At 52.8% G+C, this 70100-nt stretch overlaps 1 protein-coding gene across 3 annotated transcripts; it reads right to left on the reverse strand.

Moving 5' to 3' along the window:
- Nucleotides 1-365: 365 nt before the first annotated feature.
- Nucleotides 366-39255, reverse strand: AIFM3 (apoptosis inducing factor mitochondria associated 3). 3 transcript variants are annotated; one of them, XM_051973269.1, is made up of 21 exons: nucleotides 39036-39255; nucleotides 31019-31178; nucleotides 27147-27360; nucleotides 26565-26674; nucleotides 26092-26201; nucleotides 25666-25710; nucleotides 23971-24067; nucleotides 23257-23369; nucleotides 20449-20535; nucleotides 15113-15204; nucleotides 14447-14577; nucleotides 14089-14204; nucleotides 13909-13980; nucleotides 10936-10999; nucleotides 10084-10160; nucleotides 9453-9570; nucleotides 5316-5414; nucleotides 4167-4242; nucleotides 3907-4011; nucleotides 2284-2304; nucleotides 366-913 (listed from the first exon to the last, which is right to left on the reverse strand). In XM_051973269.1, exons 2-21 carry the CDS (start codon nucleotides 31047-31049, stop codon nucleotides 874-876), a joined length of 1818 nt encoding a protein of 605 aa, XP_051829229.1. In that variant the 5' UTR covers nucleotides 31050-31178; nucleotides 39036-39255; the 3' UTR covers nucleotides 366-873. The 3 variants fall into 3 exon arrangements, with proteins under 3 accessions (XP_051829229.1, XP_051829230.1, XP_051829231.1); XM_051973270.1 differs by lacking the exon at nucleotides 39036-39255 and adding an exon at nucleotides 37827-37970; XM_051973271.1 differs by lacking the exon at nucleotides 2284-2304.
- Between the last annotated feature and the right edge of the window lie 30845 nt (nucleotides 39256-70100).

The raw sequence follows: 70100 nt of genomic DNA on the forward strand, positions 1-70100 counted from the left end.
CACCTTGTGACCTCTGCAAGGATGCAGTAATGGTGGCCCCGGCCACACAAGACCCAGAGCAGCTGGCTCCGCCTCCCGCTGACTTCATGGATATCGAGCACCCCCCCAAAGGTGGCCCTTTGGCCACAGCTGCCAAAACTGTGTCCCCTGCCCCGACAGGAAGCAGAAGCGCCCCCCCCCCCCACGGGCCGGATCCTGCAGCGCTCCCCCTCCCCCGCAGGGCCAGCTCCCCCACCCCCACAGGCTGGCTCTGGCTGTAAGACCCCGGGGAGCATCCTTGGCCGGGGGCTCCGCAGGGCGGCTGGGAAGGCAGTGGGGAGGGAGCCACAAAAACCACAGGCACACAGGAAGAGCCCCAGGCCACATTCTGGTCCAACACAAAATTAGATTCTTTATTGCCTATTATTGCTTGATTGGTGCGCGGAAGAGGAGGGGGGCGGGGCTGCTCCGGTTCCCAAACTCAGCAGTTCCCGGGGGGGGGGGGGGGGGGGGGGGAAGGGAGGAATCATCCTGCAGGGGTTAAGATGTGGAAGGACCCAAAGACCTAGTCCGAGTCCTTTCACTTACAGGCGCGGACCTAAGGCCCGGAAACGCATTCGGCTCCATCCTGGAGATGGCCGGGAGCGGGGGCTGGGGGGAGGGGGGCTGGCCAGAGGCAGGCGTGGGGGCCGGAGGAGAGCCGCTGGGGGAGGGGCTCCCGCTCCTCCTGTGCCTCCGGAAGCCCCGGATGCTGGCAGAGCCGGCCGCTGGCCCCGAGCCCCAGGCGGGCTAGATCCGGCTCGGAGGGAGGGGCTGGAGGCGGCGGTTTGGCAAGAGTCCGACCACGTCCTGGCCAGATGTGCCGCAGCCGGCGGCGCCCCGGCCGCCCGGGGCTCAGTAGCCTTTGCCCGTCAGCCACGACATGTCCCCGGTCCTGGAAGAGAGGGTTGGAGCCGCTTTCTGCGGGCTGAAGTCTCTGGACAAGCGTCCAGCCCCGCCTCCCCACACATTCGGCCCCGGGGCGGCTGCTGCCCCCTCCCGGCTAAAGGGCCCGCTCTCCCCAGGGCTAAGGGCCTCCCCTCCGGCCCCGATGGGGGCCTCCCCCCCGCCCCCTGGCTCCGGGCTACAGCGCCGGGCCGCCGGCGTTCCAGCCTCCCTCGCTCCTGGCCCGCCCGCAGGTGAAACCCTTGCCCCCTCCCACGGCGGCCGCGCGGCCCACTGGACGTTCCCGTAGCTCTTCCTCATGGGGAGGTGGGGGGGGCACCCTGAGAGCTGAGCAGGCACGTGGCCTCCGCCTTCACGTGAAGGGCTCCAAGGACGGGGAACTCACTACCCACTTAGGCAGCCCATCCCCCTTTCGTCCTTGGCAAGAAGCACAACGGAACGGGCTCTGGAGCCAGAGGACTTGGGTTCAAATCATCACGACTTTTGCGATCGTGAGCAAATCATTTTCCCTTTGGTTTTATCTGCAAAACTCGAAGCTTGGCCTGCTTGGCTCCTCCCGGAAGGAAATCCTTCCGGGCTAATGACCCTGTGCATGTAGATGACCATCCCTGGAGCACCTCTTAGCTCCTGTGAGCCTCAACGACGTGACCCATCCCCCCCTCAAAGGCAGCAGGTCTTAATCAGGGCTCGAGGTCTTTCAGACTCTGAACTGCTCTGCCTATGGAGGCCGCCCCCGCCCCAGCTCCTCATAGCCCCCTCTCGCTCCAATCCACCACCTACTGGACTCCCAAAGTGCTTTTCCCAGGGCCAGGGCAGCCCACAGTGCTCCAGGAGCTCCCTGATAGCCTCAGGGACCCAACATCATCCACTTAGCTACTCCCTTGCCTGCTCTCCCCCCCCCCCCAAACTGGCCTTGCCCTTCTCCGGAAAAATTCTCCCCTCCAGATCTGGAGCTTGGAAGGGATCTTGGAGGCCATCGAGAATAACGCTTCCCTTTTTACAGAGAAGGAAACTGAGGTCCAAAAGGGGAAGCCATTTGTCTCGAGGTCTCACAGAAAGTGCCAGGTTCTCACCGCAAACTGTGCCCACCTTTCACTGATCTAAGGTTCCAGCAGTGCATAACCCCCTCCAGTGGTGCAAATCGCAGCCCATGATCAAGGCTGGGGTGGGCGGCCAACTCTGAGAGCTGCCCCTCACCCACCTGCCCTGGGCACAGGGTCTGGGCTCCCCAGCATTTGTCCCGCTGGTTCCCAACATTCGGACTCCTCTGAGAACCACAGCCCCTCCCCCAGGGCCCCATGGGAGCTGCCGCGGTGCTCGTGGGTATTAGTCAGGAAAGTGCCAAGAAGGGAAACATACTTGCCAAGCCGAGCAAAGAGCCTTTAGGTGTGAAGGCAGAGGAGAGAGGCAGAGAGAGAAAGGGAAGAAAAGGGGTTATTAGGAGTCCCGGCATCAACACCAGGGCTCCCGGCTGAGTCTTGGCCTCCCTTGCCCTGCTCCTGCCCTAGCCCAAGGCCTCAGAACCCCACCCGGGCCTGTGTCCACCCGGGCCTGTGTCCACCCGGCGGTGCCATGAGCCTGGCATGGGCTCAGAGGGAGAGATGAGATGGGAGGGCGGGGCCTGGGGAGGCAGGGCTATCCTGGGGAGGGGGCGGGGCCTGGGCTGAGGCAGTGCTACCCTGGGGAGGGAGCGGGGCCTGGGGGAGGCAGTGCTACCCTGGGGAGAAGGGCGGGGCCTGGGGAGGCAGGGCTATCCTGGGGAGGGAGCGGGGCCTGGGGGAGGCAGTGCTACCCTGGGGAGGGGGCGGGGCCTGGGGAGGCAGTGCTACCCTGGGGAGAAGGGCGGGGCCTGGGGAGGCAGGGCTACCCTGGGGAGGGGGCGGGGCCTGTGCTGAAGCAGTGCTACCCTGGGGAGGGGGCGGGGCCTGGGGGAGGCAGGGCTACCCTGGGGAGGGGGGAGGGGCCTGGGGGAGGCAGGGCTACCCTGGGGAGGGGGCGGGGCCTGGGGGAGGCAGTGCTCTCCTGGGGAGGAGGACCGGCCTTCATGGATTCCCAGTCCCTCTTCCCAGAGTATCCAGGGGCCTCCTGCCTTTCTCTGGGGCTTGGGCAGAGGGCACCGAGCCTCGGTCCCATAGCTCTTGGAGGGTTTCCAGGGAAGCCCAAGTGATTTGCAGCCTCATTCCTGGGTTGTTCTGTGTCCCGGTGCTTTGTTCCCACCCCTCTTCCTCTCCCCAGTTAACTGTGCGCCCCACGAGGGCGGGGACTGTGCCTTGTCTGAACTCAGCACCTGCGCGCGCACACGCACACTCACACGTGCACACACATACACACACGTACTCATGCACACACACACAGTGAGAACTGTCAGCTGTTCACACGGAGGAGTCGGGAGCCCTCCCGGGCGTGGGTCTGGCCTCTGGGTCCTTTGTCCTGTGGAGGGCCCGGGGCAGACCTGCCCATTTCTCTGCCCTCTCCCACATCGGGATCGCTGGGGCCAGCTTTGGGCGCTGCTGCCCGCTGGGCGCGCCCTCTGCTCTCCATTTGCCAGAGCGCTTTCTCTGTCCCTGCCTTCGGTTCCCTGACTCACAGCCGGCTCTGGGGTAGCCCTTCACAGACCCCCCCCATCTGAGCCTCCCAGCCCCTCCCCAGCAGGAGGCTTTCCCACATTTTGAGACACCTGGAGAAGCCGGAGGCTGCCCCCTTGTGGCCTCAGGTCCAACTCCAAGAAACGTCCCTAAATGACCTTCATAGGAGACAGTGGAGTCCAAAAAGCGCTGGCTCCCTGCTGGCGCCCCCTTGGGGCTCACTCTGGCCCCGCTCTGACCTTCTGAATGTCTCCCCCATGGAGGGCAGGAGGACCTTGTTACCTGAGCCCACTGCCGGGGGCGGGGGCGGGGGAGGGGGGCGGTTCTATTCCTGGGTAGCTCGTGCCCATCCTGGGCCTGGGCCGGAAAGGGGAGACACACAGACGCCGCTACTCACTCCACATCGCGCTTGCGGATCGTCCTCCCCGAGGCCAGAACTTCCGCCACTTTGGAGACGATCGGGTCATAGTTCATGCTGGCTACGGCGATCACCTCATCGTTCCTGTGAGGGTCAGGGTGCTTGTGGGGGGGGGAGCCTTCCCGAAGCTGGCTCACCCCCCCTCACAGCAGCAAGGTTGGGGGAGAGAGGGAGGCTCTCCCAAAGCTGCCCCCTCCCTCTCTCAGGGGTCAGGGCAGGAGCCCCAGGGATTCACTCACTTGGTGTAAAAAGCCACAAACTTCAGCTCGTCCAAGTCCCCCTGGATGATGACATCATCAAATCCGTCCCCGTACCCTAGAAATGGTCAGAGGGGACAGAGAGGTGGCCAGGCAGGGCCAGGATCCAAGCGCCCCCTCCCTTTCTCCCAGCGGTCCTGGCTGCCACGGTCCTGGAGCACGTTCTCGATGACAGGACTCCAGGGAACGGGCTCTGCCCAGAGAGGCTGCGGTCAACCAATCAACCCACCGAGCAGTGTCCCAAGGGACGGTGACCTTGGCATCAAGAAGTCCCAGGAGACACTACGTGACCCTAATAAACGATCCATCCTTTCTGGGCACCCACAAAATCAGGGGGAGGAGAGTCAATGTCCCCTGGGGTCCCTTCCAGTCCCAAGTCTCTGATCCCAGATCCCTCATCCCCAGGAATTTACAGCCTACTCGAATATGGACCAAAGGTCGAGTTTGACGGGACCTCCGAGGTCACCGGGTCCGACCCTCTTTTCACAGAGGAAACCGGAGCCCACGGAGGTCCCTGAAGGAACTCAGGAAGGAGCCGCCTCCGCCAGCCTCAGCTCCCCCACCGCCTCCCCACAGCCTGAATCTGGAGCCGAGGGGGAGGTACAGAGAGGCCGAGTCCGGGCTCCATCCAGGCAGGCGTTCTTAAGCCGGATCCGTGAACTTATTTTCTAAAACCTGACACAGCTGGAATCCAATGGGCTCCCTTTGGAATCTTAAAGATTGGATTTTTAGCATTTAACAGCAGAAGCTGAGAAGGGAGTCCATGTACAAGCCGGGGGAGAATCCCCGCAAGCTCGGAGGAAAACCCTGTCAGCACCCGGAGCTGTCCAGCAGGAACTGGGCTGAGCAGGAGCCTGCGGCCCCTCTGGTCAGGCCCGGATCCGTGGGGTCCCTTCACTCAGGATCGTGGCAGAGATCCACTGGCTGAGACTGGTTCTCTCCCTCGCCCTCCTTCCCCGCCATGCTGGTGGCCAGCTGACTGTCAGCCTCCCGAGGGCAAGCTCGGCGGCTCCCTTCCGGCTCAGGTTAGCAGTAGCGTCACCGCCCGGCCCGCCTGCTCTCCCTCCCTCCCTCTCTCCCCGGCACCCGGGGCACTCCCTACCCATGAGACAAGCAGCCCCCGACCAGTACCTGTGTAGCGGATACTCTTGCCAAACATGGCGGTCCACAGGCAGGGCACGGTGCTGATCTCGGCTTCCTGGGCCAGCATGTTCTGAGCCGCCACGCGCCCTGAGAGGAGGAGGAGGAGTCTGTGAGGACCCAGGCTGAGCTGCCTCAGGCGGCTCTGCTGAGACCACCCCCGTCGGCCTGGAGAGGACCGCCTCAGTGATGGTATCCCAGCAACCCGGGAGCTGGGAAAGAGCCCCTCACATGGGGGTCCTTCCTGCGCCATCACTGTGTGTGTGTGCGTGTGTGCGTGTGTGCTGCCACACTGTGTGCGAGCACGCGCCATGAGCAGAGACGAGACTCCAGAATCTCAGACCGAGGCCTCGAAGGGGCCCGAGACTCAGTCCGAGTCGTACCTGACCGAGGCTCCCGGCAAGTGCTCAGCCAGCCTTTGCCTTGTTCCAGTGACACGGAGCTCGCTACCCCTTTGGCTGCACACCCCCCAGTCCCTGGAGGGTGGGGACGCCTGCCCAGTCCACCTCTCCCCTCCAGGTCAGTCCCACAGTGAGGCTCACAAGGGACAAGAGGCGGTCAGTGACTGTGGGGTTCGGGGGAACTGTCTCAGCAAAGATACAAGACTGGCTTGCCACTTCCTCCTTCGGTTCATTTTACAGGTGGGGAAACTGAGGCCAACAGTGAAGGGACTCGTTCAGGGTCACACAGCAAGTGAGTCTGTGTCTGGATTGGAACTCGGGAATGTGAGACTTTCTGACTCTATGCACTATGGCACCTCCTCGAGCCCTGGGGAGCAATGGTGCTGCCTGAGGCGGTAGCGGAGTGGCCATCGCTGAAGGGCTGCCCGCAGAGCAGCAGTGTCAAAGAGGGTCCTTTTCAGGCACAGGAGGAACCCTGGGTCCCGCTGGGTCTCCGGCGCTGACATTCTGGAATTCTGGGAATATCCAAGCAAGGCAGGGATAAGCCCGTGGGCGAAAGCATGGATGACTGGGCAGTGGGGGACACCCTCAGCGGCTTTACGGGCATATGACAATGGTAATAATATCCTGACCTCTCTGTCGCTCTTCAGGGTTCGCAAAACGCTTTACACACTCTGTTTCTTGGGCAGATTAACTTTTCCTGAAGCCCAGATGGGACTGTCACCATCCCCCCCTCTCTCATCCAAGTAATTCCCCATCACCTCCTGTACCAAATGCAAAATCCTCTGCTGAGTTTCCCAGCCCCCACTTGCACCTGCTACCTCCCCATGCTCCATGTCCCCCTCTTTATTTTTATTTTTTGTTTGTTGTCACTTTTATTGGTTGTCCCCCCTAGCTGGAGTGTTTTTCCTCCCCGTCTCTGCTTCCTAGCTTCCTTCAAACCTCAGCTAAAACCCTACCTCTTGTGGAGAGCCCTTCCTGATTCCTCTTATTCTAGCGCTTCCCTCTGGTGATCATCTCCAATTTAACCAGGACACACCGTGAGCACCTTGAGACTCTCTTCGGCCTTTTGCTGGCACAGACTTCAGATGCTTGCTGACAGACTGACAAAGTCTCCTCCAACTACGGACCGGAGTTCTCCGCTATCCCTCTCCTACGGTCCACGGCCCTGCGTTCTCAGAGGTGATCCCAAGCCCGGAACATTCCTACCGCGCTGGAAAGGCTTCCGGGCTATCCAGATGGATTCTCTGTCTCTCATCAAAGCCAAGCTGGGACAAATGCGTCACGGATTAAGACCGGAAGGCTGGCCACGGGACACGGGGATCCTGGCCACAGACGCTGGGGAAACCATCTGCTGAGACACGCTCCTATGGGAGAAGACCCTTCGCATTTCTGTCCATGCAAGACTGGTCTTAGCAGATATTCAAAGGCTTGAGACCGAGCGGGTGAGGTGAGGGAAATGACATTCTCATTATTCACTTAACCTCAGGAGGGGGAAAAGGAAGGGAAAAATCCATAGATGATGGACACCTTTCCCCAAAATGTTTGCTTTCCTGCCTGGGATTCGAGGTCTTCTTCAAAGTGTTAAAGCCCACTTGGATTTCTGCTCAAAGACTTAGAAGAAAAGCTGTATCCCATTCATCCATCATTTCACTCATCCTTCCATCCGTCTTTCTCTTTTATCCACCAACCGAACCATCCATCATCATCCCATTCGTTCATCGACCTGTGTCTCCATACGCCATCGACCGATCCGTCCGTCTACCATTTCCCACGAGTCGTTCATTCAGCAGCGGCGCGTCCATCGCTTCGTCCATCCACACGTCCCTGTCTGTGTATCCACCTGTCCGTTCTCTCCATTCACGGCGCTCTGGACTCCTTGTGGACTCTGCCCCCCGAGGGTCCCTTCTTCATCCGTCTTTTCAGCTCCCGTTCCTGTGCTTTCTTCCCCATTAGAATGCACGCTCTTTGAGGAGTGTTTATTTTTGCTTGCGTTTGTGTTCCCAGTGCTTCGCTTATCACTTGCTAAATGTTTTCTCCATTTCTCACTCACTCTTCCTCCATCTAGCCTTCCACCTGACTGTCTGTTTATCCCTCTATGCCTTTACTCATTCATCTAGCCAGCCGTCTCCCCATGCATCCATGAATCTGCCTCCTTCTGGTTCTCTCCGCGTGACGGGCCCAACTCTCCAGCCTCCACCTCTGTCCAAAGTGAAGGTCCCCAACTGTGACTCAGAGCTGTCTGGCAAGCGTGTCACCTTGTCCTGAACCATCTCAAGAACCCACCGGGCCGCACCCTGGCTCATGTGCTCTCCTCTATAAACCCAAGGCTAACTCGGGAACAGTCGCCACTTCTTAGGAAGACGTGTCAACCAACTGCCCCTCTCCACATCAATCATCGTCTCTGGCTCCCTGTCCACAACGTCCTTCTCTAACTGCCTCTCCTGCCGTCCTCTCCTAAGACAACGGAAGCTCCTTGAGGGTAGGGTCTGCCTTCTTTGCTTGTATCTGTCCCCGGCACTTAACACAGTGGCTGGCGCACAGTAATCGCTTAATAAATGCTTTTTCATTCATTAGAGACCACAAAGTCTGGTGGAAAGCGCCCTCAGTTCGGAGCCCGAAGGAAACCGTCGTCTCAGCTCTGTCACCTCCTGGCTGCGAAACCCTGGGAACCTCAATTTCCTTCTCTATAAAATGGAATCATAATGCACTGTCTACTTCAGTGCTGTGAAGAAAGTACTTTGTAAGTAACAGCAACGTTCTGGGATGACCAGCTGGAAACACCTTTGTTTTTCTCATTAATACTGAGACTGCTCGATAGGACTTCCGATGAAAAATCCTACTCATGCCCAGAGAAGGAACTGTTGGTGTCTGAATACATGCTGAAGCATTCTCTCTCTGTCTCTCTCTCTCTGTCTCTTTCTCTGTCTCTTTCTCTCTGTCTCTCTCTGTGTATCTGTCTCTCTCTCTCTGTCTCTTTCTCTGTCTCTCTCTGTGTCTCTGTCTCTGTCTCTCTCTGTCTTTCTCTCTCTGTCTCTGTCTCCCTCACTCTCTCTCTCTCTGTGTCTCTCTGTCTCTGTGTCTCTCTGTCTCTGTCTCTCTCTGTCTCTCTCTCTCTGTCTCTGTCTCTTTCTCTCTCTGTCTCTCTCTGTCGCTGTCTCTCTCTGTCTCCCTCTCTCTGTCTCTGTCTCTTTCTGTCTGTCTCTCTGTCTCTCTCTCCCTCTCTGTGTCTCTGTCTCTGTCTCTTTTTTTTGAGGGTTTCTATTTTCATTGGGGGGAGACTATGTTTTCCTTCACAACTTGACTTTTATGGAACTTCACATGTGGTTTCTTAATTGTGGGTGGGGGAAGGGAGAGAATCAAGAACTCCGAAAATTTAAAAACAAATGTAAAACATTGTTTTGGTTTCAAATATAGCTGGAAAAATAGTCAATAAATAAGATGAATTCTTTTTAAAGAAAGCACTTTGTAAACTAAGACGGTCTAGAAATGGATGTTCCCGTTATTCACTCGAGAAGCATTTCTTAATGGTTCCCTGGGGTGAGATCCCATGAAAGGACGGGAAGGAAAGAGAGACGGAGGAGATGAGGTTCTCGGGACCAAGCCATGAGCTGTGTGCTCGTGCCGTTTGCTAGTCTCTGCCCCCCTTCTAAAACCGCCCAAGGCCCAGCGGGTGCCCACCAGGCGGAGGCTCTGCTCCTCCCCCCCCCCGGGGCCCCACACGCACCGTGGATGTGGGCCATCTGCCAGTGCGGAATGTTCACTTTCTTGTTGCCCCTCAAGGCCAGTGGGAACGTGACGGCGTCACCGGCCGCAAAGACGCCGGGGATGTTTGTCTGCATCATCTGGGGAAGAAAATGCGGGTGGCAATCGGGGCGGGAGAGAGAAGACTCAGACAAGTTATTTAAAGGAGAATGTGGGCCAAGAGCCCCAGCCTGGAGTCTGGAACTCCTAGACTAGAGCCGAACTCCCAACCCAGAGCCTAGAACTCCCAACCCAGAGCCTGGAACCCATAACCCAGAGCCTAGAACTCCTAACCCAGAGCCTGGAACTCCCAACCAGAGCCTGGAACCCACAATCCAGAGCCAGGAACTCCCAGCCTAGAGTCTGGAACTCCCAACCCAGAGCCTAGAATTCCCAAACCAGAGCCTGGAACTCCCAATGCAGAGCCTGGAACCCACAACCCAAAGCCTGGAACTCCCAATCCAGAACAAGTCCATTGTGGCCAGGCCACATCTCAGATCCCGGCAGCCCCCTCCACATCAGGGTCCTGAGCATCTAGCCTCCCCCGGGGGGACAGCCTGCTCAGAGCCTCCTGTGCCGAAGCCTCCCCACCTTGACCCGAAGGGGGACCTGACCTTGTTAACGGGAATGAAGCCGCGGGCGTCCATGTTGATTCCGCTCTGTTTGAGGAAGCCTGTGGCTGGCACCGCGCCTGATGGGACGCAGGGCGGCGTGAGGCGGGTTCTGGCCCCGCTCACCCTTACAGAAGCCCAGGAGCCAGCAAGAGGGAGGGAGAATGGGCTGAGGAAGGGCAGGCGGGCCTGGGAGTGTGGTTGTGGGAGCCGATCCTTGGGGCTCCTCTCCTGGTCTTCCCGGGGCGTGAAAGGCCCGTGCCTCCCATTAGCCCCAACTGCAGCCTCAGCCCCAGCTCTGACCGTCAACTAACTCCCAACTAAATTCATCATTTCACCCCAAATCCCAATGGAGACCCAACCCGATCTACAACCTACACCCCATTCCAACTGCAGCCCAAGCTCAAGCCCAAGCCGCACCCCAGATCCTACAACTCAACAATTTAAAAAACAAATGTGGGGGCAGCTGGGTGGCGCAGCGGATAGAGCTCCTGAAATCAGGAGGACCTGGGTTCAAATCTGGTCTCAGACACTTAACACTTCCTGGCTGTGTGACCCTGGACGAGTCACTTACCCCCAACTGCCTCAGCAAAAAATAAATGTGAAAAATGGTTTTTGTTTTGAATGGAATTGGATAAAATATGAACTAAATAAAATACCATTTTAAAAGCCCCGGTAACATTCCTAACTAGGCCCAGGACCCTAAGGACAGGCCCCAAGGGCCATCGAGCCTGGAATGACAGCAGCGGGGCTCCTCCTGCCCCCTCCCTGTAACCCATACTGCACCGGGCCCTGGCGGCAGGCTCGGGCCCCTCCCTGTCTGGCGGGGAGCGGGGGGAGCCCGAGGACACTCACCGATGCCCACCACGCACACGTCGGCTCGAAGCACCTTGCCGCTCTTCAGCACCACCTCCTTCAGCTGGGAGAGGGAGGAAGAAGCAGAGGGGGGTGGAGGGGATGAGGTGGGGGAAGGGATTGAGAGGGAGGCAGGGCCGCCCCAGGGCTAACAGTCCCTCCTCCCTCCCCATCCTGAGGCTTCTCTCCACAGAATAAAAGCATGAAACTCGGTGCTTTGTGTAGGAAGCAGCAAACCCGGGACCAGTTCTAGGCCAGGACCGGAAGTGAGGGGCCAAGAACTCCCCGATGGAAGTTCTGTCTGCTGTGTGACCTCAGAAAAGCCCTCCCCCTCTCTAAGCCAGCACTTTCTCCCTAGACCAGCCCCTCCCCCCTCCTCAGCTCCCTGGGGATCCAAACCCCACAGGGCTCCCACCAGTCTTGTGCCGGCTAAGAGCTCAACAAGGTGGGGGAGGGAAGGGGGGAGACAAGGAGGGCCAGTCTCCATTTTTTTAATTTGTTAATAACTTTTTATTGACAGAACCTATGTCAGGGTAATTTTTTTTACAACATTATCCCTTGCACTCGTTTCTGTTCCGATTTTTCCCCTCCCTCCCTCCACCCCCTCCCCCAGATGGCAAGCAGTCCTTTACATGTTGAATAGGTTACTAGATACAATATATGTGTGCAGAACCGAACAGTTCTCTTGTTGCACAGGGAGAATTGGATTCAGAAGGTATCAATAACCCGGGAAGAAAAACAAAAATGCAAATAGTTTATATTCATTTCCCAGTGTCCTTTCTTTGGGTGTAGCTGTGATTTTCTTAAACTAATCCTGCCCCAGTGGGCGGCCTTTGCTTTGCTGGGAGGAAGCCCTCCTCGGTCCCCCCCATCCGGCTCCCAGGGCCGCAGCAGGGAGGAAGCCCAGAGCTTCGCCCCGTGGTCCAGGAGAGGAGTCTGGGAAAACAGCTGGAGAGCAGCCTGACCGCGGTCTGCAGACCTCCCAGCCTGCTTCCCACTAGCCCAGGCTAGCCCACTCACTCCAATGCCCCAAGGATATATTAAGCAGCCAGTGTGAGCCAGAAAGGCAGCATGGCAGGGTGGCTAGAGAGCCTGCCCCGGAATCAGGGAGTGCAGGGTTTACTGGCTGAGTGACTCTGGGCCAGACTCTCAACCACTGCTCAGGACAGTCTCAGGGAAGTTGCAGAGGGAGCTTTGCTCCCTAGAGTTGTCTATACCAGCGAAATCACCAGTCCAGTCCCTATTCCTCCCGGGAACCAGATATCCAGCCCCTGGGGATACAAGGGCAAAAGAGAAACAGTTCCCTGCCCTCAAGCAGTTTACACTCCATTCACCATAACCATTAGGGTACCTAACAGTCAAAAAAACACTTTACCATTCACAAAGCACCTCACCCTGGAAAAATTCTCTACAGTTTACTAAGAACTTAGGGTCATAGAATGGTAAATATATTGCCTGAAAGGACCGGGGAGATCAGGAAGCCCAACTTTCTCCCTTGACTAAAAAGGAACCTGAGGGAGCAGCCAGGTGGTGCAGTGGGTAGAGCCCCAGCACTGATGTCAGGAGGACCTGAGGTCAAATCTGGTCTCAGACACTTAACACTTCCTAGCTGTGTGACCCTGGCCAAGTCTCTTAACCCCAATTGTCTCAGCAAAAAAAAAAAAAAAAAAAAAAAGGAACCTGAGGCTCCAAAGTGAAGAAAATGTTTGCAATAATGAGTTTATGTTACAGAGCAGATAATTCAAGCGCTGACCCCACTAGCGGAAGGAGCCACCAATGGGATTCGTGGGGCTTCCCACACTTAGGTTAATGAAATTTGCCAGTGCTGAGAGCTGTGAAGTCTAATGAGCGTTTGTTTCCCTTGCGCTAGTCAACATAAGTAATGGCAGATCTTGCCTGAGCACCAGGGCTTAGAGGGACTTGCCAGGACTTGACCTCTGCTCTACCTCCCCGACTCCAAGTCCAGCACCCACTTATTGCCCTCATTTTAAAAGGATCTTAGAATTTGCCACACTTTGCTAGTGAGATGGAAAGGGCTCCAAATGGGGGGTCCGAGGAGCTGGCCAGGGTGCGGCAGCGGCCTCTGGCCGGGGACGAGTCCCGAGTGTCGGAGGCTCGGTGTGTCCTTGTAACGTGGCGCCCGACTAGTGTTACCTGCCTCTCTCACGGCACTGATTTTCAGTGCAAAGTGAAAATGGCCTCTCCATCTTGTGCTGGAGTTTGGGGAGAGGGGTGTGGTTCCTCCGAGCCCCGATCACACCCTCCCCCAACCACACTTGGGAAAGTGACTTTTTGGACTCGAGGGGAGGACCTGACCCCAATCCCCCAACAGTCCAATGCTCCAGCCTGCGGAGCCCTTTGCTGACTGACATCTGACACTGTGGGCCCGTTTTCTCCCCTATAAAATGAAATGATCGGACCCGATGGTCTCTCCCAACTCAGATTTCCTCGGAGAATCTCGGCTTTTTCTGTTTTGCTTCGGCCGCAAACTCCCAGAGAGCAGGAGTTGGGATTTGCTAACTTGCCGGTCTCTCAGCACCAGGGACAGCGCCTCTACCTGCCTTTCCCGCAAGACCTAACAGAGGTTTTTCTGAATTTGGTTGGATTAGATGGTGTAGAGGAGCATTCAAAGGGACTCAGGGAAGGGAAGGAGAGAATGGTGAGCCCAGAGGGTCTCTCTCAGCACCAGGGACAGCGCTTCTCTACCTGCTTTCCCCTCAAGACCTAACAGGTTTTTCTGAATTTGGTTGGATTAGATGGTGTGGAGGGACATTCAAAGGGACTCAGGGAAGGGAAGGAGAGAATGGTGAGCCCAGAGCATCTCTCTCAGCACCAGGGACAGCGCCTCTACCTGCCTTTCCCTCAAAACCTAACAGGTTTTTCTGATTTTGGTTGGAACTGGATGGTGTGGAGGGACATTCAAAGGGACTCAGGGAAGGGGGAGGAGAGCCCAGAGGTCCCGGGGAAACCCACCTTCCCTTCCTGGGCCCGGAGCTCTGAGACTTCAGTCTGCATGTAAAACTTGATCCCGTTGTTCTCAAACATCTGTGGCGGGGAGAGAAGGAAGCGGTGGGTCCCCCAGCAGCTCCCTCTCCCCAGGGTTGAGGATGCTTCTGGGTGAGAATTCTGCTCTCTGGCTGCCCAGCCTCTCACCTTCATGAGGGCTCGGCCAACCTTCTCCCCGAGGAACTTCCGGAACGGCGTCTCTTCTAACTCCACGACTGACACGGAGTGTGCCTTGTCGGTCAGATAGGCGGCCACCTCCATTCCTGGAGATGAGAAGGACCCGCTGACCCCAGGGGCATGAGACCCTGCATCAAGCTCCTGAGAGGAGGATGAAGAGGGACAGCCCCAGCTTCTCAGGGGACTGAGAGGAGTCCTCAAGGGAATGATAAAGATAGACACTGAGCTCTTAGGGGGAGGGATGCTCTGATCTGCTAAGGGACCGAGTAAGGAAGGTCCCCCAGGGTGTGAAGGGAACCTTGGGGGCCTCTGGACGCAGCCCACTCACCCAAGAAGGCGGCCCCAACGACCACGGCGTTCCTCCCACGTGCCAGCTTCCCTATCCTATTGGCATCCTCTGGAGTCCGAATAGTGAAGACGTTCTCCACTTCTTTTCCTTTGCAGTTGAGTGTCTTGGGACTACCCTCCCCGCAAAAGAGCCAAAATTATTCTACTACCAAATCTCTTTATTAGGTTTCTGCCCCAACTTTTCACATTCATTTTTTCAACAAACATTTACTAAGTGCCCGCTCTGTGCCAGGCCAGAGACTGCAGATTCAGAGGCAAAAAAGGCAACGGCCCCCGCCCTCGAGAAGTCTATGTTCCATTGTCCACGGGGACGGCAATATTGTAAGATCCCCTGTGGAAAGCTTGGCTACTCTGTTCAAGCTAATGATCCCAGAAGTTCCAAAGGATCAATGCTGAAAACTGCATCCGCTTCCTCATTTACTATGATGGCCTGAGTTGCCTAATTTGCACAATGGAAGATACTGGTTACAGTCCCTACCGTGTAGTCAACTCCTTTAGGGCAGAGACTATGTTTTTACCTCTCTTGAGCCTAGTGTTTGGTGCAGTGCCTGCTACATAGTAGGCACTTAATAAAAACTTGTTGAGTGACTGAGAAAAATGATTTGTAGACCTAAGAACCCCCCCACCCCCACCCAAGGCCACTCACGTGTTTCCCGGGGCCAAGAGCAACTTATTGTACTCCATCTTAAAGCCATCTTTGAATATTGCTTTCTTGTTCTTTACGTCCACTGTGACAACCTAAAATCATAAAGAAGAGTTCAAACAGGTCCAGAGAGGGACAAATAGCCCAGTTCAAAATGCCCAGCAGGGGGAGGGGGAGGGAATAAAGCAACTGACTCGAGCCAGGATTTGAACCTGGGAATCCTCTTTCTTCCTGGCTCTGTTTTATCATCAGGAAAGTGGGGACAACAACATTTCATGACCCACTGCAGAAGTGGTTTAGAAGATAGCAAACAGGACTGAAACTAAGATAGGGCCACCAGGGCCTAGTACCAGGGGATTGAAATTCAGTTGGCCATGATGATAGTTGTAGTCTCTCAGCAGTATAATAAGTTGAGTTTTGCACCTGGAAGCCCTCACGTAGTTTCTATGGTCCTACTAACTTGTGGAAGGCTCACCTCAGGGGTCAGAACTGAGAAATGCCAGTTTGAGGTCCTTGTGTTTATCAAAAAATGAACAGATTACAAAATCCGTTGCTATTGGTTAAATGCCTTCTATGTAGAAGGCCCTGGGCTAGTTGTGAGGAAGAGCCCCAGGCTGGGAGGAATCTCAAAGAGCCTCTTGTCCAATTTTCTCTACCAAAAAATGCAGTCCTGGAGGAGGATGAAAATTATCATAATAATGACACCTAGCATTTCCATAGCCCTTGAAGGTTTACTAGGCACTTTATATATGTTATCTCATTGGATCTTACCAGCAATTATTTGAGATAGATGCTATTATTGGCCCCATTTCACAGGTGAGAGGAAGAAAGATTAAGAGTTTTCCCCTGGGACACACAACAAGCAAGTATCTGAAGCAAGATTGAAACCCAGACTTCTCTGACTCTGACACTCTAGCCACTATTCCACATTTCCTCCTTGAGTTCCTGTACTCCACTGTTGGACACAGGGATAGAAAACTCTACAGGTGAGTTAGACCTCCAGCAGCCACTGGCAGGTGGCTCCCGTATCGCAACATATGGCGCCCAACATGGGGCATAAGAAATAGCAGTGTCACTGGGCTTATACCCCAAAGAGATACTAAAGAAAGGAAAGGGACCTGGATGTGCCAAAATGTTTGTGGCAGCCCTGTTTGTAGTGGCTAGAAGCAGGAAAATGAAAGGATGTCCATCAATTGGAGAATGGTTGAGTAAATTGTGGTATATGAATGTTATGGAATATTATTGTTCTGTAAGGAATGACCAGCAGGATGATTACAGAGAGGACTGGCAAGACTTACATGAACTGATGCTGAGTGAAATGAGCAGAACCAGGAGATCAGTATCTACCTCAACAACGATACTGTTTGAGGATGTATTCTGATGGAAGTGGATCTCTTCGATAAAGAGAGTCTTAATTGATCAAAGATGGACAGAAACAGCTACACCCAGAGAAAGAACACTTGGAGATGAATATAAACTGCTTGCATTTTTGTTTTTCTTCCCGGGTTATTTATACTTTCTGAATCCAATTCTCCCTGTGCAATAAGAAAACTGTTCGGTTCTGCACACATATCTTGTATCTAGTATATACTGTAACCCATTCAACATGTAAAGGACTGCTTGCCATCTGGGGGAAGGGGTGGAGGGAGGGAGGGGAAAAATTGGAACAGAAGTGAATGCAAGGGATAATGCTGTAAAAAATTACCCTGGCATGCATTCTATCAATAAAAAGTTATTAAATATGGGGAAAAAAAAGAAATAACAGTGTCCAAGAGCTGTTTGTTAGTAGGATCCTCCCCGAGTTACTTTGGTAACCCACGGGAAAGGAAAGGGAGAAGAGACTGAGTAAGACTTTTTTAGTCGGGGTAATTACCATCGTCATCCTCTCACATGAAGAGATCCATTCTAAAGGTCTGAGTTAGAGCTCCAGCAGCCACTGGCAGGTGGCTCCTGTATCACAACAGAAAACTGGGGCTTGAGTGTCCACCCTGCCATTTGCTTGGGAAGTCACTTAAAACTCTGAGGTCCAATACACACATTTGTACAATCAGGATACTAACCCCCCCCCACTTGCCTCACAAGGATAGGATTAGAGTTGGGAAAGGACCAAATAAAATATAGGTCACAAATCTGCTCTGTAACTGTCGAGAGTCATAGAAAGGTCTCTGGGAGGTTGATTGTTTCAGCCCAAAGGTCAGATTTCACATTTATCTCTATTAATTATTCTCTGCCATAGTTTGGTCCATTGCTCTGACCTCCTCGGGGTTCTTTAGGTCCTGGTTCTGTCATCTGAAAAACTAAGTTGGCTTTTGCCTCTATGAAATGATCTCTAGAGTCCTTCCCACCTCTGACAACCCCAAGATCTACTATTATTTCTCTTCCCTTGACCCTCCTCATTGAGGAGTCTCATTTTGGCCAGGGGGGCCCCTGGCCTCTTAAAGACCAAGCTGTGGAGCTTGACAGGTCCTACCCAGGTGGGAAAACTTCAGAATTGGAGTGAGCAGCATTTCCTGCCTCTGGAATCTCCATCTCCCTACAAGATTCAGCTCAGCTACCAGGGGCTACATTTCCTGATCCTTCCTCTAAGATTAAGGGCTCTGCCTCACTTTGTATTTCCTTATCTGTGTGCATGTTATCTCCCTCTAGTGGATAAAAAGTTCATGAGGACAGGATTGTTGATTTTTTATCTGTATTTCCAGTCCTAGTAGGAGCTTAATTAATGTTTATCAGTTGGACTGAAATAACCCTGTCTGTAGCATGAAAAGTCCTGAGCTCCACCACTCATTGCCTTAGGCCCTAGAAAAGTTTCTTCTTACTGGATTTCAGAGTCCTCCTGTGTTAAACAAAAGCCCTGTGGACACCCTGGCCTCAAAGGGCCTCCACCTCTATCAGGGAGTGTCAGAGGCCGAGAATCAGTGGTTCTCACCCTGATCCTCATTAAGGTGATTAGAACACTACCGCAGGATGACATCCTGTTCTGGTCACCATGTTTTAGGAAGGCTATTGATCAACTGTAGGGCACCTAAACAGGACCAGCAGAGCAATGAAGCTCCACGTGGTCATAACGCTATGGCAATTGGGATGTTTAAAGAGGACAAGGAAGCTGTTTTGTGGCCAAGGGCTTGGGCTAGTTCTGCCAGAGCAGAGAGAGGAGAAGGGGATCGGAGGCAGATTTGACTCATGAGAACTGCCTAATAACTGGAGCTGTCCAAAAGTGGAAGGGGCTGCTTTAGAGATAGTGAGGTCCCCATCACTGAAGCTAAGCAAGTAGAAACAAGTTACTACTCATCAGAGATGTTGTAGAAAGGATTCCTGGTCAGGAACAGATTGGACTGGATGGTCTCTGAGGTCCTTCCCAACCCTAAGTTCTAGGACTAAAAAACAAATACTTTAGGTGGGCTATTCTACTCCCCAAGGTCAGGCGTTGATCACAGCCAGAGAAAGGGGACTATGACCCACGGTCTGGAAGCCACATTTCTCCCCACTACACGCACACATCTGTCTCCTGCTCCTACTTCCTCTAAATGCAAAGGGCAAGCGAACTGCCGCCAAGGTTTCACCTTGTGTTCAGAGTCACGCTTCCCAGAAATTCTGACCCATCCTGATTTGAGAGCTAGATCTTCCACTCTCCCATCCTGAGTGCAAATTTTTTGCTCAGGACACGCCTCACTTGTGTCCCTGACAGAGGATCTGCGTGCCATTTATGTCCCTCCCCAGGCCAATGGATTTCCCTTGCGGGGGGTCTGCATGTCGATGCAATGGTCTGGGGAAATCTGGAAGCGGTAGCTGAGGCCTCTGGGAGAAAGGGCTCTTGGCAAAAAGGGAACACATTCTAATCTGTTACAAACTCCCACCTAAGACACCGCACTAACCCCTTTCACACTCACCGCCAGAGGGGGTTGACTGCATCATGGACAAGTGTGTGACAGCCAGGCACTTTGTCACAGAAAGAAATGCATGATCTGCTCTTTGGTGTCTCCCAGGACTTTGAAAATCGATTTTTTTAAATAAATTGCTCCAACCTCTTTACATGTCTACAAAGTAATAGCCCTTCCTCCCCAGGGTCCCCTTGCCTCCTTGCTGGCTTTCAGGAGCCATCCTCAAAAGCAATTTGACGATTCTGACACAATAGGAAGCAATCCCTCAAATCCCCGGGGGTGGATTTTGTGCAGGCTGGATGACACCCCAGAGATAGCCGGCCAAAACGGCCGAACTCCACGGGCTAGTTTCACCAGCCTTTGAGAAGTCAGATTTATGGCCCAACCCCAGTTCTTGATAGTCTGGTCCAATGCTTCCAATCTTTATTTCTATCATTTACAAGTTGTGTGACCCAAGGCAGAACACTTCCTCTCTCTAATAAATGAGTCTGATGATTCTTGTGCTACCCAGCGGAGAAAGTTGTTGGAAGGAAGTGCTCTGTACACTGCAGAGATAACCATTAATATGACATAGAACACAGAGAAACCAGGTGGGCTGGCTGTGAGTATCTCTGGGAGCTGGTAGATTAGGGATTATGGTGGAAAAATAATAATAAAAGGTCACCCCTCATCCAAAAAAGAGATTAAATAAAATACACGATGAAGGGAGAAAATGTATGCTTGAATGGAAAGCCATGCCATAAAGTGGAGAAGCAACAGAGTTGAAGATCAAAGGAGGAAACCACAAAAGAGAAATCATCGTGGGAATACACTGACCAGGCAGAAGACCCATAGGATAGGTTCTTGAAGAATAACACAAACCAAGATAGATGCATGAGGAGGAAGCAATTACTTGGACAGATGCAGAGGATACTCTTTGAAAAATGGAGCAGCTGAGACATCCCTGTCTTACCATAAAATCACTTCATCCCTCAGAAAGGGAAGCCATGAAGGGAGGTACCTTTGGACCTAAGTCTGACTAGTGAGGAAGAGTAAGCTGCAGAAGTGAGAATGGCAAGTATCTTCAGACATGAGGACCACACACTCCCTCTCTGTCCCCCAACTCTATGCACTCACCATGCCACCCTGTCTTTTCTTGTCTTGATCCCACCCTTCGAACACCTCCAACGCACCAACACCAGGAGGCTTTGAGGAGCCTCTTCTCTGTCGTGGTGCTTCCGATACTATTCTTTCCACAGTTGGCCCAACTCGGTCATCAATGACAGCTGAGGCTCTCTGTGACATTGCTAGAAGCTTCAAGGAATAAGCTAGAACTTGGGCAAATCTCTGTCCCTTTCTTAAGAATAATAGCTTGGACTGGATACTCACTAGTTAACCTTCAAATCTCCTTCCCAGGGTTGATAGCCTTTCCATAGCAATGTTTCCTTCTTCCAACATGAAAGACCCTCAAAGCCCCCTCACCTGGGTCTCAGTCAGAACTTCGATGTCATACGTCAGAAAGAATTCCTTGGGCCTGAGGGCGATCTGCTCTGGCTGGGAATCCAGGGACTGCAAAGAAGAGAGAATCAGAATGATCCCTGACCTTCTGGGCAACCTTCCCATTTGGGTCCCAGCCCTGAAAGGCTGCATGGGCTCTGACCACCTCCCCTTCCCTGCTCCTTCCTCTGGGCTCATCCACTGTTACAAACAGAAGCAGAACTAGAAGTGTCAGACCAGGGCCCAGAGGTCCAAGGTTCGGCGCTTCAGAATTTCTGGATGGGAAAACCTGCCCTGAGAAATCGTTCCAAGTTTTATCGAGCAGGGATTCTGTCGTCACTTGCCCTCTCAGCTCTCACCCCTACTGTCCACTGTATCTTCCTGTTAACTGCCTGACAAACAACAGCAACAACAGCATTTACGAAGCCCTCCGAGGAGCCCAAGGCACAGGGTTCCTTCACTTGACCCAGGGACTCTTCCTCGATCCACATTCTCCTTTTTTTTTTTTTTAAATTATAGCTTTTTTGTTTTCAAAATATATACACAGATAATTTTTGACATTCACCCCTACAAAACCCTGTGTTCTAATTTTTTCCTTCCCTGCCTCCCCCGCCCCCCATTAGCAAGGATTCAATGTGTTAAACATGTGCAACTCCTCTACACATATTTCCACAAATATCGTGCTGCACCAAAAAATCAGATCAAAAGAAAATAAAATGCAACCAAACAACAACAAAAAGAGTGGGAATGCTCTGTCATCCACACTGGTTCCCACCATCCTCTCTCGGGGTGCAGACGGCTCTCTTCATCACAAGATAATCGGAACTGGTCCACCCTCTCCTTGCTTCTCTCAGCTTTTGATGTTCTCATCCCAGACGGTCCCCCTCCCTTGGCTTATGGCATTACCCTGTCTTGGTCCCGGCTGCTGCTCCGATGGCTCAGCCTCCTCTGGCCTAAATGTGGCACCTCCTGAGACTCACTGAGGGACTGCTCTTCTCTCTCCCACTCACTGGCCCTCTCGGGGACCTCATCAGCACCCGGAGGTCTAATGAGTCTGATCTCGCCCAGCTTCAGTACTGGACAGCTCCACCTGGGCATCCCACCAGCTATCTGGGGTTGCTTCTGTCTACTGTACTTGGTGCTAAATGAGCCTTTCCTAATTGGTCATTCATTCATGTCATTCAACAAACGTACCCTCCCCCTCCCCACTCATCCCTCATTTCTCATGCCTGGTCACTGATCAAGCCTTGCTGGGTCTCCTCCACCATATTTCTCTAATCCAGGGACTGTGCCCTAATCCAGGCCATCGCTGCTTCTCCCCTGGACCTCCTAATGGACTTCTCCCCTCTCCCAATTGCTTCTCTATCCAGCTGCCAAAGTGACCTTCTAGAAATCAAGACGTGACCCTGCCAGCCCCTACTAAAAGGCTTCAGGGAGCGCCCACGGCCTCCCTCAGCCGGGCACTGGCCAGCTGAGCCCTCAGCTTTCGTGCACGGTCCGAATGGCCGGCTAGCTATTCCCCAGATGGGGGCACTAGGTGGCGCTGCAGCGGACCGAACCCAGGCCTGCACCTGAGTGCAAATCCAGCCTCAGACACTTGCCAGCTTTGGGGCTCTGTCACCTCAGCCTGTCATCTGCCAACTGAGCCACAGGGGACAGGGGCAGGAGGAAGAGGCCCCCAAGGGCCTGAAGTGCATGTTCATGAAAGGGGAGATGTTGGATCTCCACCAGGGGCTGGTTTTGAATTAGAACCTTGCCCCCATTCTTCGGTTCTGAAGCTCCGCCCTTATGCTAGGAAAGGTGCAGACTTGGGGGAGAGGCACCGGGCATCCCAGAGCGGCCGAGACCCCTGGAAAGCCGGAGCTAAGAGGAGGGGAGGCTTCCGGGAGGATGAGGTGCTCCCCACCACAAGCTGCCGAGGGATGGCCTGCGGGCCCAGACAAGGGAGGATGGGGACTGGCTGCTTCCTTCTGAAGTGACAAGGTCAAAGGACCTTCCTGGTTAAAACCCCTTCAGTCATTTCAATCACACGGCCTCTTTTTGACCCTGTCTGGAGTTTTCCTGGCAGAGATCCTGGGAAGGTTCATCCTTTCCTTTTCCGGGTCATTTTACAGATGAGGAAACTGAGATAAACAGGGTAAAGTGACTTTTGGAGGGTCACACAGCTAGGAAGTGTCTGAGGTGGGATTTGAATTCAGGTCTGGTGCTTTGTGCCCTCCGGCACCCCCTACTTGTCCCCTTCTCATTTGACAGACGAGACACCCTCAGCCTAGAGAGGGCTACTAAGTGACAAGCGTCTGGATTTGAATCCAGGTCTTGTGACTTCAAAGTCAAGGCTCCTTCCACCGCCGGAATGAGGCACACAGAGTCAGAAGCCAGGCTAAGCTCCGACTGCTGGATGGATGTCCGCCCCCGGCCCTGCAGGGAAAAGCCGGCCCCTCGGAGGCACGGCGGTGAGAACCCGGGCTTCTGGCCTCCAACGCTTACTCACTGCATATTCGTCACCTCTCTGGGCCTCAGCTTCCCCATCCTTCAAGTGGGGGTGATCATAGGACCCGATGAGACGTTCTGTAAACGCCAGGTGTTCTGACTACGGGGTGCGATGCTCAGCAAACCTCTCGGTACGCCCTCATAACCGTGAGTCATCGCCCTAGTTCAGGCGCCCCGGGGATAACTCTCTCTGGGCCTCTTACTGGGGACCTTCTGTGCACGTCCGAACGTGGGCGACCAGCGGGGCCCCCAGCCCCGGGGGGGTAAGTCCGGCGGGCCGGGCCGGGAGGGGGAGCCGCCCACCTTGCTGAGCTTGGGGCGGTCGTAAGGAAGGTGTCTGTCCATGGTGCACATCACGATTCGGTCGGAGAAGCCCTCCTGTCTCAGGGTCTCTGCACACACCAGGCCGGCCGCCCCTACGGGAAGAAAACCGAGCAATGGGACCGTCGTCACCGGCCCCTACAGGCCCACGTGTGGCCCACGGTGGGGGGAGCGGGGCCTGGGAGCCCCAGACAGAAGGGGGCCAGCTGCCCTTTGTGGGGAGGGGGAATGTGGGGGGTTCTGAACCCTGCTTTTGGGGGTGAGTCTTTGGGGTATCCGCTCCCCGACACCCCAGGCTTGGCTCTGGACCGAGAGGGGGCCAATATTCTCAGCCATGAAATGGGCCAGCCAAGCCCCCCTGGTTCCAACCTGGGCCACGCCTTGATCCAGGCCAGCCTGGGTGTGTTCCCCACATGCCCATGCTGACACCCTAGCACACGCCCCACGTAACCACGCTGACACCCTGGCATATGCCCCCTATATTGGCACCCTGGCAGGTGCCCCACATAACCACACCAGCACCCTGGCACATGCCCCCCACTGGCACCCTGGCAGTGCCCCACATAACCACACCAGCACCCTGGCACATGCCCTCCACACTGGCACCCTGGCAGTGCCCCCACACAACCACGCTGACACCCTGGCACATGCCCCCCACACTGGCACCCTGGCAGTGCCCAAAGGCCCAGGGCTCACCCGCTCCCACGATCAGGATGTTGGTGCTGCCCACGTGGTAGTTGCTCAGAGAGATGCACTTGGCCATGACTTTGGTCCTCCTCTGGGTCTGCAGGGCCTGTGGGATCCAAGGGTGGTGAAAGACCCACCTACCGGGGTCTAACCCTAACCCTAAGTATTCCCGGAACCTGGCTGGGGGCAGCCCTGGGGGCCAGAAGGAGGGTGGGGGCTCCCAGGGGGGAGGGGCAGCACCCCCAGGGGCTTTCAGGAAGGAACTGAACTGTCCAAAGCAACCCAACGTCCTCCCCCCAGCAGAGAGCCCCGCCCCCAGCGTGTGCAGCCCCTGTGCCCAGGGCTGGCCTTGGAGGGACGGAACTGAGGGTAAGGAGCCTGAGGGGCCCCGGGCTGCTCTGAGCACCCCCCAGCGGGGCCGAGCCTGGGGCCCCAGGGGACTCTCTCTCTCACACACACACACAAGTGCTCGGCCCAGTGCCTCCGGAGGAGTCTCCCCAACAGCGCCCCCTGCCTGTAGCGGGGCTGGAAGGGGCAGCATCCTGGGCGGAGGAGGGGGGAGGGGCAGCAGCCTTTCTGCCCTGTCTCCCCCCGGGGGGAAGAGGCGGCCCCATGCGGCTGAGGGGGGGTCCCTGCGCGGGCAGTGAGAAGCGCTCATTCAGGCTCCCCAGACACCCCGGGAGCTGCTTCTCTCACGCAGGTCCCACAGAGGGAAACAGCCCCGAAGGGCCGCCCGCCACTAGTAGGCGCCAGAGGCACCCAGGGCTCGGCAGTCGGGACCGGCCCCGTGGGGCCGAGGGGGCCTGAGCCCGGGGCGGCTCCGGGAGAGCCCAGGCTTCGGGTGTTCCCGGGGCCCAGAGGGGGAGGGGCTCGCGCCGGCGCTCCCGGCCTGTAGGAACCAGGACCCAGATCTGGGCCCCGGCTGGGCCAGAGCCTCTCCCAGACCGGCCTCAGAGATGGGCCGAGAAGCGGCTCCCGCGGCAGAACGCGCCCCCTCCCCCGCAGAGCCCGAGGGCGAATCCCGCTGAGACAACCCTCAGTTTCCTCATCTGTGCGATGGGGTTCATCGGGCCCCACCTCCCAGGCTGGCCAAGGACGCCCGGCCCGGCCGCTTAAACTGCGGCTCCTGCCCCCACTGGGGACCCGGGACTGACGTTACTGCTGGGGATCCGCAGGCCCCCGAACCGCGGTCAGACCGGTCTCAGCCGGATAGGCCGGAGGGGGAGGCTGAAGAAGCCCTGGGTGCAGCGCGCGGCAGAACCCCCAGGGGGCGCTCCGCGTCACGGCATTATGTGGGGCGCTGAGGGGGCAGGGAGACCTGCAGGTGCAGAAGGGGGCGCACAGAAGGAAGATGACGGAAACCGAAGGGGAAAAGTCAGAACTGGCGCGAGGCCGACGCGAGGTCGGCCCTGGAGATAAAGGGAGAAACCGGCCCTCGCCCTTCTCCAGAGCAGGGGACTGGGGGGGGGGGGGGCGGAGCGTCGCGGGCCCCGCCAGCTCGGTCACAGGGCGCCCCCCCGGGAAGGGAAAGGAGGAGCGAGGATGCGTCGGCGTGACGGCGGGGCCGGCGCTGGGGGAGCCCTCGGGGGCTGGGAGCTCCCTCCCGGGGACGCCCCTCGGGCACAAGTCTCCGCGTGGGGGAGCTGACCCACATCTGCCTCTGCTGCTCCCCCCGACCCCCGGAAAGGAAGCCCCCCCACTCACCTGTTTACTGGCCCGGATGTACACCTTCTCCTTCTCAATCTTCACCTGCCATGGTCAAAGTGGGAAAACTGAGCCCCCCGACCCACCGGATCCCGGGACCGACGTGGGGAGAGGGGCCCGGGCAGCGCGCGCCTCGCGGGGCAGAAAGCCCGGCTCTGCTGCCCTCTGCCGCTCCCCCGTCCTACAACCCGGGGCGTGGCTGGAGGCTCAAAGGCGGCCCAGCTACCCCTGCTCCTGCCACGGCCAGAGAAGCTTCCGGCCTCCAATCTGGGCTTGGACACCCTTCCGTCCCGGCCTTCTCTCCATGCTGGGCCTCCCACCCATGGGCCTCTGCTCCCTCCCACCCCTGGGCCTCCCTCCCTCCCACCCCTGGGCCTCCCTCCCACCCCTGGGCCTCCCTCCTCTCCCTCCCCCCTCCTCTCTCACCTGGAACTTGGGCAGACTGTCCAGCCCCGGGAAGTCCTCGATGTCTCCGGTGGCGATACTGAAGCAGGCCCCGTGCCAGGGGCACCGGACCCTGCCCCGGGAGAGAACCCCTGGGAGGAGAGAGCCGGTGCTGGGGACAGGCGGAGGCTCGGGGTCTGGGGGCCCCGTCAGGCCCCCCAGCAGAGGCCGGCCCCAGGCCCGGGGCCTCCGAGACCCGGCTGTCTCTGTGCTCTTGCTCTATGGGCTGGTCAAGGTCCCGGGGCCATGGCCCCCCAGATCTCCCCCACCCCCTCAGGCTTCCTGGGATCCCTCCATGCAGCCCCTCCCCTCTTGCCTCCCCCGGCCACCCAGGTCCCCCCAAACCTCCAGGCCCCATGTCTGCCCAGATCTGGGGTCTCATCAGCCTTCCCCTCCCCTCTTGGCTCCCAGAGGAGCCCCCAGAATCCCCCTCCCCAGAACGGGACCCGGCCCACCTTTCACCAGGGGGGCTCCGTAGTGGGGACACTTGTGGCCCAGGGCGTGGAACTCCCCGTTCTCCTTCACCAGCAGGGCCTTGCCCCAGCCCAGCTCCACCTCTCGCATCCTGGGGAAGGGAGGGCTCTCAGGGCCCGGGCAGGGCCATGGCACCCCCCCCCCCGCCCCCGGGAGAAGTCACAGGTGATGGGGAGAGCCCGGAGCCGCAAGGGCGAGACCCCCAGGCCCGGCCCGGCCCGGCCGAAGAGCTGGCGGGCGGCTCCAGCTGCGGGTCCCGAGGCTCGCAGGATGGGGAGCTGGGCCCGAGGGGGCCGGGGTATCCTCCAGTGGCTGGGGCCCAGGGGTCAGATCCGGGCGCAGAGGAGAGGTGGGCACGCATGGGGGAGAGCCGCCCTTCGGGAGGGGCTGCCCTGGGATGCGGGAGTCCCCGCTGCCCGGGTTGGGGGGCAGCCGAGGGCCGGCGGGCAGCATTCAATGTTCAGAGGGTGGCCGGGTTCCAAGGCTGGCAGCACCCCCCGCGTCCCTCCCTCTGCCCGGAGCCGCCGTCCGGGCGCCCCCGAAGCTGGGACCCAAACACCTACTGGCCGTTCTCCAGGTCCTTGACGTGGCACACGGCGGCCTCCACGCGGTCGTGAGGGCTGGGGTAGGGGTGCAGGGTGGAGGGCCGCTCCTCGGGGTGGTAGTGGCGGGCCCGGCCGTTGGCTTTGTAGGCCAGGGGGCTGGCCTGGCCGTTGGGGGAGGCGTCATCTTTGGCTCGCTCCTTCTCGGGGAGCACCACCTCGATCTTGAGCTCCACTGCGAAGGCACAGGGAGCGAATGAGGCCGGCGACCCCCAGGCCCGACCCAGGTCAGCGGGGAGGGGCGAGGGTGTCTTCCGAGACTATGGGCTGGGGAGGGAGGAGAGAAGGGGGGGGAACGAGGGCCCTCTGGCCTCCTCACGACCACTCAGCCCCAAGGGCACCATTCTCCCCTCTCCAGTGGAAGACCCCCGACAGCTGCCTCCTCCTCCAGGAAGCCTCCCCTGCCCGGGACTTCCACAGTCCAGGCCTGCACCTTCTTGGGGTTCCATCCCCCCTAAAGTCAGATTTAGGCTGATAGTAAAACTGGCCCGAGACCCTTCCCAGCTGTGGGACCCTGGACAAGCCACCTCCGCCCCAAAGGCCTCCCAGAAAAGACCGGGCACGGTAAGGATTTTGATTGGTGGCGCTCTGGGCAGAGGGTGGGGCTCAGGGCTGGGATTGGCCAGTTCTCTCCTGCCACGGACGCCACGGCCGTGTGACCCTGGGCAAGCGTTCCCCCTCTCCCTGCCCCAGTCTCTCCGGCTGGCCAACTTGTAGCGTTCAGGGAGATGAGGGACACGCGCCTCGGCACCGGCCGCATCGGCGCTTGGTCTCCTGGGAGTCGGGGCCCACAGACGGCTGGGGGGACATCTCGCCCCAAGGCTGGGGGTGGTCGTGGGCGGCTGCCACCCCCAGCCACGAGATGGGGAGCACGTGCTCCAGGATCCCCCTTCCCGGAAAAGTCTGTGCCGGCCCCAGGAGACCCGGGCACAACCAAGGGCGGCCCGTGGGCCTGTGAGCAGCTTCTCCATGTTGCAAGGCCCCAAATGCCGGGAAAGACCCCCTGCAACCGGCTCATGGGAGGACAAAGGCGAGAGTCAAGATGGGTTCCCCTGAAGGGAACCGGGGAGGGGGGAGGTCTGGGATGAGACAGCGTCCGAGAAAGGGAGGGTGCCTTGAACCCCGACCCTGAGACTGCGGTCCCTCCCTCCCTGGGTCCCTCCCTCCCGGGGGATCCCTCCCTCCCAGGGCCCCTCCCTCCAGGGGCCCCTCCCTCTCTCCTGGGTTCTTCCCCCCGGGCTCCTCCCTCCCGGGCCCCTCCCTCCTAGGTCCCTCCCTCTATCCTAGGCCCTTCCCTCCAGGGTCCCTCCCTCTCTCCTGGGCCCCTCCCTCCCTCCCAGGGCCCCTCCCTCCAGGGGCCCCTCCCTCTCTCCAGGGTTCTTCCCCCCGGGCTCCTCCCTCCCAGGCTCCTCCCTCCCGGGCCCCTCCCTCCTAGGCCCCTCCCTCTATCCTGGGCCCCTCCCTCCAGGGTCCCTCCCTCTCTCCTGGGCCCCTCCCTCCCTCCCAGGGCCCCTCCCTCCAGGGGCCCCTCCCTCTCTCCTGGGTTCTTCCCCCCGGGCTCCTCCCTCCCGGGCCCCTTCCTCCTAGGAACCTCCCTCTATCCTAGGCCCTTCCCTCCAGGGTCCCTCCCTCTCTCCTGGGCCCCTCCCTCCCTCCCAGGACCCCTCCCTCCTTCTCAGGGCCCCTCCCTCCAGGGGCCCCTCCCTCTCTCCTGGGTTCTTCCCCCCGGGCCCCTCCCTCCTGGGCCCCTCCCTCCTGGGCCCCTCCCTCCTAGGCCCCTCCCTCTCTCCTGGGCCCCTCCCCCCAGGTCCCTCCTCTTGGGTCCCTCCCCCACTCCCACCCCAGCTCACTAGGGAGCTCCAAGGGCACCCGGCCTTGCTCCGGCCTCGCTCCGCCCGCGCCGTTCACGGGGAGCTGGAGCAGAGCATTAGGGCCGGAGCTCTCCGGGTAACGCGGAGCCCTTTGTAAAAATAGCCGCAGATAGCCATCACGTAAGGGGACACCGGGCGCTGGAGGAAGCGAGAGGGCCCAGCGCGACCCAGATCCTGGACGGGCAAGGCCCGGAGGTCACGGCCGGACCCTCCCCTCCCCCAAGCCGGAGCCCGGGAACGGCGGGGCCTTGGGGGGCGGCGTAAACTCCCCCCTCGGGACCTGGCCCTCGGCCGGGCTTTGGGGCTGCCAGGACTCTCACCTCCGCCAGGTTCCAAATGGCAGAGCTGGGACAGAGCTGCCGGGCCCCAGACCAGCTGCAGATTCTCCCGTCCCTCGGACCAGTGCTTACTGTCCCCACCCGCACGGGGAGCTCACTCCCTTTCAACACTGTTGTGGTTTGGGCAGCTCTAGCGGCCGGGAAGTTTTTCCTGTTCTCAGACCTTTCTCTGCAGTTTCCCTCCGGTTCTGCACTCTGGGCCCACCCTCGGCCCTTCCCGCTAAGCAACAGAAGCCGGCCATCGGGCCTCCTCCCCCTCGGGCTCTAGGCGCCGGCTCTGACCAGGGAAGGGGCTCCTCCTTCCTCTCTGGCTCCCTCACACTCCCGTGCACCAACCTGGCTCGGGAGGAGGCCGCCATGTCAGGGATGGAGGCCCTGTGGCTCCCTGGGAGCCGCCTGGAAAGAGAGGGAGGGATCCCGGAGCCTGGAGGCCCTGCCCCCGGGGCTTCTGGGAGGGCCAGCTATGGGCCAGTGCGCTGGGGGCAGAATTCTGGGTTCAGACCCAAAGGAAAGGCACCGACAGGGAGAGCAAGAAAGGGGGACCCGACTTCCCATCTGGGGGGGTCCCTGGAGATGGAAACAAGTCGGAGACAGGGGAGAAAGCCCTTTTCAGCCCTGGCAGCTTCTGCTCTGTTCTGTCTCTCAGCCCTGACATCCCCTGTTCTAGGCCCCTCCCAGCCCTGCCATCCCCTGTTCTAAGCTCCCTCCCCTGTTCTAGGCCCCTCCCAGCTTTGACATCCCCTGCTCTAGGCCCCTCCCAGCCCTGACATCCCCTGTTCTAGGCCCCTCCCAGCCCTGACATCCCCTGTTCTAGGCCCCTCCCAGCCCTGACATCCTCTGCTCTTGACCCCCCACGTGCTCGCCCCCACACCCTTTCTGTCTCCCCTCAGTTCCGCTGGTCCTTGCTGTCTGACTCAGTCTCGGGCCCTCCCTCTCCTCCCGCAGCAGGCTGGGGGGGTTTGGGGGGCTGCTATTTCGGGGCAATGTCTCCACTAATCAGCCTCCCCAACTGGAAGGAAGGCGCCATCTGGACCGTAGAGCCGAGCCCTGGCAGCGGGATTTCTCCCCTCCCCCATCCCCACCGCAGCCAGGATTCGAACCCCAAGCCCGGAATTCCTTTTTCTGAGCCCCGCTGGCCCATCCATTCAGAGGCAGGGTCAGAGGAGGGCGGCCCCTCGCCCGAAGGCCCTCCGAGTGTCCCAGGCCCCGACTCGCGCCACCCAGACCTCTTTTTTCCGGAGGGGGCCTCTCCTCTCAGGGGCTCTCCCGGCTCTGCGAGCTGCCGGCTGTGTGCCCTGAGACTCAGTTTCCCCATCTGTAAAACGGGGGCGGGGAGGCGTCCCCAGGTACTTGGAAGCTCCTCCAGGGGAAGGCGCTGTTGCGAGGGGAGCCGGTTCCCGGGCCACGGGCCCCTCACCCCTGCCCCCGGAGCTCGGAACAGACCGTTCCCGGACTCCCCCCCCCGCCCCCCCGCCCTGGGCTCGGGCAGCCCCGAGAGGTCTCGGCCTCGGCCCCGCATTAACATTCCTGGAGCCGCGTCCCCGCGGAGCGCGCCGCAGGCCTGACCTAGTTTGAGCCGCGTTTCCAGGACGCGGGTGGGGGCGGGGCGGGGCGGGGCCGGCACCTGGCTTGGGCTTGGAGAAGCAGCCTCCCATGGCGACGGCGGGCGAGGGCGGCGGGGGCTAGGCCATGGCGGGGGCGCCCAGCGGCGTCCGGGCCCGTCATCGGGGCCCCCTCGAAGGCTCCGTCATCGCTGCGGCCGAGGGGCTCCGTCGTCTGCCGACCTGGAGGGGCAAAGTTCCAGTTAGCGCCCGGCCTCCTCCCGAGGGAGCCCGGGTCAGCCCGGAGGGGGAGGGGAGGACGCCGGACGGCGCGGTCAGCAGCCCCTCAGCCGCCCGGAGGAGGGCTCCCCAGTGGGGAAACTGAGGAAGAGCCGCGAGGGGCGCTCCCCCAAGGGGGCTTCCACGCTCAGACCCTTTGTAACCCCGGGGGTCTCTGCGCCTGTTCCAAGACCCCTCCCAGCCCCGACACCCCAAATTCTAGGCTCCTCCCACAGGATACCCCCAGTTCTAGGCCCCTTCCCCTCTGACCCCCCAGTTCCAGGCCCATCCCACCCTGACACCCAGTTTTAGAACACTCCAAGTCCCGACACCCCCAGTTCTAAGCTCCCTCTCACCCTGACACCCCCTGTTCCAGGCCCCTCCCACCGTGACACCCCCAGTTCTTAGGCCCCTCCCAGCCCCAACACTCCCTGTTTTAGATCCTCCCAGCCCTGATACCCCCTGTTCCAGGCCCCTCCCACCCTGACACCCCCAGTTCCAGGCCCCTCCCAGCCCCGACAGCCCCGGTTATGAGCCCATCAGCCAATCAGCATCCTGTCAGCCGTTTTAGGGCCTCACTGCACCCAGGTGTCCAATGGGGGCGGACTAGGGGGTCCCAGGCTCTGAAGGGCCTCCGGACTTCAGAGGTGACTTAAATCTCCTCCTCTTCCTCTCTCGTCCCCACCCCAATCCCGAGGATCCCGGGTCCCGTCTCCACCCAGTGCCCCTTGAACCCCTGAACCCCAAAGCCATGGAGCTGACTTAACCAGGAGCCCCTCGGTTTCTCTGAGTCGCCGGCACCCTCGCTTCCCTGTAATCTTCATCCCCCCCACCCCCACGGTCTCATCCAGGAACTCCAGCAAAGACCCAGAGGCCAAAAGCCTCCTTTGACCCAATGGGCCTCTCTCCTGCCTCGGCTCACTTGGTGCCACAAGGGGAGGGCCCCCCCCAGGACCCAGTGAGGCCACGACTAGGACTCTGTGTGCCAGGAGGCTTTAGTTTGTGCTGAGGGGGGAGGGGGTCTCAGCCCCGGGAGTAGAGGTGGCTCAGGGAGGGAAGAGGGAGCTGGGACAGAGGAAGCCCTGAACATCAGTCCTGACTCCTCTGCTCCCTGGGTGGGTGACCCTGCTTAAGCCATCCCTCCTTGGTCTGCCTCACTTTCCCAACCTGTAAAATGGGCATAACATCGCCTGCCTCTCACATTTGAGAATGTTGTTTGCCTATCAGAGAGCCCTCAGTTATCATCTGTTATTATATTGGGATCCAGCCCTCAAAGCCCCAGGCTGGCTCAGGGTGCCGAAGGTCACCGGGCAAGAGGAGGTCACAGGGGTGCAGGGGCTGGGGGCCCTCCCTGGGGGTCCTGATGAAGGGGGGCTGGGCGGCTGCCGGGCACAGCCTCACCTCTCTGGCAACTCAACGGCAAGCTCTCAACATTAAGCACCTACTGTGTGCCCACTTCTGCAGGCCGGGCAGAGTGCTAGGGACACCAAGACAAAAAAACCAGCCCTCAGCCTAGCCCGGAGAGGAACGGGAAGGGCAGCAGGGCCTCGCAGCTGCACAGTACTGCTGGGAGGGCCCAACCATTAAGCACCTACTGCGTGCCCATTAAGCACCTACTGCGTGCCCAGTTCTGCAGGCCAGGCTGAGGGGGGGGCTGAGGGCACTGCCCTCAAAGAGCTGAAAGCTCGAATGTGAGCGCCAGCTCCCGAGGACGCGGCTCTGGCTCCGTCTCCTGCATGTAGGGGCGCGGCACCTTAATCTGTGCCTAGGTATTGAGGAAATGCAACCTCCATCCCGGGCCTCCGGGAGGGCGGGGCTGCGAACAGGGTGGGCGATCCCCTGGGGAAGCAGCCCCCGCCCCCGCTCTGGAGGAGGCCCTTGTCCACAGGCCGGGAGGTGGGAGCCGGCTTTGGGGGCCTCGGCCATTACAAACAGAAAACACCGCGAGGGGCTCCTGGTCGGCCTGGAGCCCCGGAAAGGGAGTGGCTGCCTCTGCTGGAGGCCTGCAGGTGGAGGCCGGAGGGGCGCTTGGTGGGCCAGCTCAGGGAGTGCAGGGGGGGCAGATAAAATCTCTGGGGCTTTCCCAACACTCAGACCCCCGGCGGGCCCTTCAGAAAAGGAACGGACTTCCCCAGGGGAACCGCCCGCTGGCCCCGGACTCACTAGAGGCCAGAGGTCAGCGGCTCGCCGGTGTCCTGGAGGCTGATGGATCTAGAGCCCGCAGGGGCCTTGGGAACCAACAGCCCCCCCTTCCCCGCCCCGCCCCCTCCCCGCCACTTTGCTTCCCGTGCATCTGCCGTCCCCGACTCAGAGCCGGGCAGGGACTGAAAGGTCTTCCCGGTCAGCCCCCTGCCCCAGCTGGGCGTGACCTTCGCCAACTCAGGTGGGGGCGGTAGGGCCAGGGGGCGACCCCTCTGTTCCAGAGAGGGAAACTGAGGCCAGGAAGGGGAGGATCTTTGTCCACACCCCGCAGTCCAGGGAGGGCCCGGCCGGCCGCGGAAGATGCTGGGGTTCACTGAGAGGGCGGGGGCAGCCGCCCAGACCCCGCTCCTTAATCCTTCTTCTCTCCTAAAACACAATCTGGGTCCAAGGCTCCTCCCCCTGCTCCGGGCTCTGCCCTCGGGGCCAACAAAGTCTAATCCCCTTCCGTGACAGGCGCCTGGGGGTGGGGGGCTGGGCCGCAGCCAGGGCTGAGGGGCTGGGGGGAGGAGCCTGGGGGGGCTGGGCGGGGGAGGGACTAGGAAAGCAAACTAGGGTGACTTTTGCCCCACCTCTATAAAGCTGAGGTCAACTGAGCTTCTGGGAGATTAGGGGCCCCCAGTCCAGGCTCTAGGGCGACAAGGAAGCCTCTAGAGCGGCCCCTAATCCTTCCTTTTTCCAGTAGAAGGAACGAGACCCAAAGAAGGAAAGGAAAGGCAGAATTCGTACCCAGGCCTTAGAGGGAGCTTAGAACAGGGGGTGTCAGGACTGGACGAGAGCTTAGAACAGGGGGTGTCAGAGCTGGGAGGGAGCTTAGAACAAGGGATGTCACGGCTGGGAGGGAGCTTAGAACAAGGGATGTCAGAGCAGCTGGGTGGTGCAGTGGATAGAGCATCAGCCCTGAAGTCAGGAGGACCTGAGTTCAAAACTAGCCTTGTAGCTCACTTGGGGTGAGCCCTTTGGCCCTCTGAGTCTCACTTTCCTCACCTGTAAAGGGAAGGGGGTGGAGCAGATGCTAAGTCCCTTCCCACTCTGGATCTCCTGACACTTCTTGGGCAGAGATGTTTTTCCCAAGTGGCCCGATAGCCTACCAGGGGTCCTCAAACTAAGGATGATTATCCCCCTCCCCCAGGGCTATGAAGTTTCTTTATTTAAAGGCCCACAAAATAAAAGTTTTTGTTTTTACTCTAGTCTGGCCCTCCAACAGTCTGAGGGACAGTGAACTGGCCCCCTATTTAAAAAGTTTGAGGACCCCTGATCTAGGGGGAAGGGCAGAGGAGGCCGGGAGAACACCACCAGCTTCTAGCCCTGAACAACTGAGCCCCATCTCCTGAACAACTGAACTCCATCGCCTGGGCAACAACCCTATCACCTGAACAATGAACCCCATGACCTAAACAACTGAACCCCATCACCTGGGCAACTGAGCCCCATCGCCTGGGCAACAACCCTATCACCTGAACAATGAACCCCATGACCTAAACAACTGAACCCCATCACCTGGGCAACTGAGCCCCATCGCCTGGGCAACAACCCTATCACCTGAACAACTGAACTCCATCGCCTGGGCAACAACCCTATCACCTGAACAATGAACCCCATGACCTAAACAACTGAACCCCATCACCTGGGCAACTGAGCCCCATCGCCTGGGCAACAACCCTATCACCTGAACAACTGAACTCCATCGCCTGAACAACTGAACCCCATCGTCTGAACAACTGAGTCCCATCGCCTGGGCAACTGAATCCCATCGTCTGAGGAACTGAACCCCATCGCCTGAACAACTGAGCCCCATCACCTGAGCAACTGAACCCCATCATCTGGGCAACTGAACCCCATCGCCTGGGCAACTGAACCCCATCGCCTGAACAATTGAACCCCATTGCCTGGGCAAAAGACCTCAGAGATCCTCTGAGATTTATGGGGGAGCAAAGACAAGACGCTCCCCTGGGGAAACACTGGGTCCATCATCCATTGTCCATCATCCCTCAGAACCAAGAACCGAAGCTGGAAGCAGAGACTCTTAAAAGATGGAAAGGACCAGGGAGCTCAGACACTGCCTGCCCAGTCCTGCCCAGCGGAACCGTCGAGAGCAATCGCCCTTCACCCCCTCGTGTGTCCAACAATATTCTTCTAGGCTCTTAGCTCTAGAACTGGGACCTGGACATCATGGAGTCCAATCCCCTCCTATTACAGAAAGGGACACCGAGGCTCAAAAAGTTCAGTAATTTGCCTGTGGTCCCATAATGCTTTTCATCTGTTCTCTAAATCCAAGAAGAGTGATGGTAACTCTCTGTGAAATGAGAAGCCAGATGGAACGCAGATGAAAATGCCAACTGGAAGAGAAAGTTGAGAAAGAACAAGTCTAGAACCAAAGAGAAGATAACAGACTCTCTGCCCACTCCCAGGAGGAGGGAAGGAGCATTGCATGGAGGGAGCTCACTTCTCACCCACTGGAGAGTTTTGATCATTTTTAAAAGTTCTTTGTTACACAGCCTGAGCTCTTGAGACATTCAGGCTCCAGATGGAAAAAAAAACAAGAGAGGAATCATTTTTTAAAGTCCATAGACTTTGGGGGCTGGACAAGAGGGTTAAAGGGGACTCTTTAACCCAAGCCTCAGATTTTACGGAGAAGGAAACTGAGCCCCATCCTAACAAAATCCAGCTAAGGCAGCAAAAGCAGGAGCCTATGGGGGAATCTCTGTCAGGACATGCTCAGGGAGGGACCGCCAGCAGGCTTGATTTCTATCTCAGTCTCTTCTTCCCTTTGCTGCCCAGGAGGATCCTTGCTGCCGGGCTCTCTGACTTTGATTTCCCCCAACTTTCCCACCGTCTCCAAGCCATGCGGGGCCCTGATCTCCATTTCTTTGTGTTCTGAGCGGAGAGATTCCAGAGATGGTGCTGCTCCTCCAGGGGTACCAGACCAGGGGCCCACAGGCATTCTAATGGTTTCACTCAAGTCCCCAAAGCATTGTCCAAAAATATGATCTCATGAACAATGATTTGAATTTAGGAGAACATTGACTCTAAGATTCTAATGGCCTCGATTTGGATTCAGGAGAACATTGAAGCTAAGATTCTAATGGTCTCGATTTGGGTTCAGGAGATCATTGAAGTTAAGATTCTAATGGCCTCGATTTGCATTCAGGAGATCATTGAAGTTAAGATTCTAATGGCCTCGATTTGGGTTCAGGAGATCATTGAAGTTAAGATTCCAATGGCCTCGATTTGGGTTCAGGAGATCATTGAAGTTAAGGTTCTAATGGCCTCGATTTGCATTCAGGAGATCATTGAATCTAAGATTCTAATGGCCTCGATTTGGATTCAGGAGATCATTGAAGTTAAGATTCTAATGGCCTCGATTTGGATTCAGGAGATCATTGAAGTTAAGATTCTAATGGCCTCGATTTGGATTCAGGAGAGCATTGAATCTAAGATTATAATAGCCTTGATTTGGATTCAAGAGATCATTGAAGTTAAGATTCTAATGGCCTCGATTTGCATTCAGGAGATGTTGAATCTAAGATTCTAATGGCCTTGATTTGGATTCAGGAGATCATTGAAGTTAAGATTCTAATGGCCTCGATTTGCATTCAGGAGATCCTTGAATCTAAGATTCTAATGGCCTTGATTTGGATTCAGGAGATCAGTGAAGTTAAGATTCTAATGGCCTCGATTTGCATTCAGGAGATCGTTGAATCTAAGATTCTAATGGCCTTGATTTGGATTCAGGAGATCGTTGAAGTTAAGATTCTAATGGCCTTGATTTGCATTCAGGAGATCGTTGAAGTTAAGATTCTAATGGCCTCCATTTGGATTCAGGAGATCATTGAATCTAAGATTATAATAGCCTTGATTTGGATTCAGGAGAACACTGAAGCTAAGATTATAATGGCCTTAATTTGGATTCAGGAGAACATTGAAATTAAAATTATAACAGCAGGGCCGACTTCTTTAAGCCCCACTGACAAGGATGGGAACAAGAACAAGCTAATGATCATGATGGTGATGATGAGAGCAAACATTTCCATAGTGATTCAAGGTTTCCATAGTGGTTTGTTTTTAAAATCTGCTTTAAGCCTCACAACAACCCATTTAAAGAGCAGGAAACTGAGGTGCAGATGCAGTGGGAGCGCTGTAAAGGTTGGACTGGATAGTTTTCAATCCAGGTCCCCGCTGAAATCCCCCTTTTCCTCCCAGCTCCCCCAGCTCGGGTCTTTCTGGGTTAATTATCTCCCTTTTTATCTTCTCCCTATCTTGCTGTCTGCACATGGTCTCCCAGTTAGATAGTCTTTTAACTTTCCCAGCATTCTCCAGGCTTAGCCTCGAGGGTAGGGGATAACCACAGGCGCTTAATAAATGCTGGCTGACTCGACTTTGCCCTCCTACCGTACCCCCAGTGCCTCTTACCCAGCTTTCCCAAGCAAGTGAGAGAACCTAAGCGCCGCCGGAGACAAAGCGGAGTGGAGACCAACCCCGTATTTTATAGAAGGGGAAACTGAGGCACCAAGCGTAGAAGGATTGGCTCCACTGCAGAGTTAAGAGCACCTCAGGCGGGTTTGGAAGCCAGGTTCCCAGCTCCGAGCTCAGGGCTCTCTCCTCCATAAGCAGCTCCTGCGGTGGAGGTGGGAGGGGAAAGAAGGGGGGAGTCCGAGGCTGCTAGTGAAGGCTGCCCCAGTTGGTGACTTTCTCCCCTCTCCTCCTCGCCTCCCTTCTCCCCCCCCTCGCCTCCTCTCCCCTCCCTTCTCCCCTCGCCTCCCCTCGCCTCCCTTCTTCCCTCTCTCCTCCCCTCCCTTCTTCCCTCTCTCCTCCCCTCCCTTCTTCCCTCTCTCGCCTCCCTTCTCTGCTCTCCCCTCCCCTCCTCGCCTCCCTTCCCTCTCCCCTCGCCTCCCTTCTCTCCCTCCTCGCCTCCCTTCCCTCTCCCCTCGCCTCCCTTCTCCCCTCGGCGGATCCCAAAGCACAAGCTCCAACTTCCAGCAGGCTGCTTCCCGGTGCTGGCCCGGGTCCAAGGCCGAGGTCCCTCCCGGCCGCCTCCCTCCAGCACTGGCCAGCTCCCCGGTTCCCAAGACAACTCTCCTCAGGGGAGTCCTCCGGGCTCCAGAGCGAATTCCTCTCAAAACAAAGCTCCCCCTCCCCGAAAAGCCCCTTCCTCGGAGAGAACTGCCCCCCGCAGAGCGCCCCCCACACAGAGCGCCCCCCGCAGAGCTTCCTCCGCCGCGGCGCCCCTCCCTCGAAGAGAGCCCCAGCCAGCTCCCGGCCGAGCCCGTCCCGCGGAATCTCCCCCCAGTCCGAGAAGCCCTTCCCGAAGTGGGTCCCCCAGCCAAGGGGCGCCCCTGCGCGGCTCCCCCCTCCGCCCCTCTCGGGAGAGCGCCCCGGGCTCAGTCAGCCCTCTGGCCGCCGGCGGGGAGCCCTCCCTCCGCAGAGCGGGGCACCCCCCTCGCTACCGCCCCGGCGCCCCCCGCTTGTGCCGGGGGCGGGAGAGGGGCCGGCCGGGGCTCCGACCCCCCCATCCCAGCATCCCTGCATCCTCGCACGCGCGCCCCAGCCTCGCCCGGGCCGGCGCCGGGCGCCCCTGCTCCTAGCCGGGGGAGAGCGTGGGGAAGGGGCTCGGGGGCTCACCGGGGGGCGCCGGGGGCCGAGCCTGGCAGAACCGGGCTGAGCTGTCCTCCGGCTCGGGCTCCGCCGCTGCGCTGCCTCCTCCCAGGGCTGGCTCGGCTCCCTCCTGCCAGGCAGCAGCGGGGGGAGGGGGAAGAGAGGGGAGGGGAGGAGGAGGTGCAGGGGAAGGACCGGAGGGGGCGGGGCGGGCGCTGCGGCACCTCCGAGCGGGGGAGGGGGCCGCGGACCGGCGGACTCACGGACCGCTCCGCGGGCGCAGCCGGAGCCTCCGTCCCGACCCCGCCGCGCCGCTCACTTTCCTCTCCCGTAAAATGAAGGCACCGGACGGGATGATGTCAAAGGCTCTCCCGCCGGCCGGCCGAAGTCCCGGCATTCGCCCTCCCCCCAAACGTCCCCTCCTCCCCCCGGCTCCGTCCCTTCCCCCACCCCCGCGCACCCAAGTCCTCCCCTTTCCGCCCGCCTCCCCCAGCGGCCCCCTCGCCCTTTCCCCCAGTTCCAGGGCGCGCCCCCTCCCCCGCAATGTTCTCCCAGCCCCCTCCCCCCAACTTTGGCCGCTCTTCCTTCGGCCGGGGGAGCCCCTCCGGGGTCCGACGCCACGCTCCGTTCCCTCTCAGTAAGCGGCCCTGCCCCCTTTCCCTCAGGACCCCCTTTTCCCCACCGGCGCGAAGCAGAAGGATGCCCTACTTCTGACCGCCGGGGACCCCGGGCCCTGCCTCTCCCGGGGCTCACTTTGCCCCCCGTGTAACTCGGGAGCGGCCGCGCAACAATCTCGTAAGCTCTGTCTTGCCTTTCAAGGTGGGATCCCCCCATCTAGGGCAAGGTTCTCCCCACAACCGCTGGCCTCGATTTCCCCATCTGAAAAAGGAGGGGCTTGGACAAGCCGAGCCCAAGGAACCGGGCTTGGGTACAGTCAGGGGCTCTTGGCTTCAGATGGGGGAAAGTATGCCCGCACATAGAAAAATATAAACCCATCGGACACACACGGCTCTGTATCTTCAGCATCATGGGTTAGCTTCGCAATCCCTTGTGTTTTGCTTTATGCATTTAAAAACAGTATCCAGGGGCAGCTAGGGGGCGCAGTGGAGAGAGCCCCAGCCCTGAAGTCGGAAGGACCCGAGTTCAAATCTAGCTTCAGACACTTAACACGTCCTGGCTGTGTGACCCTCCTTGGGCAAGTCCCTTAACCAAATTGCCTCAGCAAAAAAAAATAATAAATAATCTATAGAAAAGGTCAGTGGGCTTCATCATAGAACCAGGCCAAGGGGTCCAGGTGCTAAAGTCCGTCCCCCGGCCATCGGGTTCTTGGGCAATGCCCCAGTCATTGCCCCCCAGACTCTTGGAGCCTGACATGCTCCCTGACTCCTATCTGCAAAGCCCCCACTCCCAGCCCAGATGTCTCCTCCACCTCAGGGCTCGGAGAACCACTGTGCCCTCGGCCAGCCTCCTTCCCCCCACCCCTTCTCACAGAGGAACTCCTCTGGGGTCAGAGGCCACAGCCAAGGGCAGGACCAGCCACGGGAGGCTCTGGCGCTCTGGGCCCCCCTCGCAGGATCGGCTCATTCTCACTGGTCTTTCCATTTCTCTCGGGCTTTATGGCTGACAAAAGTCCTGCCCTCGTGACAGTCCATTTACCTAGAGAGAAACTGAGGCCCGGCGAGGGAAAGGACTTGCCCAGGTTACTCTTCCTGGCCACTGGCTACCACTTGAGATCTCTGAAGGATGAGGCTGGAATCCCGGCCGGATGGCCCAGCATGCCGCTCACCTTGGGAAGCACAAACGGAGGGCGCGGGGGCCAGTTCCAGGGGAGACCAGACTGGGGGACACAGTCTCCGGGTGGCTTCTTACTCCCAGGACTCCTGGCTCCTAGATGCAGGCCAGTCAGGTCGAGCTCTTCTTTTCCAGGGCCCAGAGAAGGGAGGGAAGCTGCCCAAGATCACACGGCCAATAAATGGCGCAGAGAGGCACCTTCTCTGGCTGTGAGGAAAAGCACTTGGAGTCAGGGAGACATGAGTTCAAATCCTGCCTCTGGACACTTAGATCAAACCACTTTATTGCTCAGCCTCAGTTTCCCTTTTTAAAAAATATTATTTTATTTTCCCAAATATACACCAAGATAGTTTTCAACACTTACCTTTGCAAAACCTTGTGCCCCAAATTTTTCTCCCTCTGCTTCCCCCCCACCTCCCGAGAGCAAGCAATCCCATATGGGTTAAATTGCAGTTCTAAACCCATTTCCATATGGGTCATGCGGTGCAAGATAAATCAGATCAAAAGGGAAAGAAAATAAGCAAACAAGAATAACCACAAAAGATGGAAATACTCCCTTTGATCCATAGTCAGTCTCCACGGTGCTCTCTGGATGTGGATGGCACTTTCCACTGAGTGTATTGGAGGTGGTGCAGTGGAGAGAGCACCAGCCTGAAGTCAGGAGGATCTGAGTTCAAATCTGGCCTCAGACACTTAACACTTCCTAGCTGTGTGACCCTGGACAAGTCACAACCCCAATTGCCTCAGGAAAAAAAATAAAAATCAAGTCTATTGGAATTGCCTTGGGTCCCCTCATTGTTGAGAAGAGCAGGAGTCCATTAGAAGTGATCGCAGAGTGATCTTGTGGTTACCACTACAATGTTCTCTTGGTTGTAGTCACTTCCCTCAGCTTCAGTTCCTGCAAGTCTCTCGAGGTGTCTCTGAGATCACCTGATCCTTTCTTACACAACAATAGGATTCCATAACATTCCTATCCCATCACTTAATCAGCCATTCCCCGACTGCCGCGCATCCATTTCCAATTTGTTGCCACCCAAAAAAAATCAGCCTCAGTTTCTTTTTTTTTAAATTTTTACTTTTTTATTATAGCTTTTTATTTACAAGATCTATGCACAGGTAATTTTTCAACACTGACCCTCACAAAGCCTTCTGTTCCAACTTTTCCCCCTCCCTTTCCCCCCTTTCCCTAGATGGCAGATAGTCCAATACATGTTAAATATGTTAAAGTATATCTTAAATCCAATATATGTATGCAGTTGTATACAGTTGTCTTGCTGCACAAGAAAAATCGGATTTAGAAAGAAGGGAAAAATAACCTGGGAAGGAAAACAAAAATGCAAGCCAACAATAACAAAGAATGGAAATGCTATGTTACGGTCCACACTCATTTCCCAGTGTTCTTTCTCTGGGGGTAGCTGGTTCTGATCATTATAGATCAATTGGAATTGAATTGGATCCTCTCATTGTTGAAGAGAGCCTCGTCCATCAGAATTGGTCCTCAACAGTATTGTTGTTGCTGTGCACGATGATCTCCTGGTTCTGCTCGCTTCCCTCAGCATCAGTTCCTGTCAATCTCTCCAGGCGTCTCTGTATTCATCCTGCTGGTCATTTCTTACGAGCAATAATATTCCATAATATTCTTATACCACAATTTACCCAGCCATTCTCCAACGGATGGCATCCACTCAGCTTCCAGTTTCTAGCCACTACAAACAGAGCTGCCACAAACATTCGTGCACATCCAGGTCCCTTTCCCTTCTTTAAAATCTCTTTGGGGTATAAACCTAGTAGTAACACTGCTGGATCAAAGGGGATGCACAGTTTGATGATTTTTTGAGCATAGTTCCAATTTGCTCTCCAGAATGGTTGAATCTGTTCACAACTCCACCAACAATGCATCAGTGTCCCACTTTTCCTGAATCCCCTCCAGCATTCTGCATTATCTTTCCCTGTCACTCTAGACAGTCTGACAGGTGTGTAGTGGGATCTCAGAGTTGTCTTAATTTTCATTTCTCTGATTAATAATGACTTGGAGCATCTTTTCATATGGCTAGAAATAGTTTCAATTTCTTCGTCTGAGAATTGTCTGTTCATATCCTTTGACCATTTATGAATTGGAGAATGGCTCAAATTCTTATAAATTAGAGTCAATTTTCTATATATTTTGGAGATGAGTCTCAGTTTCTTTATCTGTAAAAGACGTGTAATAATAATAAGGACCTCCCAGGGTTGTTGTGAAGGATTAAATGAATTAGCGTTTATAAAGAGCTTTGCAACTACAAACCCTTAAATAGGATCAGTTTTCCCAGACTTTCTGCCAGACTTTCCCGGAATGTCTGAGGTGGGATTTGAACTCGGGATGAGGACGCTTCCTGATTCCAGGTGCTCCACTTTATCCACCTTGATGCCTAGATGGAAAACTCATAGCTAGGATTTATTTAAGGGTTCATAACTTGCAAGGTCCTTTATAAATGCTGATTCATTTCATCCTTCACAACAAGCCTGGAAGGTCAGTGTTATTATATCCCTTTTACAGATAAAAAAGTGGAGGCTGATTTTTTTATAATGACAAAGACTCGGAGATTGAGCAGATGCCCCTCAGCTGCAGAATGGCTGGATAAGTTATGATATACGTACGTAATGGAATATTATTGTTCTATGAGAAACAATCAGCAGGGTGATTTCAGAAAAGCCTGGAGAGACTGACGGGAACGAATGCTGAGGGAAGTGGGCAGAACCATGAATTCTGGAAACACGTGCACTGTTTGCCTCAGTTTGCTCATTTGTCAAATGAGAAGGAGAAGAAAATGGGAAACCAAGTCAATGTCTTTGCCAAGGAAACCCCAAATGGGCTCATTGAGAGCTGGGCGAGACTGAATGCCCAACAATCAAGCTATATCGATTACTCTTCTTCCTTTGGTCTCAGCCCTAGGCCTACCACTGCTGCCCCAAGAAAAAGGAAGTTTTGGTGGCTCAGGGCCTGGGTCTCTGGGGAGCTCAGAGCCTGGATCTTTGGGGGACTCAGGGCTCGGGTCTTTGGGCAGCTTTAGGTCCCCCTTAAAGCCTCTGAGTCTTAGAAATGAAAGCACAAACCCTCTGCTTTGGACTCAGCTTAGATCACCTGCCAGGCCTTGCCTGTAAATACACTGGTGAACTCGATTAATTTGAAGGCGGAATGGACACTGACCAGGTCCGTAGAATGGGACCCAAAGGACCAGGTTTAAATGAAAAGTGGAATACATCATCGACTCAATGTCTGAGCCCGGACAAATCTTGTCGCTTCTTTAGCCAATTCCTGTTTCCTCCTTAGCAGACTGAGTTGAGGCAGGGGGTTGGGCTCACCTAGTTCCGAAACTGATCCAAGGGTCCCCAAAGTGGATTAGAACAATGTAGGGCTGGGCTTAGAACCCAAAGAGATCTTAAAGAAGGGAAAGGAATCCACATGTGCAAGAATGTTTGTGGCAGCTCTTTTTGTAGTGGCTAAAAACTGGAAATTGAGTGGCTGCCCATCAGTTGGGGAATGGCTGATAAATTGTGGTATATGAAAGTTATGGAATATTATTGTTCTGTAAGAAATGACCAGCAGGAGGATTTCAGAGAGGCCCGGAGAGACTGACAGGAACTGATGCTGAGTGAAACGAGCAGGGCCAGGAGATCATTATAGACCTCAACAACAATACTATAGGATGATCAATTCTGATAAATGTGGCTCTGGAATTCTGACACTCCTGGTGATGAACCAAATCAGTTCCAGTTGTTCAATAATGAATTGAAGCAGCTACACCCAGGGAAATAACGCAGGGAAATGAGAATGCCCAATCTCTCTATTTTGTCCGCCCGCATTTTGGATTTCCTTCACAGGCTAATCGGACACTATTTCAAAGTCCAATTCTTTTTATACAGCGAAATAACTGTTTGGACATGTATGCTTATATTGTATCTAATTTATACTTTAACATATTTAACATGTATTGGTCAACCTGCCATCTGGGGGACGGGGGGAGGGGAAAGAGGGGAAAAATTGGAAGAGAAGGTTTTGCAATTGTTAATGCTGAAAAATCACTCATCCTTATATCTTGTAAATTAAAAAAATAATAAAAAGCTATTAAAAAAAGAAGAAGAAGAAGAACAATGTAGGGTCCGAATCATCAGGGGAGCATTTAACAAAGGGTTTCCTGTGGACCAGGTCTCAAGCTGAGCAGAGGGAACTCAGAGAAAAAGCCCAACCTGGCCGAGCCACAAGGCCACTGGGAAAGGAAGGGATATGATGGATAAACAGGGGCTCCAAGGTGACCTTTGACATAAAACTGTTCAAAGCCCAGTGATGGGTCCTGCTGACAAACACACTTATCCACTGGCCGGGCATTTTAATATCCTGTTTATCATATGCTTGGAGCCCAATCTCAGGGTAAACAAAGACCAGTAATAGGCCTTCCACAGGACTAGGCAGGACGGACAACCGACATTTTGAGAGGACAAAAGGGAAGGTAAAGATTTACACGTCAAAGGCCCAATAGCAGAAGGGAAATTGGACAGCAGGTAAATTAATAAACTGGTCAGCAAATAACAGAGTTAAAACTGATTATCTCAAGCAGGGACTTTGCCAATGGCCCAGACAGCTCCAGGGTTATCTGAAATGGTCTCGGCTTCATAATAAGATAGGACTAGTAAAGCTGAGCCGGAAAGTCTCCCCTTGCTAAGCTGACGTCTCAGCCAAATGCTGCAAGCTGCAGCCTGGGATGTGGACCCCCTGTTTCAATTTCAATTGATTATCTTCATTAAATGGAGGCAGTACCGGGTCACAACGGAGGCAAATGGGGTTACGTGACTGGCTCAGGGTCGGATGGAACTCAGGAGGGTGAGTCTTACCCACTCTTAGCCACTGCGCCCCCATCCCCCTGCAGTCACCCATTATCAGCCCCTACTGGTCTTGCCTATGTGGATAAACCTACAGAGATCCAGCAGATCCCAAGCTGACAGACCCCGGGATCCTGCCCATCGAAGCCCACTGGCTTCCAAACTCGCCTCTCTCTTCCTCACCCAGTCTGGCAGGGCTGGAGCCATCCTTAACACCTCTCAGACCTGAACCCTCTTCTCTCTCCTCCGGTCTCTGCTACAACACTTCAGTTCTCATCACTCCTTGCCTGAGCCATCGCAGGAACCTTCAAAGTTGTGTCCCTGCTTCCAGACTCTCCCCCACTCCCTCCCAGTGCTTGATATTCCCAAAACACCAATCGGATCTGACTACGGTCTTCCTGGACTCAACAACTTTCTATGGCTCCCTATTGCCTGTAGGATAAAACACAAAATCCTTAGCCCATAATTTAAGGCTCCACAGTTCTGGTCATTTCCTGGTAGTCTGCCTTCCAGGGTAAACTAGCCGGCAAGTAGCCCCCATCTTCTCCTTTCCATGCCTGGAAGGCACTTCCTCCTCCCCTTTTCTGCTAGCTTCCAAGCAGCTCAGAGGATACATTTCCTAACCTGAGGAAATCCCTTTCTGTTACTTCGTTACTTTCTATTACTTTGTAACTCCCGAAGATAAACTAACTCCTCGGGAAAAGAAACTGTTTCCTCACCTGATAAGGGAGCGTCCAGTTGCACCTGGGGCTGTGACTTAGGGATCGAGCCACTAGGGGCAGTAACTTTCCCCATCGTTTCCTAGACTGGGCCAGATGGTTTGTCACCCTCGCTTATCATAATCGCCTCACCTTCCGTCAGGTTTGAGAGGTTGCACTTCCTCCCCGAAGCCCTTCTCAGGGTCATCCCGCGGAGATCTTCGTCCCCTTTTACAGATGAGAAAACAAGATGCTTCAGATTTGCCCAAAGTCCCCGGCAGGACTGTAACCCAGAGGGTGAGCTTTCTGCTACACGATGGAAATTGACATAAAGTTTCATTTTTTAAAAATCTTGAAAATGATGAGAACTAAGGGCAGCTAGGTGGCGCGGTCGATAGAGCATCAACCCTGAAGTCAGGGGGAGCTGAGTTCAAATCTATCCTCAGACATTGAACACTTCCTAGCTGTGTGACCCTGGGCAAGTCATTTAACCCTAATCGCCTCAGCAAAATAAATAAGTAGATAGATAGATAAAATAAAATAATGAGAACTGCCCAAAGGTGCAGCAGAAAGGAGCTATTTAAAGATAATGCAGACTCCCAGTTTCACAGATGACCCTTTTTTCCCCTATTTTTTTGTGTATGTCAATATTTATCAACCTCTTGATTTAAAAAAGGGCCTTCAAGATGATATCTGCAGACCAGCGACTAAACACCTACCTCCCTACTGTGGCCCTATGGGAAGCCGGCAGAAGCTTGGGTGGGTCCTACCCTCCAAGCAGAAAAAGCTTTCGAATCAGGAGCTTGGGATTGGGGTATTAATGCGTACGAGCAGTTCAAGAAAGCAGGGCAGAAAACCCTACTGTTACGGAGAATGGGGAGCCAGGGGCCACTTTGCACAGTTTACGGTCATGTTTCTGCCACAGCCAATGGAGTCTTCCAGTGATTTGCCGGTAACTCTACCACGTCCTCCTCTCTGGAGAAAAAATAATATTGTTAGGTTCCGCCGGCCCCGTTACCATTCCCTCCCTCGCTTTCTGAAGTGTGCTCCATCCACAAAGAGTAAATCAAGCCCTGATTTGTGGTGTTTGCTGATTTTCAGGGAGTGTCCGTCTGTTTTCCTTCTGGGCTGGGTCCGGCAGACCCTGCTGTTCTCTGTGATCTGAGTGTAGGCTGATCTCCCTCTTGGAGGAGAAGGTGCAGGGATTCCTGGAACATGCTCTTACCCCATTGGGAGTTTTGGGAACAAAATATTCTTTTTTTTTTGGAAGATAAATAGATTTATTTTAATTTTCTGTTAAGTTGAAATCAGAAACAATTCACTTTTGCTTGTTTTTGAATTATAAATGATAAGTACACAATAGATACATGTCTACTGCTAAAAAGTCATGTTCACTGCCTGTTATGATTTATAATTGTATTGCTTATTTTTCTTTTTTTAATAGCTTTTTATTTACAAGTTCTATGTATGGGTCATTTTACAGCATTGACAGTTGCCAAACCTTTTGTTCCAGTTTTTCCCCTCCTTCCCCCCATCCTCTCCCCCAGATGGCAGGATGACCAATACATGTTAAATATGTTAAAGTATAAATGAAATACAATATATATATGTACATGTCCAAACAGTTATTTTGCTGTACAAAAAGAATCGGACTCTGAAATAGTGTACAATTAGCCTGGGAAGGAAATCCAAAATGCAGGCGAACAAAAATAGACGGATTGAGAATTCTATGTAGTGGTTCTTAGTCACCTCCCAGAGTTCTTTCGCTGGGTGTCGCTGGTTCACTTCATTACTGCTCTATTGGAACTGATTTGGTTCGTCTCATTTTTGAAGAGGGCCACGTCCATCAGAATTGATCATCATAGAGTATTGTTGTTGAAGTATATAAGGATCTCCTGGTCCTGCTCACTTCCCTCACATCAGTTCCTGTCAGTCTCTCCAGGCCTCTCTGAAATCCTCCTGCTGATCTTTTCTTACAGACCAGTGATATTCCATAATATTCCTAGACCACAATTTATTCGGCCATTCTCCAATGGATGGGCATCCACTCAGTTTCCAGTTTCTGGCCACTACAAAGAGGGCTGGACAGACATTCTTGTCCCTTTCCCTTCTTCAAGATCTCTGGGATATAAGCCTAGTAGTAACACTGCTGGATCAAAGGGGATGCACAGTTTGATAACTTTTTGAGCATAGGGGAACAAAATGTTCTTAAATGAGACAGAGCTGAGACTTCAATGAAAGAGCAGAAGGGAACTGGGTTAGAAGAGGGGAGAACTGATGTCCCTTAAGATGTTAGAGAGTTGGAGCCTTACGATGAGAAGGGCCAGATTGGAAGATGGGGGAGGTAAGGAAAGGGCAGAGGTGGGGAGATGGGGGAATAACTAATGGTCAAAACAAATATGAAGTTTTTCCTGAAGAGGAGTGAAAGAGATACTCTGATCAGAGGAAGATGAACTCCTCTTCTTCCTCCTCCCTTCCTCTTCCTTCCTTTCCTCCTCCTTTTTTCTTCCTCTGCCTTCTTTTCTTCCTCATCCTCTTCCTCTTCCTCTTTCTCCTCCTCATCAGAATGACTGAGAGCTACAGAAACTCCGGGGTGAGAGATCATCCTGAAAAGATCTGAGGAAGAACAAAAGTCAGAGTAGCTGAGGAATTGTTTCCTGCTCCCTGGTATTATCTTCCAACCTGACAATAATAATAGGGAGTATTTGTAGAACATGTGAAGATTCTTGAAGCATTTTCCAAGAATGATCTTATTTGACCCTCACAATACAGCTGGGACTTAAGTGCTGTTATTATCCCCATTTTACAGAGAAGGAAACTGAGACAGAGATGAAATGACTGGTCATCTCACTAGGAAGTGTTTGAGGCAGGATTGGAACTTCCCGGCCCCAAGTTTGACAACATATCGCATAGCTGCCTGATAAATGGGGCAGGATCCAAAAGAACAGAAATCCCCAGGAAAGAAAATCCAAGGAAAGAGCCAGTGATTAAGAGCACTGGTGTCCAGGAGCTACAAAGAAATGCCCAGAGTTTAGGCAATCACTAGAAGGAATGAGGCAGGGGGACAGATTTGACCTTGAAGGAATCACCGAGCCCCCGTGGGACAGATTTGACCTTGGAGGAATCATCAAGCCCTCGTGGGATGACTGATACTCTTCACTGGCCACGGATCTTATTCAGGTGGAAAGTGGGGAGTAGAAGATAATACCACAGGTAACAAAGAGATACTTGTGGGAACAGGCAGAGGGACGGGTCAGTGAGAGCCCTGGGAGCACGTGGAGCACTTCTCCAGAAGCACCTAAAGATGTCCAATGAAGGAACTGAGCTCAGGGTACAAGCAGCCACTCTGCGAAGCGGGAAGAAAGGACCTTCAGGAGGGGCAGAGAGCTGGAAGCGAATGTGCACACAAAGCGTCCCCCTTTCCCTTGTGGCCATCAGTGGGAAACGTGCTGGAAGCCTCTGGGTTGGGAAGAGACCTTGGGTCTTCATCCTCCTAATGGGCCTGAGGGATGAACACGGGGATGCGCTGTTGGGTCGGTCTAGTCCCTCCTTCTCTAAGATAAGAAACCTTGTGGGTGACTGTGACTTTGTGAGCCTCCTCCAAGCCCTTAACCAGCCACTGGCTCAAAAACAAGCTAGCAGGGGCTCAGGGGCCCGATCTGGTAAGGAGCGACCAGCTCGATGCAGCATGGCAAGGGATGAATGGCGCCAAGAGGAGGCAACCCATCGGTAGCAGGGAACCTGATGGAATAAAGGCTTTGGGCCACCTGCTTTAGGTTTGAGCCCGCTTCTCAGGGCCTTAATGAGCCAAACAAGAGAAAGTGTAAATATCTGGTAGGACATTGTATTTGTCCTTCTGTTCTCTCTACAGCTTCTCAATAAACATCCCTTCTGTAAAAGCTAATCAATGATATTAAAGTGATATTAGCTGGCAATGTGAGATGGTATTGAAGAGAGAACTGGTACTTTATATTTGGGGAAAGTAACAGAATGGGACCTAAAGCGTTAGAGAAAGTCCAATAAAGTCACCTGCAGAGCCCTGGGGAAAAGCACAGACCACCCAAGCTGGGAAGCAGATAGACCTGAGAATGGGGACCCCCAGAGTCTGACTAGTGTAATCAGGAAATCCAGGAACCAGAGGTGGAAAGCTATTGAGGTGAAGGTCAAAGGAAGAACAGGCAGAAGGGATGTTGTCATGGAGTATATTACACTCAGACAGAAAGAAGAACTGGATGAGAGATTTGGCAAACACATCATAAACCTGACATAGAGCAAGAAAATGATATTGCAGCGATGGGGGACTTTTCCAGATTTATGTCAGAGATCTCTCTCCTCTCTCTGTCTCTCTTTTTTCCTCCCTCTTTTCCCCTTCTTTTCTTCTCCCGCTCTTCCTGCCTATTTTTCCTCCTCTCCCTTCTCCTTTTCTTCCTCCTTCTTCTTTCCCCTTCTTCTTTTCCTTCCCTCTCTTCCTCTTCCTCTCCTTCCTTCTCTATCTGGTAACAGCAAAGAATCTAACATCTTTGTGACATGATGGGTGAAAGAACCAATAAAGGGAAATCCTTTCACAAAGAGGAAGAAGTTAGTTGCTGGATTAAAAATGATAGAGGAGAAGAGAGGAAATCTGCACCTAATCCAATATGTATCATAGATTTTGGGAAAGCAGATTTCAAAGAACTCAGATGAAACATAGGTAGGACTCCACAGGCATATGCTACAGAGGATGGCTTCCCAGATTGTGAAGAGAGATAAGTAGCAATGAGAAGGAAAAATGAGATTTATCTGAAGAAATCAGTGAAACTGTAGAGGACATATCGTTACCAATTTAGATTTCCAAAAGAAAACAAAACAAACAAACAAAAAAACACCCCACAAACAATAAATCACAGAAGAAAGAAGCAAAGCCAGGGGAAGGGGAAAGAACAAGGACACAGCAGTCTTGTAAACACACTATCCAAATTGCTCAGAATTCAGGCCCTCAGTCAGTCTATAATGATTTATTGAGCACCATCTTTTTTTTAAGTAATAACTTTTTATTTTCAAAATATATGCAAAGATTCGTCCTTGCAAATATATGCAACATTCATCCTTGCAAAACCTTGTGTTTCAAACTTTTCTCCTTCCTTCCCCTACCTCCTCCTCTAGACAGCAAATAATCCAAAATATATTAAACCCGTGCAATTCTTTTAAACGTATTTCCACATTTAGATGCTGCACAAGAAAAATCAGATAAAAATGAAAAAAAAAAAACAAGAGAGGAAAAAACAAACAAGCAAATGACAACAAAAAGAAGGAAAATCCTATGTTGTGATCCCCACTCAGTCCCCACAATCTCTCTCTGGGAGCAGATGGCTCTCTCCATCATGAGACCATCGGAACTGGTCTGAATCACCTCATTGTTGCAAAGAGCCCCATCTGGCAGAATTGATCGCCCCATATTCTTGTTGTTGTTGGAGCATCATCTTCTTAGTGAATACCATGTTAGTTAATGTTAGTGTTACTAACTAATCTTGTTAGAGAATATTGTGCTGGGGATCCAAAGAAAAGCAAAAGCCAGACCCTGCCCTCAGAAAATTCCCATCTAGAGGAGGAGATGACTTGCAGGTAACAGGACTGAAGAGGGGGACAGATAGCAATAAAATACTTAAACACATATTTTGGTAGAAAAAAATAGGATTGAAGGAGGGCTGGGACCTTACTTGGGGGTGAAGGCAATAGTAACTGCCAACTAAGACAAGGCTGTGCTGCCCTGTGAGGATCTTGCTTCTGTTTTTCTCAGCTAAGAACAACCTTTGTCATTCTAGAAATGACAGAATGAGAGAGTGGTCAGCAGGAAGTTGATCCCAGAGATAAGAGACACCATCTATGAAGCTGGGTCGTCTGGGTGAACTGGGTCCTCAAGAACTGAAAGAGCCAACATGACGGAACCTTGATCAGTGATACTGGAAGGATCATGGAAAATGGGAGAGGTGCCAGAAGACTGGAGAAGAACAGATGCTGTCCTGATTCTCAGAAAAGGGAAGAGAAGAGTTGGCAAATCATAGGCAGGGCAAGTTGACTTGGAGTCTCGGGGAGAATTGAGCATGTTTTATTAAAGAAATGGTTAATATGTAATGCCATATCCGCAATTAGCCAGGTCCAAATGGATCCATGACCTAAATATAAATTATCATGTCATTAAAAAAATATAAAGGAGCAGGACATGAGGTACTTTGCACAACCATAGATCATACCCACTGTCTGCCTGCTATACTTTTCTGTGCTGAATGCCTGGGCTTATATTCCAAAGAGATCTGAAAGGAGGGAAAGGGACCCACATGTGGCAGCCCTTTTTGTAGTGGCCAGAAACTGGAAACTGAGTGGATGCCCATCAGTGGGGGATGGCTGAATAAGTTATGGTCTATGAACGTTATTGAATATTTGTTGTTCTATAAGAAATGATGAGCAAGATGATTTCAGAAAGGCCCAAAGAGACTTACATGAGCTGATGCTGAGGGAAGTGAGCAGGACCAGGAGATCATTATGTACTTCAACAACAGTACTATAGGATGATCAATTCTGATGCACGTGGCCCTCTTCAACAATGAGATGATTGAGGCCAGTTCCAATGATCTTGTAACAAAGAGAGCCATCTACCTCTAGAGAGAGGACTGTGGGAATTGAATGTGGACCACAACATAGTCATTTCATTCTTCTTCTTGTTGTTTGTGTGCATTTTGTTTTCTTTCTCATTTTTTTCTTTTTCACCAGATTTTTCTTGTGCAGCATGATATTTGTGAAAGTATAGAAGAACTGCACACGTTTAATATATATTGGCTCACTTGCCATTTAGGGGAGAAGGTGTAAAAAATTAGAACACAAGGTTTTGTAAGGATGGATGTTGAAAATTATCCATGTATATATTTTGAAAATAAAAAGCTTTAATTAAAAACAAAATTGCTGGATGCCATTAGAAGTTCCACAACCATGCTGACTCAGACCATATAAACTGATGTTCTCTAATCTCCTTTAGGAAGCTAGATGGCGCCATTGTGGATAGAACACTAGGCCTAGAGTAGGTAAGTCTTCCCTGAGTTCAAATCTAGCTTCAGATTTGCTAGCTCTGTGCCTCTGAGCAAGTCAGTTAGCTCTATTTGTCCAGTTTCCTTTTCTGCAAAATGGGCTGGAGAAAAGAATGGCAAAACACTGCAGTGTCTTTGCCAAGAAAACTCCAAATGGGGACGTGGAGAGGTGGACACAACTAAATTACAAATCTCTATTGGAGTCTCACTCACTAATTCACTCAGTCAACAAGGACCTAATTTTTTTCATTTATAAAGCTTTTGATTTTCTTTTTTTTTACTTTACATTTTTTAAAAATAGCTTTTTATTTACAAGATATACGCATGGGTAATTTTTCAGCATTGACAACTGCAAAACCTTCTGTTCCAATTTTTCCCCTCCTTCTCCCATCCCCTCTTCCCCTTCTTCTCCCATCCCCTCCCCCAGACGGCAGGTTGACCAATACATGTTAAATATGTTGAAGTATAAGTTAAATACAATATATGTATACATGAACAAAGACCTATTTAAACACCTAATATGTTCTTAAGCTAATGTCCCACAAGCTTTAGCAGGTTGGGTCCTTCATGGGGCAGCTAGCTTTTGTTTCCCTCAGGGTTCTAAGCACAATCCTAAGAAGGAGACTTAGAATTCTAATACTATCGTTTATGAGCCCCACCAGGATTTAAGCACTTAATATTTCTGCAATATCAACTAATTAATTAACTAGAGAAGATAGAGGGAAGACCAAATGGCTACTTCCTGTTCACAATCAGCAGGAGGATTTCAGAGCGGCCTGGAGAGACCTACAGGAACTGATGCTGAGTGAAGTGAGCAGAATCAGGAGATCATTGTACACGGCAACAACAAGACTATACAACGGATGTGGCTCTTTTGAACAATGAGATGATTAAAGCCAGTTCCAATGGTCTCATGATGAAGACTGCCATCTGTACCCAAAGAGGACTGTGGGAACTGAGTGTGGATCCCAACATAGCATTTTCACTCTTTCTGTTGTTGTTCATTTGCATTTTGTTTTCTTATCCATTTTCTTTCCTTTTCGATCTGCTCTTTCTTGTGCAGCAAGATAATTGTACAACTATATTTACAGATATTGGATTTAACATATATTTTAACTTGTATAACATATATTGGATTACCTGCCATCTAGGGGAGGAGGCGGGGGAAAGGACGGGAAAAGTTGGAACACAAGGCTCTGTGAGGATCAATGTTGAAAAATTAAACGTGTATATATTTTGAAAATAAAAAGTTTTAATAAAAAAAGAACCATGTTCTTCACTTGATCTCTTAGAGGACTGAGCTCAAACCTCCCCATCGCACTGAACACTCTTTTGATGGTGGGAATAACCTGCAAACATAAAGGTACAGAAGCCTGATCAAAGGGAACATATATTACCAGGGAGAACTTCCTGAACCTGAGAGTCCTTTTCCCGCTTCTTTTTGCACCAGTTCACTCCCGGGGGTCGCGCTGTGTATGGATAAATTGCTCCCTTGTCCATCTGAGCTGGCTCCCTGTTGGACTGGGACAAGCAGGATGCTGCACAGTCCTTCCTAAGCCAGAGGAGCTACACACTGTTACTGAATCGGGCTGCTGGGACTGCTGGAATCGAGCTGGTGGCTCTTTGGACTCTTGAAAGGTGACAAGGTCATAACCTGGTCTGTCCCGCCTCCAGATCCTCCCTTACCTGAGATCGAGAATGAATGAGACAAAGATTGAAGGTACCATGAGTTCATGGAAACGGACAGGCCACGTGGGGTTAGGGCTCCCCCTTCTGGCAGATCAAAGCAGTCCTCATCACTCAGAAGTCATTCGAGAGCTCATTCTGCTTGAGCCTTGGTACCTGCATCGGCTTCCATCTTAACAAGCAAAGAAAGTAAACGGAATCCTCTGCGACTGTGAGGTGAGGGGAAGGGCCCCTCATCATCCGCGCGGGGGACGACGGCATGGGGGGGATTGAAACTAAGCAGGGCCGATGGTGCCCTGGGGCCCTCACTGGCCTGTCTCCCCCTGATACAGGAAGAAGGGACCGTTTGGGAAAGAGAGTAGTGCTGGGGCGGGGGAAGAGGGGCTCAGGAAAGGCTTCCGGAGCAGATGTCGCTGAATCCTGATGGAAAGAATTCCGCTGGAAACTTGGGATTCTAAGAGGCAAGAGCAGGGAAGAAGAGGGAACGGGAAGCATCATGTCACGCTAGGGCGTATGTACCGTAGAGCCAATTTCGGGCTACCTGTGCTGACTAGCTCAACAGAAGCACCAACTACACTTCCATTTCTCAATGCATGCAATCAAACAATAATCAACACCTGCAAATAATACTCTCGAAGAACAAACCACCATGTGATATTTTGCTTCCTGAACCCGACAACAGAACCTACTCCACTCCCCACAATCCCAGCTCCCAGCTTTCTCCTCTTTTCCCAGTCCTCACCGTCCTTCCTCCCTTTCTACCCAACCGGAGCCATTGCTATCAATCTCCAAAATCCTCTTCAACCAGTCTGCACAACGGGGGCCCACATGGATTTGCTTGAGACCCAAGTGCTGAAGGCAGGAGCCAGCCCTGGAAGCCAATTAAGAAGTAATCCAGGGGCAGCTAGGGTGGTGGCGAGAAGTGGATAGAGCACCAGCCCTGAAGTCAGGAGGACCTGAGTTCAAATTTGACCTCAGACACTTAACACTTCCTAGCTGTGTGACCCTGGGCAAGTCACTTAACCCCAATTGCCTCAGTTAAAAAAAAAAAAAAAGTCATCCAGGTGAGATTTTTTATTCTTTTAGCTATGGGTGTTTCTACATTGTTTAGTACATAATTTGGTTGGTGTTTTACTTTAAATTTACTCATAACTTGTTTATAATATTTTTTCATTAGTGGTCTATCTTATTGGAGGATTTACATGTTTACCAGCTACTTAAGAATATCCATGTTGTTTATTCCATCATAGACATGGGTATCTCTCTTCCCTATTGATATCCCATGATATTAGACCCCAGTTTTTTTCTTTTCCCTAATCCTTGCCCCCTTCTCCTCCCTCTCAGCAGGAGACCTCACTTCATAGTTTATGGGCAAAATTCCAGCTTGAGGCAGGAGCTCCCTCTTCTCCTCACTTTTATACCTTGATCCTACTGTTCCTGCCCAAGTGATCCTTTTCTCTCTCCTCTACACTAAAGACTACTGTTGGAATCCTAGTGTTAACTCAACTTGAAACAAGGTACTAAGTAGAACTACTTGATACAATGCTTGTGTTCACACCTTTACTCATTGGAGTTCACCCATTTGGGAGATTTCAGGATTTAGTATGAGATATCCGAATTCACACCTCCCTTGAAGCTCTTAGGGCCAGAGAGCACTGTTGGAAGAAACCCATAATCCCTCTCTCTCGTATCCCACAATTCCCCTCTCATATATAAGAGACAGACAGAGGTCTCAGACAGATTTCCATTGAATTACATGGGGAGTGGAGCTGAAGAAAGCAGAGGCAGAAGCAAAGGACAAAGCTGCAAGAGCTCTTAGAACCAAGGAGAGAGAGAGGCTTCTAAGAAAAGCTAACCAGGCTATATTGGCGATTGAGAGCCAGAAGCCCTCTCTCCGAGGCAAGAGAGATCCATTCCATTTTCCACTTGGCTGGCTGGAGGCTGAAGGACAAACCTTTGGATTTGAAGACATTTGGAGGGAGCTCTTGGAACCAAGCAGAGAGATAGGCCTCTAAGCTAACTGGGCTATATTAGAGACAATAAAACATCTGAACTTTTATCACCTAGCTATGTTTTGAGGTGATTATTACTTTCAACTGCAACTAAGGCTTCCTCCAGAAAACCTCCCCAAGAAACCTGCTCTTCTCCCAGAGAGAACTATTATATTTTAAAAGAAGAAAATCACCACAGACTACCATGCAGCATCTTCTCCTTAACTTCTCATTTCAGATCTGTCCAGAGTACTGAGGGGTTCAGTGACTTATCCAGGGTCACACAGCTAGGATCTGCAAGAGGCAGGACCTGAATCCATGTCTTCCTGGTCCAAAACCAGCAGTCTCTCCACTAAATCGTCACCACTTCTCATAGAAAGCGAATGGCATCTATAAAAATTTTTTTAATAAGAAGAAACGTTGCTAAGGCTTACTATTTGACCCTGAAATGGTACAACTAGGCACACATATTTTTAGTGAAGTTAAAAAAAAGAAATAAAAAGCACCACATATACAAAAATATTTATAGCAAGGTTTTTTGGAAGGAAAATGGGTGCCCCTCAATTGGGGAATGGTTGAACAAATGGTAGAATTTAGTGAATATAATAGGACATCACTGTTCCATAAGAAATGATATGGAATTAGAAGGAAGTCAGGGAAATTTGGGAAGACCTGTATGAATTATAAACAGAATCACAGCCTTCCTATAAAGCTGGTTGGTTGGTAGCTGTCCCTCATTCTTTTCCCCCTAAGGCAATTGGGGTTAAATGATTTGCCACATTTGAACTCAGATCCTCCTGAGTCCAGGGCTGGTGTACCACTTCACTGCCTCTTGATGTCCTTCATGCCTTTTTTTATTTAGTTTTTTTTCCCCTCCATTAAATGTAAAACAATTTTTTAACATTCGTTTTGAAAATTTTGAGTTCCAGATCCTCTCCCTTCCTATCTCCTCACTCCTCCTCATTGAGAAGACGAGAAATTCTATTTAGGTTATAAATGTTTAGAAATGCAAAATATTTCCACAATAGTTGTGTTGGGAAAGAAAACATAAACAAAAACCCCCAAGAAAAATAAAGAGACTAAAAAAAAGTATGCTCCAAACTGTATTCAGAAACCATCAGTTCTTTCTTTGGTTATGAATAGTATTTTTCATCATGAGTCCTTCAGAATTGTCTTGGATCATTGATTTGCTGAGAAAAGCTGTCATTCACAACTGCACATCTTACAATATTGCTGTTACTTTGCATAGAATACTTTGTGCATCAGCTCGTGGAAATCTTTCCCGGTTTCCAAAAGCATCCTGCTCATCATTTCTTATAGTACAATAGTATTCCACCACAATCTCATAGCATTATTTATTCAGCCATTTCCCAATCACTCCCTCAACTTCTAATTCTTTGTGCCCGGGAAAGAGCTGCTATAAATATTTTTGTACCTATAGCTCCTTTTCCTTTTTGTTTTTTAATCTTTGGGGGGAATAATAGTGGTATTACTAAGTCAAAAGGTATGCATGGTTTTATAGCCCTTTGGGCATAATTCCAAGTTGCACTACAGAAAGGCTGAAGCAGTTCACAATTTCACCAACAATACATTAAAACTCATTTTTCCCACATCCGCTCCAACATTTGTCATTTTCTTTTTCTGTCCTATTAGCCAAATTAATAAAGATGCTGCAATACATCAAAATTGCTTTAAATTGCATTTCTCCAATCAATAGTGAGTTAGAGCATCTTCATATATCTATAGATAGCTTTGACAACTTCATCTGAAAACTGTTCTTATCTTTTGATCATTTATCAATTGGGGCATGGCTCTTGTTTTTATAGATTTGACTCAGTTCTCTTTATGTCTGAGAAACTTATATCAGAGAAATGTGCTTCGAAACTTTTGTCACAATTATTGCTAAATGTATTCCCTCTCCCATTTATTCTATTCTCTGTCTCCTTTCACTCTGTCCCTCCTCAAAAATGTTTTGCTTCTGATTATCCCTTCCCCTAATTCCCAATCCCCTTTCCTTCTATAAGCATCTCTCCCCTTTCTCTTATCTTCTTCCCCTCCTCCTTTCCTGTAGTATAAGATAGATCTCTATACCAATTGAGTGTGTATATTAATCCCTCTTTTAACCAATTCTGATGAGAATAAGGTTTGTTTATTCTCCATTATCTTCCCCTCTAGTGAAAAAGCTCCTTCTTCTTTTGTGTGACATAATTGGCCCCATGGCATCTCTCCCTTTTCCTTTCTCTCAGTGCATTCCTCTCCTATCCCTTAATTTTATATTTTAAAGATATTATCCCTTCACATTCAACTCACACCTAGGTCTCTTGTCTATATATACTCCTAAATGTCCTAATAATGAGAAAGTTATTATGAGTTACAAGTATCTTCTTCCCATGTAAACAGTTTAACCTTATTAAGCCCCTCAGGATTTACCTTTCCTGTTTACCTTTTGATATTTCCTTTGACTCTTGTATTTGAAATTTACATTTTCTATTCAGCTCTGGTCTTTTCATCATGAAAAGCCCTCTGTTTCGCTGAATATCCATTTTTCCCCCAGAAGGATCAAAGTGTCATTTTTGCCAAGTGATTCTCAGCTGTAATCCTAGCTCCTTTGCCCTTTGGAATATCATATTCCAAACCCTCCAGTTTTTTTAATGTAGAAACTAAGCTGCTAAATCATATGTTTTCCTAATTGGGGCTACACAAGACTTTTTTCCTGGCTGTTTATAATATTTTCTCTTTGACCTGGGAGCTCTGCAATTTGGCTATGATATTCCTGAGGGTTGTCATTTGGGGATCTTTTGCAGGAGGTGATAGATTCTTTCAATGACTATTTTACCTTCTAGTTCTAGAATATCATGGCAGTTTTCCTTGATAATTTCTTGAAAGAGGATGTTCAGGCTTTTATCATAGATTTCAGATAGCCTAATAACTTTGAAATTGTCTCTCCTGAACTTGTTTTTGAGGCAAGTTGTTTTTCCAATGAGATATTTCTCATTGTCTTCTATTTTTTTCATTCTTTTGGTTTCATTTTATTGTTTCTTTTTTTCTCGTAAAGTTATTAACTTTAACTCAATTCTAATTTTTAAGGAATTATTTTTGAGATTTTGTACCTCTTTTCCATTTAGGCAATTCTACTTTTTAGAGAGATTTTTTTCTTCAGTTAATTTTTGTGCCTCTCTTTCCATTTGAACAAGTCTGCTTTTTAAGGCATGTTTGCCTTATTGCTTTTTATATGTCTTTTACCATTTGGCCTAGTCTGTTTTTTAAGGTGTTACTCTCTTCAATATTTTTTGTGTCTTCTTTACCAAGTTGTTGACTTGTTTTTCATGATTTTTTTTTTATTGTTCTCATTTCTCTTTCCGATTTGCCCTCTATCTCCCTTGTTTGATTTTCAGTATCCTTCTTGAGTTCTTTTGTGGCCTGAGACCAATTCTTATTTTTTTTTTGGAGCCTTTGGATATAAGAGCTTTGACTCTGTTATCTTCTTCAGAATATATGTTGATCTTCCTTGTCATCATAGTAATTTTCTATGGTCAGGATTTTTTCCCCATTATTTGCTCATTTTTCCAATTTATTACTCAGTTTTTAACTCTTTGTTAAAGCGGAGCTCTGCTTCCAGGATGGAGGGTGTGCTGTCCCAAGCTTCAGGGCTTTTATGCATCTGTTTCAAAGATCCTTCTAGGAACCTATAAGTTTTCAATTCTTCCAAGGTGGTGTGACCCAAACTGAGATAAGTTTACTACTCTTCTCTGGTCTGAGTTTACTACTCTTTTCTGTCCTAGAATTGTGAGGAGGATCCTTTCTCCAATGTGGCAGCAAGCTCTGGTGTGCTGGTCTCCTCCTTGCCCTGGGACTCAGAGGCAGGACTGTGACCCAGATCCAAGTAGGGCAAAGCCTCCGAGTTTGACCTCAGTGCCAGCAAAGTAGCCCCTGTAATCTCCTCCTGACCAGGTGTTCAACCCCCTTACTGTCTGTGGGCTGAGACCTCTGAAAGCAGCTCTACACCCTCCCAGAATTGTTCCATCCACTAATTAGTCTGGGAACTATTTACCAATGAGGAAAGGCAGGAAAACAGGAACCTGATCCCATAACTTGGTTAATTTATAATTTTCCTTTTGAAGAAATATTAAATTTTCCATTAACTTCCCTGATGAAGCCCCCTCCCTCACTGATGTCTAGCCCTTTATAAACCCTAAATCCTGGGATTGCTTCAGTTCTCATATTCTGGGTTCTACATTCTAAGGTCCTTCCCAGCTCTGACATTTATGTTCTAAAGGTCACATCTAGCTCTGATTCCCTGAACTCCTTATTCTAAGATTCTTTCCCTCTGACATGCTAAATTCTAAAGCTTCTCCCAGCTCTGCCATTACATAAATCTAGAAGACAGATAGATAGAAGATAGACAGACAGATAGGAAATAAATAGGTAAATTGATAGCTAGAGAGACAGACAGACGATAAAGAGAGAGATAAAAGGATGGATGAATGGATGGATGGATGGGGGAATGGATGGATGGATGGATGACAGATTAGATAGATATATAGATAGATAGATAGAAAAACAAATAGATGGTTAGACAGACAGACAGATAGAAAGTAAATAGATAGGTAAATGGATAGCTAGACAGACAGACAGATAGAGAGAGATAAAGGGATAGATAGATGGATGGATGGATGGATGACTGACAGAGAGAGATGATAGGTAGATAGAAAGACAAACAGATGATTAGACAGACGATAGATAGATAGAAAAAAAGAAAATAGGTAGATGTGTAGCTAGAAGACAGACAGGTACATAGAGAGAAAGATAGAAGGATGGATGGATGGACAGACAGATAGGTAGATAGAAAGACAAACATGATTAGAAAAACAATAGATAGAAAGATAGCTAGACAGACAGATAGGAAGTAAATAGATAGGATATAATAGATAGGAATAGCTAAGTAGACAGACAGGTAGATAAAAAAATAGAAGAATGGATGATTGGATGGATGGATGAGAGACAGAGAGATAGAAAGACAAACCGATGGTTAGGAAATGGCTAGATACAGACAGATGGACATGGATAGATAGACAGATATGGATAGATAGATGAATGGAGGATGGATAAATAGATAGATGATAGAACGATTTGGATAGATAGATGAATGAATATATAGATGGATAGGTAAATGGATAGATAGAAATAGGTAGATAGACAGATGGATAGAAACATGGATAGATGGATAGAGGATGGATAGATGGATGAATGGATGGATATATAGATAAAGATAGGTAGATAGACAGTAGATAGATGGATGGATAAATAGACGGATAGGTGCATGGATAGGTGAATAGGCAGATACATAGAGGGGATAGGATCGATACAGGTAGATAGAATCACATACAGATAGATAGATAAATGGAGTAGATAGATGTATAGATGTTTGGATAGATATAGATAGACAGATAGCCATGGAGTTTGGTAGGTTGGTAGATGAGTAAATAGATGATAGATAGATAGAGACAGATGTGGATGGATGGGCGAACATGATAGAAGGACATAGATGGATGGATAGACACACAGGTTTAGGAATACACACTTCCATATGTATTCTGTGTGAGTGTGTCAGGAAGGTAATGTAACTCTAAGTACCATTTAAAACTGGAATAATGTTTTTGCAATCTCAGAAAGTGGCTTCAGAGGCAGAAACTGAGGGGAGGGGCCCTTGGGGAGAATTCATCAGCCATAAAAGACTTAAGAGCAGAAGGCCATAAAGTTGTTAACGCCTAGGCTCCAACAGCTAAAAGCCTGCTCCCAAACTTAATCACTGTCTTTAGCCACTCATCCCAGCTCCTTCAGTGACAAAATGAGCCCTCGGGGAGCCAGACCAGCACTGGGGAAGGGGGGGGGGGGGAGGAGGGGAGGTGGACATAGGAAGAAAGAAGTGAGAGCCTTGGGGGCTCTGCTGGGGTGGGGAAGAGCACAAGGGCTGGTCAGGGATGGAGGTCATCACAGAGAGCAGCCCCCAACTCCCACAACAGGTATCTTGGAAGGACTCCAGGAGAGATAGAATCCCTGCCCTCAATGAGGGGACCTGAGGGGCCGAGGTACCTCCTGACACTCTGGGTCCTGAGAATATTAAAGCACAGAGGCAGTGAGGGATCCAAGGTCGCCTAAAGGGAGGGCAGCACCCCGAGCCCCGGGGCTGGAATGGGAAGACATGGCTAAGGCCACCGCCTCAGCCCTCCAACTGCTGGCTCCAGTCTACCTCCCACTCAGCTATCAGTGATCTTCATTCAACTCTGGGCTCCCAGAGTATCTGTTCTCATCCTTTTATCCCTTAGGGCAGCTCCTGGCCACATCACACACCAAGAAGGGGCCCGGAGTCAGGAAGATTCATCTCCCTCAGTCCCAATCTGTTCTCAAACACTTCCTAGCTATATGATTCTCGGAAAGTCCCTTCAACTTGCTTGCCTCAGTTTCCTCCTCTGTAAAATGAGCTAGAGAAGGAAATGGCTCTGACCGCGGCACTCCTCTATTCAATAACCTCCAGGATGTTAAAAAGCATGGATCTGGCAAAAAGGCTTGTTTCTCTCTTTGGTGCCCGGGAGAGCGCTAGGGCTTTGTCCACTGTTCAGAACTCAGGCAAGTGTGACATCGTGAAAGGGACGCATGATACTGATGAACTTCTCCGGGCAACCACATCTTGACACGATTTTCCCCAAGTCCTCGTGACTGACGGTCCAAAGGCTTTGTTCGGATCTACGAAGGTTGCATCCGGTCCTCTGATCTGCTCCTGACGTTTGTCCCAGAGTCGTCGGGCGGCAGACCCCTACCGATGGTTCCCCGGCCCCTTCCGAAGCCGCCCTGGCTCTCGGGTGGACGATCTTTCTCCGGGTGTAGGACACGGTTTCCAAGTCAGCTTCTGTGGTGATGGCAAATTCTTTGATTTCAGAAGTGGAGGAAGCGTTGGTGCAGATTTTGTCGCTCTGAAGCCCGACGTGAGACAAAGCAGGGATCAGCTCTCTGCCGCGGGGGCTCGTTTTGGCCTAACAACGAACAGCAAGAAAACCCGGGGGCTCTCCCAGCCAGCACCAGCCATCCTGATGGGGAGCCAGCAGTTACGGCAAACGGAGAAGCTGGGGATGCTGTGGGTCAGTTCTCGTACCTTGGCGGCTTCCTCTCCAGGGATGTCCACGTTGATCGTGAGATTGAGCCAACCCAGGGTTTGGGAGGCTCCGAAGGAAAGTGTGGGAGAGGAGGGGATTAGCCTGACCCCGAACTGAAGGCCTGCGGAGCCCTTGTGCTGACCTCAGTGAAACCTAGACAGTACCAGCCAGGCCCGGAAACTGAATGGCTTCTATTCGAATTGTCTTAGGAAGATTCTGAACCTCTCCCGGCAGGATCGGGTACCGGACACCGAGGTCCTTTCTCAAACACAACTGCCAAGCATCCCAACTCTACTGCCAAGAGCACAACTCCGCCGGGCCGGCCACGTGTTCGGATGCCAAACGTCCCCTTGCCAAAAAGATCATTTTAAGGAGATATCCCACAGGGCCGCGCTCACGAGGGGGGCAGAAGGAGCAACACAAGGACACTCGTGAGATACTCTGGAAAGACAAGGGAGACACTGACAGAGGACCGCCCAGCATGGCGGGCCCTCATCAGAGAAGGAGCCGTGCTCTGGGAGCCGAGCAGAATTGAATTAGCTCACGAGAAACACGAGACACTCAAAGTTAAAGCCACCCCAAATGTTCACGGGGACTTTCTGTGACCTGCGGCAGAGCATCCCGAGCTCGTGCCGGTCGGACACAGTCGGATGCAATGGAACTCGGTTCCAACGTGGTCATGTCATTCGGGTCCTCCTGGAGAACCCAATCCTTCGGGATCCTCTACAAAATCCCGTTTTATTCCGAAAGCCCTTCCCAAGCCAGGCCCTTCCTATCCTTCCTTCTTCTTGACTGCCTCCCAGGAGAGCTCCTGGCTGCTCCCCAACAGGGGACTGCCATCATCCATCTCTGCCTCTGCACTGGCTGCGCCCCAAAGTCAGCACATCCTCGGGCTCACAGGGATTCTCCCCGTTAGAAGGGGATCTCCCTTAGGGCAGGGACTGAGTTTTTGTCTCCTTCTGTATCCCTGAAAATTAGCCCAAGCAGGGACTTGTCCCCTTAAATCCCAGCTCAGGGGCTCATTTGCAGCTTGGAGGGTGAATTCCTCCCCACTTTCTCAGGCTCCTCCAAAAGGGGGAGCACGTGGATTATGTCAAAAGGGGCTGCTGGCTCTGACTTGCTTGTGGGCTGAGATGAGACCGGGACCAAAGTGTCCAGATTTCAGGTCATTCACGGCTAAGTCATCTCCCTTCTCCTTGGGGCCAGAGACTCCGTACTCAGTCCCGCAGGACAAAGGCCGCCAATTCCTTTCAAAAACAAGGAGCTGGTTTCTCTGACTTGTTTTTTTCTGTGTCTCCTTTCTCTGATTCTGTTTTTTCTCTCTTTTTGTCACTGCCTCTTTCTGTCTCTATTTCTCTCTCCTTTTCTGTTTTTCTTTTTCTGTCCCTTTCTCTGTTGTGTGTTTCCATCTTTATATCTCCCTGTTCCTGTTTTTCTTTTCCTTTTGTCCTTCTGTCTGCCCCAGTTTCTCTTTCTCTGTGTGTTTGTTTCCCTCTTTTCTGTTTTCCTCTCTTTCTTTGTGTATGTTTCTGTCTCTTTTTTTTCCCCTCTCTGTCCCAATCTCTCTCTCTGTCTCTCTCTCTCATTTTTTTTCTATCTTTCTGTGTGTATGTGTTTCTGTCTGTCTGTCTCTTTTTTGGTCCCTCTCTGTCCCACTCTCTCTCTGTCTGTCTGTCTGTCTCTCTGTCTTTCTCTCTCTCATTTTTTCTCTCTGTGTGTATGTGTTTCTGTCTGTCTGTCTCTTTTTTGGTCCCTCTCTGTCCCACTCTCTCTCTGTGTCTCTGTCTCTCTGTCTTCCACTCTCTCGTTTTTTTCTCTCTGCGTGTATGTGTTTCTGTCTGTCTGTCTCTTTTTTGGTCCCTCTCTGTCCCACTCTCTCTCTGTCTGTCTGTCTGTCTCTCTGTCTTTCTCTCTCTCATTTTTTCTCTCTGCGTGTATGTGTTTCTGTCTGTCTGTCTCTTTTTTGGTCCCTCTCTGTCCCACTCTCTCTCTGTCTGTCTGTCTGTCTGTCTGTCTCTCTCTCTCTCTCTCTCATTTTTTCTCTCTGCGTGTATGTGTTTCTGTCTGTCTGTCTCTTTTTTGGTCCCTCTCTGTCCCACTCTCTCTCTCTCTCTGTCCCACTCTCTCTCTCTCTGTCTTTCTCTCTCCCATTTTTTCTCTCTGCGTGTATGTGTTTCTGTCTGTCTGTCTCTTTTTTGGTCCCTCTCTGTCGCAATCTCTCTCTCTGTTTTTCTGTGTCTCTTTTCCCGTCTCTGTCCCCACTCCTCTTTCTCTCCCTGTGGCTCTCTTCCTCACTGTCACTCTGCTTGCCTCTCTCCACCTCCCTGTCTTTTGGCAGAGGGATGAGAGGTAGGGCTGGGGTCCCGGTCTCAGGGACAGATCCCTGAGGCCGGGCAGGATTGGGGAGGGGCTCCCCCCAAACCTTTTTCGCTCAGACGCAGATCCGAGGAGGAGCAGACTGGAGGATTTCAGGTCGGGAGGGGGCGAGGAGCTGGCGGCCTGAAGAGAGGAAGGGCTCAGCTTCAGTCCGAGGAGCTTCTGGCCTACCCACTTTCCTCTGCTCCTCCCCCTCCCCAGGAGCAGGAACCAGCCTGGCCAGCACCTCCCCGGGGGAGCCCCAGGGGCCTGGAAAAGGACAAATGCACCATTTCCTTTCAAAGTTCACAGCCCATTGTGTGCCCAGACACCGGACTCCCCTAAAACAGCTCTGCTGGATCTGGAGCTCGGTGGGCGGGACTCTGGGCTCCCGGCTCTAGATTCCAAGCTCTGGGAATGGACTCTGGGCTCCGGCCACTGGCCCCGGGGCTGCAGACCCTGTTCAGTGAGAATTTACCCAGGAGATGCTGTAAGGAAAAAGCCAAGATAATTAAGACCCATTTCTTGGAGGGGTAGCTAAGTGGTGCAGTGCGGAAAGTGCTGGCTCTAGAGTCAAGATCAGTTCAAATATGCCCTCAGATGCTTACTAGCTGTGTGACTCTGGGCAGGTCACTTAACCCTGATCATCTCCCCTGATCACCCCCCCCAAAAAAAAAAAAAAAACTTCTCTCATCTTTGGTTGTTGGTTCTGGGGGAGAACCCGTGACTTCATAAGGGAGATGGCTTCAACTTCGAGGGAACTGGATTTAAGGAAGATGGGCCGAGGGCAGACACAGGCAGGGAGGCCGGCCCAAGTCCTGATTGAGCCAGACGGCCCTGCTCGGGGCCCAGCACCACGGGGGCCGCTTTGGGAGGAATCCCATTCTTCTGGAGGCGGGGCAGGAAGGAGAGGCCTCCGGAGGCCCCCGGGAGCCACTCCCGGCACTTCACGGTGACACACACCCCATCTGCCCGCATGTTAGAAGGTCTTTGGGAGAATGCGGAGACTGAGTCTGTGAGAAACAGAGTCCCACAGCTATAAGGGACCCGACTCAGGTCTCCAGCCACCATCTGGTCCAACCCTTGCATTTTTCAGAGTGGGAAACTGAGGCCCCAAAAGGTAACGGGGTCTGCGATGTTGCCCTCTGGTGAAAATGGAGGGAAGAAGCTGAGCACAGGCAGTCGCTGGTGATGAGGGAGAAAAGCAGCCTCAGCCACCGGATGAGGAGGGACTCGGGAGATAGGACCTGAATTCAAATCCCGACTCTCGGCATTTGTGTGTGGCCCTGCTGGTCATCGGAGCAATGAATTGCTTTAATAACCCCTTTCTACGCTGTATTCCAAGCCACCAAGCTAAGCCTTGGAGATTCAGAGCCCCAAAGGAAACGTCTTCCCTCTAGAAGATTCCACTCTAGCGAGGGATAAGTCTCCTATAAATAAACGTGCCTAACAGGGTGCCTGGCAAACAGTAGGTGCCTAATAAATGCTTCCTGCCTGACCATTTTGGTGCTTTGTGAAGCGAGTAACTGGGAAGTGGAAACCTGAAGGCTACTCTAGCTGGAGGAGGTAGATGGGAGGGGGGAATTCCTGGCGGAGGGAACGGCCACTTCAAAGGCCGGGATATGGGCGAAGTAGGGCTGTCTTTGAAGAGCAGTACGAAAGCCACTTGGGCTGGACCTGAGTGGAGGGGAGAACTCTGAGCTAAGGCTACCAGGGCAGGAGGTGGGGTGCTGAGGAAGGGCTTCAAATGGCAGAGGAAAGGGGTTGCGATGGCTCCTTGGGATATTAGGAAGCCACCAGAATAGGAACCTTAAGTGCCTTCTGAGGTCCCCTGAGAACCTCGGCACCCTCTCCTCCTTCTAGCCAGCAGATAAAGCCCAAGTTGGAGAAGCCACCCCAATGTTCGCGGGAACTATTTGCGTCCCGACCTGTGGCCGAGCCTCCCAAGCTCCGATTGGTCTGATCGGCCACAGTGGGACACGCTGTAACTCGACACTAACACAGTGCTGTCCTTTTGGTCCGCTTCCAGAACAAGGACAAGATAAAGTCCAAGTCCGCTCCCAAATCTCCACCTGTGTCACGGCTCCAGAAAGCCCTCACGGATCCTCCCAGTCAGAGACCTCCCTCCTCCCCCGCCCCCTTCAGGTCGCCCAATAATTGTGACTTGACCTACCTTGGAGAGGAGAGCACAGGATATGGAGATTTCTTGCCTTCCAGGTGCTTCCATAATAGGGGGAGAGAGAAAGAGAGAGAGAGAGAGAGAGAGAGAGAGAGAGAGAGAGAGAGAGAGAGAGAGAGAGAGAGAGAGAGACAGAGACAGAGACAGAGACAGAGAGACACAAAACTCCCAATCCCCCTCGATTGGGGGTGATGGGCCTGAGGCGGGAAAGCTGAGCCAGGGGCTCCAGGACAGGGGGGGGGGGGGGAGGAAGAGATCTCTTTGGAGCCAGCGAGGAGCGAGCGAGACTCTAAACTCCCTGAGGGCCAGGGCCCGGCTAATCTTAAACTGGCGTCTCCCGACCTCGGAATACAATGGACGGCCCTTCCCCTGGTGGAGGAAAAAACAACTAAAACCTTTATTAAGCGCTGCGTCCTAGTTGGGTTTTACGCGGAATTTATAGGGCTCAGTTTCCCCAACTGTTTTATCTATTTGATTGGAAAGATTTCCCAGGCCCTAGAACTGACCCCCGAGTCCCGAGAACCGGGGCACTGACCCCCGAGCTCCACTTATCTGACAAATGAAGTCCAATGAGCGCTAAGGAGGCCTTTATAGGGTCGGAGCTGGAAGAAACCAACTGAAATACCTTGGTTTTACCAATAGGGAAACTGAGGGCTTGTAAGGGGCAGAGTCAGGATTCAAACCCAGGACGCCGAACTTCCTCCCCCCCAAGGGTTCTGAGTCCTAAACTCCCCCCTCTGGAGGCCGGGCCTCCCGTGAGGGGACTGGGGGAGCCGCTGGAGCCCCCGATTCTGGGAGGGGCAGGCCTTGGGCTGACGCTGGGGAGGCCTTCCCCCTCCCCGGACACACGGCTCTGCGGGGCCAGACTGAGCAGCCCCAGGGGCCTAGGGAAGCCGGTAATGGTTTCTGTCCATTTGCTGAGGAAACCCTCATGAATCAGGGAAATGGGAAATCCAATGGGCCACCTGTGCCTCCCCGCCAGCCTGGGCCATTAGCTTTGTTCCTGCCCTCCCCCTCCTCCTGTTAATGCGTCTGGATGGGGAAGGAGGAAGGGAGCAGGCCGGCACATGGAATTTCCAGAAAAGCCTCTCCCCCTGCTGCAGATGGGAGGCCTCAGGACGCCTCCTCGAGCAGGACGGCCATGATTCCGGAAGGCCGGAGAGCTGTCTCCTAGCCGGTGAAATCCGGGGCGGCTTCCCGGAGGAAGCGGAGGAGCTGTGCGGGCCCGTCGGCCGATACAATGCAGAGGCTGTGAGGGACAGCAGGTGCCCCCCTTAAACTGCCTTCCACCCAAGAGCCTTTGGGACCGAGCATTTTTACCCGACA

This window comes from Antechinus flavipes, chromosome 1 (genome assembly GCF_016432865.1).
Source record: "Antechinus flavipes isolate AdamAnt ecotype Samford, QLD, Australia chromosome 1, AdamAnt_v2, whole genome shotgun sequence".
Taxonomy (NCBI): domain Eukaryota; kingdom Metazoa; phylum Chordata; class Mammalia; order Dasyuromorphia; family Dasyuridae; genus Antechinus; species Antechinus flavipes.

Excerpts from the sequence above, each read along its gene's own strand:
- AIFM3 (XM_051973269.1), bottom strand. The coding sequence starts at position 31,049 with ATGGGAGGCTGCTTCTCCAAGCCCAAGCCAG. Across the intron at positions 24,068-25,665 it reads ACATCCGGGCCAGTAAACAG|GCCCTGCAGACCCAGAGGAG; the intron begins GTGAGTGGGGGG and ends TGGATCCCACAG. Across the intron at positions 4,012-4,166 it reads TTTGTGGCTTTTTACACCAA|GAACGATGAGGTGATCGCCG; the intron begins GTGAGTGAATCC and ends TGACCCTCACAG.